The 72,089-nt window shown below is 39.2% G+C and overlaps 1 protein-coding gene and 1 long non-coding RNA gene across 10 annotated transcripts; one reads left to right on the top strand and one right to left on the bottom strand.

The window, feature by feature from the left end:
• Positions 1–1,521: 1,521 nt before the first annotated feature.
• On the bottom strand, positions 1,522–9,540 carry PDP1 (pyruvate dehydrogenase phosphatase catalytic subunit 1). 4 transcript variants are annotated; one of them, XM_081070069.1, is made up of 3 exons: positions 9,260–9,390; positions 8,607–8,641; positions 1,522–4,942 (listed from the first exon to the last, which is right to left on the bottom strand). In XM_081070069.1, exons 2-3 carry the CDS (start codon positions 8,635–8,637, stop codon positions 3,285–3,287), a joined length of 1,689 nt encoding a protein of 562 aa, XP_080926195.1. In that variant the 5' UTR covers positions 8,638–8,641; positions 9,260–9,390; the 3' UTR covers positions 1,522–3,284. The 4 variants fall into 4 exon arrangements, with proteins under 4 accessions (XP_080926195.1, XP_080926196.1, XP_080926197.1 ...); XM_081070070.1 differs by lacking the exon at positions 9,260–9,390 and adding an exon at positions 9,126–9,214; XM_081070071.1 differs by lacking the exon at positions 8,607–8,641 and having other exon boundaries at positions 9,260–9,540.
• On the top strand, positions 8,851–15,545 carry LOC308506480. 6 transcript variants are annotated; one of them, XR_013994722.1, is made up of 3 exons: positions 8,851–9,109; positions 10,189–10,446; positions 14,591–15,545. It is a non-coding gene; the product is annotated as an uncharacterized lncRNA (long non-coding RNA). The 6 variants fall into 6 exon arrangements; XR_013994723.1 differs by having other exon boundaries at positions 8,894–9,109; positions 14,851–15,545; XR_013994724.1 differs by having other exon boundaries at positions 8,894–9,109; positions 14,588–15,544.
• The last annotated feature ends 56,544 nt before the right edge of the window (positions 15,546–72,089 follow it).

The following is a 72,089-nucleotide window of genomic DNA, read 5'->3' on the forward strand; positions in this document are numbered from 1 at the left end:
TCACCTGTAACTGTATTTGCAAAGTTAAAGCTAAAGCTACACTTCAACCAAATAGTATTCCTGAGACTTGCTAATCTAAAAGTTAGCTTTAAAAGGGATTGGTAGGGGCGGGGATTAACGATGCCTATCAACAACAGATAAATTGTGATATATTCTTACTATGAAATGTGACTTGGTAATCAGAGACTATGAAATCACTCAACATAAAGAATCTCAAAAAACTGAACAAGTCAGTCATAAAAGCATACATACGTATTATAATTTCTATGAATTTCATGAACAAGCAACACTAATAGTTATGTGGGGACAGATTTAACTAGAAAGGAGCATGAGAGAATTTTCTGGAATAATGGAAGTTTTACATGTTTATTGAGGTTGTGGTTACGAAATCTCAAATGACATTTTTAAAATCTGTGCATTTTATTAAATGAAAATAACCTTTTTTTTTTTTTTTTTAAAAAGCGCTATTTACCTACTGGATCCTCAAGTTAAGTATAAACTATCACCATAGAAAGAATCTAATGAATCTTACTATTATTAAAAATCAACACATACAAACAGAGTGGTGGTTACCAAAGGAGAATAGGAGTTTGGGGAGAGCGAAGTGGTTAAAGAGGATCAAATATATGATAAAGGAAGGAAATGTGACTTTGGGTAGTGAGCATGCAATAGAGTACACACACAGATGTCTAACTATAATCTTGTATACCTGTAAATTATATCATGTTGTTAACCAATGTTACCCCAATAAATTTAATTTTTTAAAAAAATCAACAGAGGCCATTCAGAAAGCAGGTATAAGCTTTAATTCACTGTGGGCATTTCTCTGACCATTCTCTATGTTATATGTAAACTTTTCTTATGTCTTCAAACAGATACATCTTTTATAAAACACAGTTTTCCTACCAAGTACTGTTAACCATACCACCATTCCATTTAACTAGTTAATAGAGTATTATAAATATCATGAGCCATTGATTAAATATAAATATGGGTTAACACATATTAGAAAGTTTAATAAAAAAGTTTCAGAAAGGCTAAATACAACGAAAGTTTACATGTATTCTTTACTCTAATTCTAGATATAACATCAGTGACAACCAATCAATGAAATCACAACTGCTTTCAGATGATTTGTACATTCAGATTTTTTTTTTTTTACATTCAGATTTCTAATACCCAATTATTTTCATTTCAACAATGTGAAATCCACACTGCATTTTCATTCTAGAGAGTACGCCGGCTTTCACACTGCAGGCCAAGTTAATAATAATAAGGTCTATTGTAAAAATTAGGTTTACTGTTGATCGTGACCACAGGAAACTATAAATTTATATAGACTGTACTATATAGAAATGAGACTTTATTTTATATATGTGATGTATATATATATATATATATATATATATATATATATATATCACTCACACACACACACACACACACATATATATATATATCATAGAACTCTTCAGTGGTGGTGTTCAAAATAAATTCATATAGTAGTCTGAAAATGGGTATTAATTGCTACTACAGTCTACGTGTATTTCATTAAAAGAAGTCTCTGCCAAAACATTTAGAAATCAATATATAGTACAGCCTTTTTCCCCTCCAAAATGCTGCCTGGAAGAAAAGTTCCAAGCTGACAAAAAAAAAAAAAAAAAAGGTAGTGGGGAAGACCTCAGAAAACAAACATTATCTGATGTTCTGAGCTACAATCTTCGTGAGCCTATTTTTCAACCGGAACAAGTTTTGCAGTCAGTTCTACATTGCTGTAGTGTCCACAGTCCAGAGGGAGTCCTTGAACATCTAGTTCACATGCTACAGAAACAACCCTCAACTAATTACACAAACAGAAGCTGATCATGTTTTACATTACAATTTATATGAATATCAAACATAGTCATAGCCTTTCTTTTAACAGTGACGCTAGAATAGTGATGAAAATATATGCACAGCTGTACACAGAGCACCATTTAACACAGGAACAAAATGCCATTTGATGCATATCAAATAGGCTCCCAAAAAGCCAATTTGAATATTTTCATTTACTTTGATACAACAGCATTAGAAGGGACTGCATATAATTATAGAGACTGCTGCAAATAACACTTGATACTACTAAGTGTTCTATTAAGTAGCAGGCATGCAAAATAGTTACCTTTTAAAATTTCTCATGTATATATCTTAGCATTTCTATTTATAAGCTACAATATGTTTAAAGCATTTAGTAATTTTAAAACCAAATATTTTAATTGACCTGTCCACTTGGGGAAAAAACAAAAACTTCCTTCCCCGTCTCAACAGATGGTAAACCTTATTCCCCAAACTGATATATAAATTTATTTTATATATGTCGTCCTTAAAATGCCAAATGATGAAATTATCACTAAAAAATTAGAAATGATTTCCCAGCAGCAGTCTACCCCACACACTTACAGCACGCCAAGCTTTTGGGAATTACACGATAAGAGTGACGTGCTGGTGGCTATCAATGATAATAGTTGAACACATTTCTTTTTTCAAATTTAAAGCTTTTCATTAATACAAACTAAAAAACTTATTTTTTTCTTTATTTAACATCAATGTAAGAGTAATTAAAACTAAAAACCTTTATTGTGTTCAAGTGTGTGGCAAAATAGAAAACATTTCAATGACATTAGGTAATCGGGTAGGGAAAGTAGTAGTTTTTGTTTCCATTTCAAAAGCATTCCAAATAATCATGAACACGAATGCGGATTGCTTGGTTCTCGGTCATTTATGGCTTAAACTACAGGATCTGGAAACCACTTCAGGTTAAAATAAATTTATATAAACAATGCATATATTGTGTATCTAGGAAATCATGCAATAAATAAATGTTCTCATGTACATTGAAATCTTAGTGACGAAAGGGGCCTGCAGGTATGAACAGTAATGTTTCTTCCATTTTACCAAGAGAATATGCCCAGCAAGGTCCTTGCTTTTGGCCTATTTAAGATCCTACTTGCCAGGTCATCCTGATTTTCTCAGACTGATACAAGAAGCCAATGTCACAAGACATCTGCAATAAGGAACTGACTTGCCTCAAGTGCAGGTGCTGTGAGATCCAAGCCAGACAGAACAAGACTCTTGATCCCACCACCCCGCTGCCAAGTCAGTTGGAGTTCTTGACTAGCTAGAAGATCAAATGGGTAAATGCTTAGAATAACCCACTGGAAATGTTTAGATTTTAGTGTCTTTTAAAAATCTATCTGCCCTTTAATCCTATTTCATTTGAGAACTGCCAGGATAAAATGCACTCATTATTCCTGGTTTTGATATGCCCCTACAACATGAGAATTGAACTGAACTACAATGATTGTAATGTCATCTCTGTACATCCGAGCAAGCTCTTCAGGAAGACTCAGCATTTTGGAGAGACGCTCGTGATCAACAGTCCCAAACTCGTTGTTGCCCACAGCATGGCGAATAAGATGGGTTGCTGCATTCTGATCCTCGAATACCGAGGACATTTTGGCTCTCCTTTCTGTTAAAAGGCCATGCATCTGTCCCAGAGTCACCTTGTAGCCACCAACAGCTATTGGCTGTTGGCGGTGCATGCCTGTGAGGTACTCACCCACAATCCTAACCACATCCTGTCTGTGCATTGTCTCCCACAACCCATCAGTAGCCAACACCAGAAACTTATCTTGTGGCCTTAATCGGTGGTAAATTACCTCTGGCTCAGCAGTGAGATAAGGAGGTGTGTAATAATTAGGAGGGATAAACTTGGTATATTCATTATCATTCAACTGGTCGGGGCCAGATTCTATCACTCTCTTTTGAAGGTCAATGCTCCATTTGAACTTTACATCTCCAAAAGCCCTAAAAGGCATCAGCAAGCCAAGCAGTCGATCCTGTTTCACCACACTCTTGGCCTCATTTTTTGGGTGTTCCAATTTCAGTCGTTCCAGTTCTCTTTCATTTTGAGCATTGTGATCATTAGAGAGAGTGACTGCTGACCAAGAGCCGTCCTCTTCCTGCACACCCAGCATGGCTCTGCTATCACCAGTATTGGCCACATGAAGGTCAACACCATCCACATGGGCCACACAAGCAGTGGCCCCAGAAAATGCCACACGAAGCACCAGGTAGTTGAGGAAAGAATTTGGATCACCAACTTGAGCCTCCAAGGAGATGTCATTATCAAGCCTCTTGAAAGCATTAATTAGAGCCTCCTTAACATCAATATCAGCTGACTCCCCAGTGTTAAGGTCTATAAGCTCTTGCCAATAAGTCCTCAAACTGTTGAAGTACAATTTGGATGCCTCCTTACTGAAATAATCATTGGGGTGCTTGTGCCATTGGAGTATGGGTAGCAATGCCCGACCACTCTCCACTGCATTTTCAATCTCTAGCAAAGTCTCATGGGGTAACAAAGAGACAGCAATATAATAAAAGAGTCGTTCACTGACTGCTTGGGAGCAAGCACAGCCTGCATGGCCATCGAAAACCCCTAAAAGCATCCCTCTTGTCTGCAAGCAGGTTGCTGCACTTCTCCTGTCCTCAATGGGTGCATTTGCAGGTAGTTGATTGCTGTCAAATCCAAGGACAGAACTGACATTTTTGCCATCAAATTCTGGCACTTTGAAACTGTATTCATTGGCTTTTAGGATACTGTTGACTTGTGGAGGTGTGAGATAAAATTTCTGTGGTGTGGAGGCATATCTCCTTCCCTGGGTGTATTGCCACCAGTTCTCCTTCGGCCTGCAAAAGGTAGCATACGCCGGATGCGGTGTATATCTCAAGCGACTCTGAGGAACGTAAGGAGATGAACAGCAGAGATGTTTGTGGTGGCAGTAACATGCAGTGCCATAGATTCTGCTCAGTTCACAGTTACGGATCAGAGGAAAAAACAGCTGAGTTGGTGCTGGCATGGCATCAGAAAACAGAGGCAGGCTGGAACTTCTGACTGGGATCCCTAGACCGCAAATTACACAGGTACACACAAAGAAAAGTTTTATTTCAGATTACCTTATCTTTGCTTTTTATAGCAAATATTTAGCAGGTGAAACTACATGCTAAGCCCTGTGCTAGGAGGCACTATATGTTATACCCATATCATGCACTATTTCTACAGGGAATATTCTGCTCAGGACAGTTCCCAATCATTTATGGAGACAGGACTGAATTTTAGTCCAGCTTTATTTTTCTCTTTTCTTCATATTTCTTTGTGTAGCACAAACTGTAAAGAATGTGTAGTAGCTTTCTGGGGAAAGCTGAGAACACGAATGTTATATAACATCATGCAATGGCAGTCTACCTGCCCAATCACCCTTCTCCCTCTCTATTTTTCCCTCTCTATTTTTAAAAAAGGCCCTCGATGTCCCATGTTGCTCAGGAATTTCTCCCATTTGTGAAGATCCTATTTCTATGTCTGTGATCCATTGTTAGCATTTAATTACACATGGCTATCACCAAAAAAGTATTAGGATGCATCTCCAATATAAGTATATGTAAGTTATACTTTTTGTACAACTATTTGTAAGTTATACACACATACTACTGTATTAACATAATGTTCATTATACACAAAAAAATTTACACAATGAGTGAAGAGAAATTCCAATATCCCCTTCCTACACCTCAGTGAATGGTCTTGCAAACAATGCTTTCAAGACCACTGTACCAATTTGGAGAACTTAGGAGGATATAGGTCTGCCACCAACTTGCCAAATTAATCCTGAATAAGTTGGCTCACCTCTTAGGGCCTCACTTTCCTTAACTGAAAGTAAACACATCAGGACAGATGCTATCTAAGCCCTCTACTGGGATTCTGTGCTTTTATAAGTGTTTGTTGAAGTGAGGCTTTGAAATATAATTCAGGTTTCATTTACTCATTGTTTAATTTTACTGTGTCCTTCATGATAAAAAAGTTTAAGCATTCTAGCAACTCCAAAACTTTGTTAGTAAGATAAAAGAGTCTCAGTTCTGGAATTTAATTTACTTGCTAGTATTTTCTTCTGCTTATCAGCCATAAAGGAAAGCTATAGAAATATTATCATCTACTATGGATCCCAAGTAGAATTCACTACTAGATAAAATATTTTCTCTTACAATAGAAAAAAACTATCTATTTGCCCTTGGGAAGCAATAAAGAATAACAAAATATCAGTCTGATAGTGTAAGGTCTGGATACGGTACACAATTATAATCATGAATATAACTGAATCATATCACTCAGTATATGACACTGAAAAGATTTTGCTGGGCATTTATCTAGAAAATTTAATGAATGTTTACCATTAACCCAGATATTTTATGCAAGAAAAAAATCTTCCTTCTTCCTCAATAATATTTCCCCTGAATTCTTGAGATATTGCCTCAAACTGTTCATCTGGCCAATAAAGAAACAGGCTTTCCAAACATTTTAAATAAGGAAATAAATGCAGTAAACAAAAAATAAATAAGGAAAATAAAACCAACTGAATCTTATATCAGCTATTCCTTTCTAATGATGGAACTATTAAGGAACATAACATTTACAAATATCATAAAGTGTTAGCTATATATTACATTATTTTTGTGTACCCTCTTTTGAAGAGTAATTGGAGAAAAAGTGATAAGCGGGATGTGGGGGAGCAGAGAAAACCAAACTGAAAAATAACTGACCTCTGTTTGCTTCTGAAATAAGCACTACATAAGCCAGTTATACAGAACCCCTTTTGCAAGTAATAAAAAGTACCATTATTTTAACTGCATTACTTAAGAAGGAATTTGTCTACAAAATTGAAGGCAAGATTAAGTAATAAAAGGTAATGATTAGAATTTTGGAAATAAGATCAATAACTAAATAAGCATTCTGAAATGCAGCAATGAAAAATAGAAATTCCAGAACAGGAATCTACCAAGACTAACTACTTAAATAACAGTACTTCAAATTGAATACCTGAAAGTCATCCAAGGTTAAATATATATTACTGAGCCAGGAGATGTACTCAAATGTTGAGCCACATGACACTGGTTTCCAGACATAAACCATATATCTTGTTAGGTATGCATGCAGACCTAACTCATTTCATGTTCTTGTATAAAAATTTTCTATTATTAAAAATGTAAACAGATGCCAATCCTAATGAAATGACATTTTCTCCATAACTTTATATGTTTATAGTTGTGCTTACTTTAAAATTTAAGAATCCTACAGGGAAAAAAGTGCGTTTCTGATGGAATGTAGATTTGAATCAAAGTACTACGTGTGTATCTGGAAGAAGGGGTTTGATAGATGTATAACATAACAAGGTTTCCTTGTAAGATGTCTGATCAAGGAATAACAGGCCCAGGAAACCTGCAGCATTTTCTTTAAATGCCTTTGTTTTGAATTTTTTTCTGCTTTTGTAGTTAATTGAAAAATGAATGAAATATTGTGACAAAAGAACTAATGATTCATGCAGCAAATGCTTTGAATAATACATACATTCAAACAGCAAGCACTCAAACAATATACTACCTTTTCCTTCAAAGCAAAAGTTCTAGAGATTGAAAACAAAAAAGCAGAGAGTGAATTTTATCAACTGTATCTCTCAGTTATTCAGTTTAGCTTATGGACTGAGACTGTAATCCCAATTCCCCAATTCCCAACATGCCTTCAAAAGACATTCTTAGGAAAGATGAAATTCATGAAAACCCTGCTCTGTAAGTAATGAGCATTCTACCTTCATCAGTACAACTGATATATTCTCTCCATCAGACCATATGCCCTTAGAAGTAAAAGTACTTTCAAATGTTTTCAGAAACCATAAGTGAGCAAACACTGAGTATCTTTCTGAATATTCTGTGATTCAACAACAACAAAAACCCCAAACAAAAACTTTTGTTGACCAGCTTGCCTAATGAATGAAGTAGAAAGCTCTTGATTAGGCAAAGAACTGCAAAATAGTACAGTTGTTGGTAAACTGGAGCAGTGTCAAATTTTCAAGTCATTTTTTACCACGTTTTCACTGAAAAGTTCCTATCCCATGCTCCAGACTGAGCCATGTTACATGCCGCATCTGCATCCTATCAGGATCTGGCCGATTTTGCCAATGACTAATAAGAAAAGATGCGCTGCAACCCAAAACAGGAAAGAGACCCATACTTACTGACGTGCTCAGCAGAGCCCGTGCCAAGAAATAATTCCACTTCATCAATAAACCCGTGGAACAAATTAATTAGAAAATGCTGTAACTGCACTGACTCTTGTAGCTCTTTAGATCTGCAAAGCTTTGGGTGTAAATTTTTTAAAATGCTATACTAGTCATTAAATGTGTCAGAACCTCAGTTTATATAATCCGATTGCATTAAACACCCTGCATAAAGACATTGCGACTTTTTCAGCATTTTCTGGAAATACCTAGCCTCACAGCTCCTGTTATCTCTACATAAGTGAAGAAACCTGTTTCCCTCAGAAGACACGAAGCCCCAAGCCAGCACCTGGTTCATTAGTTTCCTTTGTCCCCACCAGAAAATTGCACTCACCAAGGCATCAAAGCTATCACAGTTCAGAAAGCCTTAGTTCCAAGCCAAGCTACCCAAAACCATCCACACAAAGAATCAGTCACCATCCTTCCTGAATACCCAACGCAGGTCTTTAAGTGAATACCTACCAATTCGTCTGGGCCCGGGACACACACACATTCTCCTGTCATCACAATACGGAGCCGACAACATCCACAACCCGCGCGGGCAGCAGCAGCGACAGCAGCACCGGCCCATTGAAAGCAAGGCAGATGCTCATTAGAGGAGGCGGCAGCGGGGGAGGCGGGAGCGGAGGAGGGGCAAGGTCTCGCTCCAGTCCGGTGACTGGGGCTGGGCTGGGAGGGGGGAACAGGACGGAGAGAGAAAGGGGTGGGGAGAAAAAGGAAACCAAACCAACCAACCAACCCACCCCTCCGGAGAAGCAGGGCACAGCCCGAGGCGGCGGGGGCCCAGAAACGAACAGAAGCGCGCCCCAAGACCACCCCCTCCATCCAGCCCGAGCGCCGAGCCCACGGGCGCGCTGCATCCAACGTCCGCTGCCCGCCCCGCCCGGCCCCACGCGGCGACGGCTTCGGTCCAGACTAGGGGAGGCCCGCGTCGGGCTGCCCGTGGGGTCACCCCAGACAGCTGGGTGTGTAAGCAGGTACCCCGAGCAGAGACGGCGGGGAGCTCTCCCTCCCGCGGACCCCTACCACGCGCTCAGCGCTGACAGGGACACGGGGACGTCCCCACCGCGAGCCCGCGGCGTCCCCCAGAACTGCCACTCCGGGCCCACACGCACCTGGCGCTCCGAGGCTCGTCCCTCCCCCGCCCTGGCCGCCGCTCGCCCTCCGCACGTCGGCGGCTGCCTCTCCCACGCGCCAGCACCCCCTCACAAGGGTGGAGGAGGATTCAGACAGGGCGGTTCGGGGCCGGGAACAGAGTACGATCCCGGCGATTCTTCCCGCTGTGGAGGCAGCCGCGGTGGCAACCCTCCCACACAGCCGGGTGCAATTCCCCGGAGCGCAGCCCTCAGCCCCCGGCAGGCCCACTCCGCGTCCCCGCCTAGGTTGGCCACCACCCTGCCCCGCCCGCGCGTTCGGGCCTGGGGCTTCGCGCCTCCCGATTGGCTGCACATCGGCGAGGGGGCGGGGAGGAAGAGAGCGGGCGGTGGCCGGTGTGCAGGGGCGGAAGAGCGGGGCGCGCCCCGCCAGCTTTGTGACGTCATGAGGGTCAGACAATCCCTTCCATTCCGCGCGCGCAGCCTATTGGTTCCCCTGGCCCGCTTCACGTGACAGCGTCCAGAGGCGCGGTGTAAGGTGGGGCTGTTCTGTACTGGATGTCCGCGACCTGCCTGGCCGTTTGGGGTGTCAGGGCTGGCGGGGAAGGGAGGAAGCACCTGGGCTGGCCTCGGCATTCCCACGCTCGTGGGGTCCCGGGAACCCGCTGCTCCCCGCTAGGCGGGCTTCAGCGAATCCCTGGCACCTCAGCGGGGGACCGGCCGTGGCAGGCCTGGCAGCCGACCCTTCCCCGCGCCTCGCTGGTGGGCTCAAGCTTGGTGGAATAGGCTGCTGGGGCAGCACCCTGCCCAATGGGAAAGTAAATTCCCTGCCGCCCAACCCGGGAATATAAGACACGACATCCCGAGAGTATCCGTTGTCTCTTTCTTTTTGATATTTTGCAGATTTTAGGAGCATTAACCCGAATGATTTCTGTCATTTTTCCGGACAGGGAGAGGAAGCTGCTCTAAACTGCAGCCAGAGGAAATTGTAATGAAGGAATTCTTAACCCTGTTGAGTAGGTGTGTACTCACGTTCTCGTTCTCTGAAGGACTTTGAAATAAGTATTGTGTGGTTTGCCCTGAATGGTTACAAGTAAGAGGGTAGAATCAGCTTGCAGAAGTAAGAAGAGCACTGGACTTGGAGTCAGAGGATGGAATGCAAGTCGTTTCCGCTTTATGAGACTCAGCTTATACTTCTGTAAGATGAGGTAAGGTTTGGGGAGGCACTGGAATTCTGTAGTTAAAGGGAAGACATCTTAAGGGCTTCTTCACTTGCCTTCTTCCACACATAGGCCCTCTTTAAAGGAACTGAGTCGTTGTTAAGGAATTCTAGAAGCTTCAGTGAGTTTACTTGGATTTATTAAGCATATCTGCTTACTAATCAATAAAGTTCACAAAGTGATGTGGGCTGGGTATAAAAACTGTCATGTTAATAGTATTGTGGAGGTTTTGTTTATCTTGCATTACCTGATTTTTATGTATTAAAGGAAGAACTTTATATAGAAAACAGTGCCAGAAACCGGCTCTTTATAACCTCCAGATCTTTCTAGCTGCCTCTTGTCTCTAAGTAAATTGGAGAGCCTTTTTGTCCATCCTCAGGTTGTCCATTGAACTCTTCTGGTCACCCTATGTGACCAGTTTACAGGTCCCTTCATCCCAGTTTACACAGGTCTCTCTGCCTCATTTTACCCCCTCCTTCCTACTTCTCAAATGATTTTTCCATAAATTTGTAAGTATTCTTAATTGTTCTTTTTTCTCTTGATTTATGTATCTGGTTGGTTTTCTTTTGTCTCAGTATTGAGGCAGTATATGATGGTATACCATACTGGTAGAGCATAGCTGGAGTCAGATTCCCAGGATTCCAATCCTAGCTCTGCAGTTTACTGTTGTCTCATATGGAAGAAAGGAATAAAAATAGTAATAAAAGGGTTTCATTAAGTGAATTTATATAAATATATATCATGCTAAGCAAGTACAAAGCAGGTAGTAATAAGGGCTATATAAGTATTAACTATTATTAATATTATAAATGTGTGTCCAGATCAGTGTGCCTGTTTAGATTAAGGACTTCTAGAGAGTAGGAGACCCAGATCCCCAAGTGCAATCTGTTCTACAGTTAGACACGAATGCATTATTAGTAGACGTAAGAGTCTTAGAACCTTACAGTATCAGTTTATTTTATGTATCAGTTTATTTTACATAAGGACTGTCACTACCTCATAGCCCCTACTCTGCAGACATGTTAACTAAAGCTAAGAATGCGATTTCTACTTTAAAGAGTTTATGCTTGTAGACTCAAAAATGAGATTCATACTAGACTTGTCTGTTGTCTATAAACTTTTGCGTAATGGTCATGCAAATAGATTAATGAGACTCCAGAATGTATAGAGTCATCCCTCGGTGTCCTTGGGGAATTGGTTCTAGCTTGCCCAGATACTAAAATCCAAGGATTCTCAAATCCCTTATGTAAAATGGCATAGAACAATGCATACAGTTGGTCCTCTGCATCTGCAGATTCCCAACTGCATATCGAAAATACTGTTTCAATCCACGGTAGGTTGAATCCATGAATGTGAAACTGGTGGTTACGGAGGGCCAACTGGGCATCCACATCAATGACCTCTTCAAAGTTGTCACCTTGGTAGCATATACCTTATTCCACACCAATAATTGCCATTATGCAGATCACTTTTTAAATTATCTTTTCAAATTGTTTTTGGATCTGCACAGGAAACTCCAACTTGTTTTACTATAACTAACACCTTGGTTTTTATACCAAAATAGGATTGATTCCTCTACCTTGTGATTCTTAGTTCTGAATGACCTGGCTGTTTCTGAAAATAACACTCACCTCAAATAACTGGTATTTGTCACCACTAAATATAGTCAAAAGAATTTGTCATTAGTGTTGAAGGCATTGCCAAGGTATTTCTGGAATCAGAGTAAAGACTCCTCAAAGTAATAGCCTTGAAACACTCATTTAGAGGTGTAAGTTTTGTTCTTTAGCTGCAAAGTTGTATGATTCCGTAACATATAAACGTCCCAGTCCTTCTGCAGAGGAAAAGGAACTGCTAATACCACTAGGGGGTGGGGCAGGATGTGATTCTTTAACATCTTAACCTCGTCTCCCCTCTTGTCTGGCTTGCTTTCTATCTCTAGATGGAGCTCTGTTTTGCTACCCTGTAGGCTTGGTTCAAAAGTGCTGTTTGTCATCACATGGCCATCTGGCTAGGGCTGGGGCAAATTCTTGAGTTTGCTGCTCTGACCCCACAGACTGTTTTAGCCACCAGAACACCTGTTAACACTTCAACATTGGAAGGTGCAGAAAAGCACTGAAACAACCCAGGATTGTTATAGAGAAAGGCATTCAAGGAGAGAGGAAGGAGCTTCAAAAATAGTAAGATACAAAGGAAGCATTGTGCAAAATACCTATTTTGTCTACACACATGCTTTCTGTGATAACAAAAATGCAAAGACAGTTCCTGAATGAGACCCTTAACACTTAGTCATTTTGTTGCCCTAGAATAAACCTGGAAATGAGCAAGTGCTTAACCAGTTTGGCCTGGTGGTCTTGTAAGTGGGTGATAAACCCTTGGGGGTATTGGAGGTTAGTTGTGACAACATGGAGATGGTCCAGCAGAGATTCAGTGGTGACAGCCAGAAAGCTTAAAATAGACCTGCATATGGGTTTGAGATGCTTTTGACCTGATGGTTAGTGACTTATTGTGGCCTTTGCCAAAATTAGCAATTAGAGGGAAGAGAGGCTGGCCTACCGCAGCCTCTTTAGCTCCTAGTGCCTTACAGGTCTTGAATAGGAAATCAGCAAGTAATTATGAAGTACCTAAGTGATAGGTACCTGTTTTATTACCATCCCAGTGTTGAGAGTTGCTTCTTTGAAACTAACATATTTGCACCTCTGCACTGAAAATGGCAAATCATCTATAAGAAAGAAACAACAGGTATTCTGACTCATCTCTTGTGAAGAATCAGAGGCTCTTATAAGTGCTTTTACATTTGTCTCATTTAATATTTTAAAATAATCTGTTATCATCAGAGTTCATAAGATAACAGTATGTTCAAGAGGGAAAAAATTAAGCTTTGTTCTCTTGCAACATTAGGGACAAGTCTCTTGGCTAGTAGGCAGGAAGTTTTTGTGCACTAATTTGACATGACAAAGAAAATGAAAAGCAGGTACCTGAAGTAGCTTAACTAGAGGTTCAGGTGCTTTCAGTAAGGACTGCAGGTCTGTTGACCTGAGAAAGGCACATATTTCAAAAATCCCTGAGAGTGGGGGTATCTCCAAACGCTAAGGATGACATGCATGGGTTAGGGAGTATTGCAAGGTTGGCAAGGTTAGTTTTTTTTTTTCAGTGTAATTCTGTAGATAGATCCCCCAGAATGCAGAGGATAAAAGGTGGAAGGCCTTCAGGGGAACCGAGTCATTGGGATGGGATTAGAGCACTTTTTACAATAAGTGCCAGGTCATGGGCACCTCTGAAGCAAGTCATGCCAAACTGGAGATTTCAGCAGAACCTCCCCCCCCCACACACACACACACCATGAACTTAAAAATAATAGCTGCTGATTTGAGCACTTCTTAAAAACTAAAATTCTTTGCTTACCCTTACATTTTAACTACTAGTATATAGGCTTGTCAAGGGCAGAGACCATGTCTCTTTTATGCACTAATATAAACCTATGGCCTGGCATATAGTGAGAACTAACAGGTGGTGATTGCTTACTTTATATATCACCCCTGACCTAAGTGCATTGCCTTAGAATATCCTCATAATACTCATGAGGTAGGTGTTATCCTTATATCCATTTCACAGGCGAGGAAATAGTCTCAATGAGGCAATTTGCCCAGGGTTACATAAGTAGGAAGTAGAAGAACCATTTATCCCTGCACTCTGAGGCATTAGGTTATAATGACCACTATGCAAAATAGGTGCTCAATAAGGAATGAACGAACTTATTTCAAATGAAAAAGGGCTTGTTGCAACAGGTGAATGCTTTCTGATAAAGAACTAAAGAAAGAAGTAAAGAAAATTTCACCTTTTCATTATGGATTTAAGGGAAAACTATATCCTTATAATTGTAGAATTTCCACCCATGCTTATTGTGTTTGACCAGCAGTAAATTTTGCACAGCTCAGAATATCACCACTGAATGACCACTCTTGTCAGAACGCTGCAGGGCTTGGTTATGTTTTTTCTGGAAAACCAGTTGATGCTGTAAAAGTTTGTTATAAATATTAATATTATAAATATATTTATAGTTATTATGTGATACAAAACAATATGTTTAGAGCTAAGAGTTATGTTTAGATTAAAATGTTTTATTTTTAAGCAGTTATCAATGGGAGAGATAAACGTTCAAAGAGAGAAAGAAGACAGAAATTAAAGAGGAATGTTGTGGAGAAAAGGGAACGCTAGTGCACTGTTGGTGGGACTGCAGATTAGTGCAGCCACTATGGAAAACAGTATGGAGGTATCTCAGGAATCTGAAAATGGAACTACCCTATGATCCAGTAATTCCACTCCTAGGCATCTACCCGGAGAAATCCAAAACTCCAATTCAAAAATCTGTATGCACTCCTATGTTTATTGCAGCACTTTACACAATAGCCAAGATATGGAAACAACCGAAATGCCCATCGGTAGATGACTGGATTAAGAAGCTGTGGTACATTTATACAATGGAGTATTACGCAGCCATAAAGAAGAAAGAAATCTTATCATTTGCAGCAACATGGATGGATCTAGAGAACATTATGTTAAGTGAAATAAGTCAGAAAGAGAAAGACAAGTACCATATGATCTCACTTATATATGGAATCTAAAGAAAAGACTATGTGAATGAACTAATCAGAGACAGTTTTGGGGACGCAGAGAAAAAACTGAGAGTGGTTAGATGGGTGTGTGGGAGGGGGTTGGGGATAAGGGGAAAGGTGAAGGGATTTGGAAGCAGCTGGTAACCACAAGATGGCCTCAGGGTTTTTTTGAAAATTAATTTGGGGAAGGTATTCTATAATGTTGTAAAGATTTTGTTGGGTATCCGATGGACATGCGTCCTATTTGGGAGACCACCTCAGGGATACTGTGGATACCTGATCATGGCATTGTACACCAGAAGCTAAACATTAATGAATGCCAACTATAATTTTATATATATAATGTGATGTTTCAGTGTGAGGTCGGAGGGATAGTGGATGGGGGGAAGGGGGTTCACAGTATGAGGGATATAAATGATGAACGTCTAAGTATTACCTTGTTTTGTACACCTGAAACTAATAAATTAATTAATTAAAAAAAAATCTGTATGCACTCATGTTTATTGCAGCACTTTACACAATAGCCAAGATATGGAAACAACCGAAATGCCCATCGGTAGATGACTGGATTAAGAAGCTGTGGTACATTTATACAATGGAGTATTACGCAGCCATAAAGAAGAAATCTTATCATTTGCAACAACATGGATGGATCTAGAGAACATTATGTTACGTGAAATAAGTCAGAAAGAGAAAGACAAGTACCATATGATCTCACTTATATGCGGAATCTAAAGAAAAGAATATGTGAACGAACTAATCAGAAACAGTTTTGGGGACACAAGGAAAAAACCGAGAGTTGTTAGATGGGCGGAGGGGGGGGAATAAGGGGAAAGGTGAAGGGATTAGGAAGCAGCTGGGAACCACAAGATGGCCTCAGGGTTTTTTGAAAATTAATTTGGGGAACGTATTCAATAATGTAAAGATTTTGTTGGGTATCCGATGGGCATGCGTCCTGTTTGGGAGACCACCTCAGGGATACTGTGGATGCCTGATCATGGCATTGTACACCAGAAGCTAAACATTAATGAATGCTAACTATAATTTTATATATATAATGTGATGGTTCAGTGTGAGGTCAGAGGGATAGTGGATGGGGGGAGGGAGGTTCACAGTGTGAGGGATATAAATGATGAACAAAACAAAACAAAACAAAAAGCACTAATTACCATAGCACTATGACAAATAAAGGCTGTATGTTATTTGTGAAAAAAAAAAGAGGAATGTTAATAGCTATTGAATTATGTATCCAGTTTCTGCTAGGAACAATGGGCGCTGGTAAGTCTAATCAGAATATTTAGAGTATTACTCAGGTACAATATCTGGGTTGTGAATTTATCCCTTCTTAAGGGATCATGGCTTTGTGAAATGAGTATAAGTTGGAAACAAAGAGACCTGAGTTAGAAGCCTAGCTCTGCTTCTTTCTAGCTGGGTAATCTTTCCAGATTTACCCAATAGCTTCAGCTTTTTTAAAATCAAAGGTGTGTTGTTAGGATTAATGATAATTAAATGAAAATGACATATGATGGCTGGCAAATAACACCAAGTGGTAGCACTTCAATGAGTCTCCTATGGCTACCGTAGTACCACAAATTTAGTGGCTTTATAAGCAGCACACATATTTTACAGTTCTGGAGGTCAGCAGGGGAGAATCAGTTTTCTTGCCTTATCCAGCCCAGCATAAGAAACTACCCTCATTCCTTCCTTCTGGCTCCTTTCTCCATTTTCAAACCTAGCAGTTCACTCTTTGACACTTATCTCTTCTGCCTTCCTTTCTATAGGACCCTTGTGATTACATTGGACTCATTACGGTAATCCAGGCTAATCTCTTTATTTTGAAGGCAGCTGATAAGCAACCCTAATTCCACCTATAACATAGCAAATTCATAAATTCTGGAGATTATGTCACAGGATGTGGACATCTTTTAGGGAGGGGCATTATTCTGCATACCACAGTGCTTTTTCTCCCTTAACACTTGTTTACTCATTCATATACTTATTAAAGGAAAATATGAATAGTAAAAGTATCTTTACCCCCAAGGAAACTTCTGTTTAGGCAGAGAGCTTAGATATAAAAAAATTTTTTAAATTAATGGACAATGCAGGACAGTATGCAATAAGCCCCAGTATGAGCCATCAAGTTTGTGCTATAGGCTTTTGAAGGACGTATTATTAATGTGTGTGAGAGAGAAGAAAAAGGATTACTGGAAATTATGATCGTCTATAAGAAGTAATGTAATAAGTTCTTTCTGTAAAAGGAAAATGTGATCTTATGTTGCAAAAGGAGGTGATAGCTTCGCTCCATTCTGCCTCGGTGAATCCCCACAAAACTTTCAGTGGAGCCAGAGGAAGGCAGGGTGAAGAGCCTAGAATCAGAACATATAAAAAGGTTGGGGATATTCATGGTGTGGTCTTCAGATAATTAAATGGCAATCATGTGAAAAGAAAGCTAGATTTATCTTTGAAAACTAGAATTTGAAAATGCTAGAATAAATGTGTAGAAGTAAATTTAAACTCAATATGATAACTTTCAGTGGTTATAGATTTCTGAAAATGGAATGAGCTCCCCTTTAGGTTATGAGTTTCCTTTTACTGGAGGTATTTAAATAGAATGTAGACAAGTTTCAAAAAAAAAGTGCTCCCAAAGCCCTTTGTTCATGTCTTTAACATTGTACCTAAAATGTAATCATTTGCATTCCAGTCTCCCTATATAAATCATGACCTCTTTCTGGCCTGAACCTATCCTATTCATTTTACTTGGCTTAAGAGGTACCCAATAAGTGTTGTATGGATGAATGAATGATGCTTGGGTGAGGCTGAGGATTGAACAGAGACATTTAAAGTCCCTACAACACTGATACTCTCAATTCTCTGAGCTAGGGATTAAACTAGGTTTAAAGTATGGAATTGGAATCCAGAAAGGCAGAGGTGGTGGTGGTGCATTCTAGGTTTCACAGTATAGAAAGGCCCAGAGAGGACAGGGAGCAAACCTGAATTAAGGAGCTATGTTGGGTAAAGAACAGGAGTTAGAGGTGAGGCAAAAGGCTGAATTTTGATGTGCTGCAGTCTGGACTCAGGTTGACACTTAACTAAATCGTTATGAAAGAAGAGAAAAAGTGTTCTGACAATCATATACATCAAGCTAGATTGGGAATGACTAGGAGCTTGCTATGGACTGAATTGTGTCTCCCCACATTCATATGTTGAACTCCTAACCCCCAACCTGATGGTATTAGGAAGTGGGATCTTTGGAAGGTGATTAGGTTTAGATAAGGTCTTGAGGAGAGGGATTACTGCTGTTATAAGAAGAGACACAGGAAACTTGCTCCCCCTTTTCACCCCATGTGAGGACACTTAAGAGAAGGGGGCCATCTGCAAACCAGGAAAGAGCGCCCTCACCAGGGAAGAGAAGTAGCTAGCACCTTGCTCTTGGAGTTCTCAGCCTCTAAAACTGAGAAATAAATGTTGGTAGTTTGTTTACGCCGCCCAATCTATGGTATTTTGTTAAGGCAGTCTGAGCTGGCTAAGACAAGGCTGTCACCTAAATCTGTGAGTAAAGAGTTAAAACTCAGAGCTAGACAATGGCAGCAAGAATATAAAGGAGGGAACAGAGGAAAGAGACATTACTAAAGACATCAGGACTGGGTGGCTAGGCCATAAGCTTTGTGCATGGGTGACCATGAGGATGGACATGTACGTCCACTGAGGTTTTTTCTTATTGTGATGGAAGGAATATGGGAAAATATTTGGAATGCCCAGGACTTTCCAAAACTGATTCTATTAAGTTTCTGGCTGAAAATTGGTTGTTTTTAATATTTATGAGGATGAAAAGTCAAGAGTAAGAGTAAGTCAAGAGTATTAGCCTGTGAAGGGCAAATATGGTTTAGAGGTTAGCTGTATTACTGGTAAAACTTTGCCCCAAATGGTGGTAGTAATAGCAGGTACTGTTGTGTGAGAGTCCATTACAGGCCTGCACAATATGAGACACTGTGTGTATCTGTGCAGAGTGCAGCTGTACCGCACTCTGTGTCTGCTTTAGGGAAGCGCCCAAAGAAATTCTCATCCATGTTAGTACTAAGGATACTAACATAATTGGATTTTCTCTTTTACGTTTTTGGACTCTGGAATGAATAAATACCTGTGTCTGTGTGTATGGGTGGGGGGAGGTTGGAGTCATTACCAAAAGTTTCAGAGCCAGAAATGTGGCCCAGTTATAGGATTGTGTGATACATTAGTTTTTAACCTCTGTCCCATTTCTTTTTTATATCCCCACTCTTGTGTTTTTGTTCTCTCTCCTCTTTTAATACATGATCTGTATATTATGCATTTCTAACAGTAGTCATAAATTCTGGAACAAAGGAGAACAAGTATAGTATGTATTTCTATTTACATTAGTCCCCACTTTATAGATGAGGAAGCAGAGGCTCAATTAATTTCTCTAACTTAGCCAAGTTCACAGTAGGTGTATTAGTTGTCTATTGCTGGGTAACAAATCACCCCCAAAATTAGCATCTTAAAACTATAAATATTTATTTTCTCACTCAGTTTCTGAGAGTCAGGAATCTGGGAGCAGTATAGCTGACTGGTTCTGGCTCAGATCAGATGAGGTTGTAGCCAAGCTGGCATCTGAGGCTACAGTCATCTGAAGGATTGCCTGGGGCTGCAGAACCTGTTTCCAGCACATTCCCATAGCTGTTGGCAGAACATTTCAGTTCCTTGCCTCGTGGGCCTCCCTGTAGCACTTCTCATGACACAGGAGCTGATTTTCCTCAAAGCAAGTGATCTGAGCAACAAAGAGACACTAAAATGGAAGCTGCAATGTCTTTTGTACCTTATTCTCAGAAATGACATACAATCACTTCTGTATTATCCTATTGGTCATGCAAACCAACCCTGGCGAAATCTGGGAGGAACTCCACCAAGGTATGAATTCTAGTAATGGGGATTGCTGGGGTCCATCTTGGAGGCTGCCAACCACGATGAGTAAATAATATAGATGAGCCTACATGATGATGCTTTTACAAAGGCATTGAATTCAGACATGCTCAAGTTCTGCCCCTAGATCTGTTTCTATTCCTTTCATCTTGAAGACTAGGTGAATAAGCACCAGCAAACAGTGTTGTTCTGGGTTTCCAGTTTCTTCCTCTGATTATGCTTATAATTGCCAGTCATGCCTCAGTTTCATTTATAAAGCTTTGTGTAGCCTCATAACTATTTAAGCACTACTATAGGTAAATACAAATTTGATCTTTAAGACAACACTAACTTTTGGATAATTTAATAAATTTAACTTTTGGATACCACTAAGGAGTTAAAATAATAGTTAACGTAACACTATATATGCTTACATTCTCTGAATTTGGTAGTGAAGAAACGATTATAATTTTCATTCCATTCACTTTTTATGTTCTTTGCTTCAAGGGAGATATATGAATATAAAGGATAAAAGTTTTTGGTGATTCCATTCCTTATAAGATGATTTCATCCTTCATTTGTCAATGAGAAAATCCATGAAGATATTTTTATGGAATATATTTTTACTGCATAAATGAAGTGTAGCCAAATTTTGTCAGGGAAACAAATTAGGACATGTTGTTTTCCTAGATTCAGAGAACTGCTGGTTCAGTGTTCAGTCTTCAGGTCACAGATTAATGACTGATCAATAAACCACGTGCATAAATGAACACAGAGGATCTCATTTGCTGCTAGCTATTATCCTACCTTCTGATGATTCTCAGTCTATTCTGCATCTGGAAATTCCATATTCTTTTTTTCTAATTTAACAGGGAATTTATTTCCTTTTATATAAAAAAACATCACACATCTATGATCACCTCACATATGGAAAAAATGTATTTTGATCCCTACCTCACACCATGCTAAAAATCATTTCCAGAAGGACTGATCCATTTTCCTTTGAAGTACATATAAATCAGTGTCACTATCAATGTTTAAACACAACTTGGCTAAAAAACAATTTCTTAGCTGAGGATTGTTAGAACAGTAGTGTTCACTCATTATTTCAATTTAGGCGTAAAAATTTGCAAGTCATTGCTGTGTGCCAGTGGTATTAGAATGTTCTTATAAATTTCTTTACATCTCTGGGACCTCCCTTCAGGGTCTAATGTGGTATGACAGTTTGCAAATAAGATTATCAGTTTCATCTAGGGAGAGAACTTTCTCTTTACATTTGACTTACTTATGTACAGATTAATTTGATAAATACTCTGAGAACACTTACTGTGTTCTAGGCTTTGTACTGTGTTGTAGGCTTTGTGCTATGTTTTGTCAATGGATACAAGGGTAAGACACAATCTTTGTGCCTTTAAGAACTTGTGGCCTAGCTGCTAGATAAACACTAACAGGAATAATTATGAAACTGTGTTGTAAAACATACGTAGTCACAAAATAAGGAGAAAAGAGAAGGGAATTAATTTTGCCTGATGGTGGATGGACAAGATATGGAGATTTTAGGAAAGACTTCTCTTAGATCAGGGGTACCCAAATGTTGGTCCCAGGACCAGTGCTAGTCTCTAATAGAATTTTCACTGACCTGTGGCAGAGTGAGAAAAACAAAAAAGGCAGTGATTTTTTTTTTCTGTGAATAAACTGAATCCTATAAGCTTACCTTTATGGTTTAAAAATTCTTTTGTTGTTTTTGGTTTATATACAACACATATCAGTGAAAATATAGGGTTCTCTGCTTTTTCCGTCTGACTTACTTCGCTTAGCATTATATTCTCAAGATCCATCCATGTTGTCACAAATGGTCCTATTTCGTCTTTTCTTACCATCGAATAGCATTCCATTGTGTATATATATACCACAATTTCTTTATCCATTCAAACCCATAGACACAGACAATAGTTTAGTGGTTACCAGAGGGTAAGGGGGGGAGGCAGGGAGGAGGCAAGAGGGTAAAGGGGATCAAATATATGGTGATGGAAGGAGAACTGACTCTGGGTGGTGAACACACAATGGGATTTACAGATGATGTAATACAGAATTGTACACCTGAAATCTATGTAACTTTACTAACAATTGTCACCCCAATAAACTTTAATTAAAAAAATTCTTTAGACTGAAATTATGTACTTACATGTTTTTCTGTTACATTGTCACTTTTTGAAGTCATAATGATAATATGTATCAAATGATAATTTGCTTTCTTTAATTGCAAAATAAACTTGTCAACCTCACATCAATCTGCATTTTCATGCATTCATTCATGGGTCCTTGAACTACAAAAGGTTAGGAGCCATTTGAGATGGGATGGGAAGAGAGATAGATGTTCCTGTATAAAGAAGTTCCTGCTATTTGCCTGTCAGCAGTTTAACCCCAGCTATATTAAGGGGAAATTAATTTCTGAGAAAGAAAAAATATGTGTTTGCTTTTTAAAACTGGTTTTGAATATTTTTCTTGTATGTGTCTGGAGGAGAGAGGGGCAGGGGTAAGGTGGGCCTAAGAGAGAAACTTGTGCCCACAGTGGTACAGAATTTGAACTGCAGCTTTGGAATGCTGCTGCTGCCAACATGAATACTGGTTTTAGAAGGGTTTTTGCCCCATAAAATCTTATGAGGTTTAGATAAACTTAAGCTTGATAAATGTAAACCTTCTACTTTTTTCTAAGTGTTAGTTTTAAAAATAAGAACCTTTAAAGAAGTTCAGACTTTTTATATACAGGCGTTTTCCCCCCCTAGTTTTTCTCAAGGTGATGAAAGAAACATTGAGCTATCGGATCTGTGAGTCTAAGCAGGTCAGCGGTAATAGAATCTTTAATGTGGCCATGCTCAAGGCTGGCTGTGCCCAGTGTCCCTTGTTCATCTCATCTACAGTAACAAAGCTTTTCATCTATTTGCAAATGAATGCCTCTCAGGAGTTGAGCTATATCCATAAATTTAAGGATATTTCACTTTGAAGAGGGATTCAAGGAGAATGACTGAGATGATAAAAGAATTGAATAATATCAAAAGATGTTTAACAAGAGTATATGAAGTCCCCTATCTGAACTCTGGGACAGAGATCTCACAGTTTATCTGCTCGGAGTTCCTCTCAGCATAAGTACTTTAAGAAATGATCAAAGATTTCTTTGAAAACTTGCCAGACACTCATAAATACAGGCTCTCAGCCTACTGTGTACTTGGAAGCTATCCCTCTTTATGGTAAAGTAAGGGCTCTGAGGTCAGATATGCTCTGTTTAAATCCTTGTTTGACATCTTACTACTGTCAAGTCACTACCTTGCTAAGCCTCAGTTTCCTCCTCTCTACAATGGGACTAACAGTGCTTATTCCATAGGACTATTGTAAACAAATAAGCATGCAATAACACAAACTACTATTCTTATATTTTAATTTTTATTATTGCTATTTCCTTTTGGGAGGAGAGCCTCTCTCCTGCCCCCTCTGCCCTTTCTTACTATGCACTGTCTACCATCTTTGACTCTGCGGGGTCTTGATTGAAGAGAACATTTGTGCAAATTGATTCTTTTAGCTTCCTTGAAACTAAAGCATTTACACACATGAACAACAACAAAAAGTAATGTTGATAGGGCAGATGGATCATTTATTTTAATTAACTGTCATATATTTAAGCAAATTAACCAAAATTTTATATCAAAATATTTCTATACAAAATCATGTATAGAAAAACATGTTAAGTAAGCAAATTATGTATTCTATTAGCAATGTACACACTTTCTTCTCCCCATGACCTTTAGCAACTCAATTCAAATATTGGAATGAGATAAGACACTAGTGATGATGGGATAGTGGAATATTACAAAGCCTTCCTGGTTCCTGCTTAGCAAAAAAAAGAAATAGATATTTGGCCTTGAGGGGTAAACTCATGACCTGATCTGGTACACAGAGGTGTGCCTTGAAGTCTATCTGTCCTGAAAAGACTAGCTAAGCTGTTGGAGGTTGAGATAGAGACACTAAGAAAGCCCCCTTCACTCACTTCCCAGCAACAAATTTTGTAATTAAAAGGGGGTAGAGGGGCTATGAGGTTATACCACTTGCTTGGAAATGTTGAATTGACCTAACCTTGAAGAACACTATTTTGAGTCATTAATTCATTCAATCAATAATTATCAGACACCTACTGTGTGCCAGACATTGTTCTGGACTCGAGATCAAACAGGACCAAATTCCTTGTTTTCATGGAACTTACAATCTAGTGGGGAAAACAATACAGAAAACACCCCACAGGAATTCACAGCTGAGCCACTCCTCTCATGGCATAGGAACACCCCGAAGGTGGGCTTGGTGGCTTATGCAACCATAATCACCATGCTCATTATTCACTCAGAGACTTAGGGATATGTTTTCACGTTATACTAATTAAAAGTAGTAACTTCCAATTAAAACTGCGGGTATTTTTGACCTCTCAAAAATGATTGATATGACTTTGAAGATCTATTTTTGTCTTGCTTTCTCAAGTTATGTCCTTCATGGTAGCCAAGAAGGAAAATAATACCCTCACACAATATAACAGTACAAGCTATAAGTTATCCATGATGTTTGAGCTATGGACATCCCGAGAAGCAAACCTTTGATTTGTCTAATGTTATTTTGTGCTTTAAGATCAGGGTTACCTACCTAGGGTTTTACTCTTTGGTATGTTTAACTTTTTTTGGTATGCCTTCTTCAGTTTCAATGTAAATTTTCATGAGTCAGAAAATCTTGGCTGAGCAAAACCTGGATAAACCTGGATAGTATTATATGTGCTGGTAAAGCCATGAGAATGACCTTCAGATTTCTGTAGGCTGGTGGTTTGTAAAAGGAGGAGGGTTAGTTTTAACCTTAACACCCCTCTCCATGCCCCCCACCACAACCCTTGTAAAAAACATGTGGTAAGTTAAGTACATTAGGTGTTGTGTTTCAGGTATGGAGTGATATCTAATACCTAGTCAACATTTGTTTTTAACTCTGGATGCACTGTATTAAGCAGTTAAGTACAAGTCTACTCTCAAATATCCCATGCAGATTATTCATTAATTACAACAGGAAAAATTGTACCTTCACAATGGAAATATCTGGTAGATACCACCATCACTAATGAATCAAATATTATCAATGATGGTGATTATTGACCGACACTGTTCTCCCTGATGTGATACAATGGGAATCACACAGAATCACCTTGGTAATATTCTTACTAAAGAATGTTTAACCAGTCCACTTTTTTTCTCAAAACAGGCAAATCCAGATTGTGGGACATTCTGTTAGGCAGGCAGTTGGCTTGGACTCTTCAAAAATATTAATGCTGTGAAAGACAAAAACAAAAAAAAAGTGTGTGAATGCTCCAAATTAAAAGAGACTAAGGAGACATGGCAGCTGAGTGATGGGGTGCTAAGTCCAAAAATGAAGGAAAGGACAGCAGAGGGAAAGGGAGAGGAGGAAGGAAGAAAATATCAAAAGGATATTTGGGGGGAAACTCGTGAAATTTAAATATAGTCTTTTTATTAGATAATCCTTTTGTATTGGTATTAAGATCCTTGATTGTTATGAAGGAGAATGTCTTTGTTCTTAGGAGATACATGCTGATGTTTTTGGGTGTGAAATGTTATAATGTCTGCAACTTTCAAATGGTTTCAAGCAAAAGTAAACATATGGAGAAAGAAACAAACATGGCAAAATGTTAATTGCTGAATCTAGGTGAAGGGAATATGTGTGTTCATTATATTATTCTTTCAACGTACCTGTAGGTTTCAAATTTAGTGGGGAGACAAGGAAAGTCTGTGAGGGAAATTATTATAGAAATCTGGAATGAAAATGTTAACCTAAAAGTAAAAGGCCTTTCAAAGTGAGAGGCAATATGCATTTGAGATCAAAAATAGTTATTCCAGAAGCAATGATTGAGACAGGAGCCAAAATAATATTCTGATTAGGAGACAAAGGCAATATGTATTTATGAGAAAGGAAAGGGGGACAATTACATCAATAGAAAGAAGGCATTTCTATTGGTACAAATAATATAATACAGTGATGTTTATTCTAAAAAATGTTCTTAATTTTCAGCCTGGTAGACATCAGCATGGTAGTCATAATAACTGCTTTCTTTTTATCCTTGTAAACAGATCTTTGGGAGACAAGTTTGCTTAGGCCCAGTCCAAAGGTCATTTTGCTCTGTTTTAAGATTCCAAAGGTTTGAGGCATAAGACATGAAAGGCAGTTCCTCTGGCATGGCCGCTTCAGCTCCATTTTGAAGTAGCTTCATTTATTTTCACAAAGACAAAGATGTAAGAAAAAACACATGCACACAACTGAGTTGTGACACTTCAGAGGAATAAACTCAGGACAATGGACAGTGGGACTCATAAGGGTTATGTTTTGGTGGTTCCTCTGCCATCAACAGCTGTGTTATCGTGGGCAATCTGCCGAAACTCTCTGTATTCATTTCCTAGGGCTGCTGTAACAAACTATGTGGCTTAAAACAACAGACATGTACTATCTCAAAGGTCTGGAGGCCAGAAGTTGAAATCAAAGTGTCAGCTTGGCCATGCTCCCTCTGAAACCTGTAGGAGAGAATCCTTCCTTGCCTCTTCCTTGCTTCTGGTGGTAGCTAGCAATCCTTGGAGATCCCTGGCTTGCAGCTGCAGAAGTTAAATCTCTTCCTCTGTCATTACATAGTGTTGTCCCCTCCTGTGTCTGTCCTAGTATCTCTTCTCCTCAAGTGAGGACACCAGATATATCGGATTAGGGCCCACCTTAACAACCTCATTTTAAGCTTAATTGCATGTGCAAAAGACCCTATTTTTAAATAAGGTTGCGTTCACAGGTACTAGGGGTTAGGGCTTTGACATCTCTTTTGGGGGGACATAATTGTGTCCATAACACTCTCCATCCTTGTTTCTCCAACTCCCAAAAAACTATGGGGGATGCCGTGGAACTAGTGAACCAAAATGAAGTGAGAGGTCCCTTGTGTCTGAGAGTCTAAGACTCTGTGTGTCCACCTTTCTCAGTTGAGACATTAGTCATCCTTGGGCAACTAAGGAGCCAAAGAGAGACTTGGCGAGGAGAAAGTTTCAGGTCATTACAAAACAGAGAAGAAATGCATGCAGCCTTTGGAAAACACGATTCATGTACATTCTTGTCATAGCAGGCTGTTTTATTTTGCTTATCACAGTTTTTTTCTTTGTTCTCATTTTTATTTATCTGAATGATGGTTCAGTTTTTATCTGAATGATGGTTCAGTTTTTATTTATCTGAATGATGGTTCAGTTTTCTAAACTGAAAACTTTTTGCAACTGAATTTCAATCCCGTTACTCATAAAATTATATAAAATGAGATGGTTGCATTAAAAAAGAAAAGTCACATCAAAAGTGATTTTCAGAAGTTGGATAGGCCACCAGCTGGAGCAGATTAATAAGAAAAATGAAGTCTACTTTCTCTGTCTTTGTCCTTCAGGCAAACAACAACAAAAAAAAGGCAAGATAAGAAAGAGGACATTGTGGTTCTGCAATGAATAAGGGCAGCTGCACCTTCAAACCAGCCGATCCCTCCTGCTGGTTCAGTTCTGTGTAGCTGGAGGAGGAGGTCCTTTGAGGCCATTCAGGATTGCAAGCAGAGGAGACAGGGAGCAGCATAAATGGAAATGAGAACTATCCATATTCTTTCCTGATGTTCCTGTTCTTCAAAGAAAAAACTGTGTCAAAGCTGGGGAAGGGAAAAGGACCGAACAGTGAGTTGAAAGGCCCACCGTCCTCAGTGCAATATGAGTATGCTGTATATAAAGATGCATCTGCCTCTCTGCTGCATCTCTCTCTTTGTGACCTAAGATGGATGCCCGTCTGTAAACCGGGACAGGGTGGTGTTCCATTTTGGGAATCTCTGACTTGTGGGCAAAAAGCAAAAACCTCAGTGAAATGGAATCTTCTCCAAAATTAAATAGTGCTATTTTTTTCCTGACTTTCAGAAATTATTTAGTTGGCAATTTAATTATAATGTTGTCATTGTGAAAGCCTGCTCTGTGACTTGCTGCCAACAATGGGTAAAACCACTGGGAATTAACACTATTATTATTCTAGTCTTTCTCTGCCATTCATTTAGCGGTGGGCTTGTCATCATTTCTATCATTACCTCTTATTTTCAAAGCCTCTCGCTTAGTTGTTGAAAATTGCATTGTACTAGATAGAAGCCTAGAAGTAATCTCCTTTAGTGTTATAGTGGCTGCATTCTTTTGTGGCCATATGTGACTTTACAAGTATTTTCAATATCTTTTGATTTAAAAAAATTAATGCAGGGAGAATTTGAGATCTTGCTTCCTTGTAATTATCATCAGTTTTGGCTCAAATAAGCTCTTATACAAATTTTAAAAAATTAATTCATAAGTCTCAACTCTTTTTTATCATTATAACTCTTATCCAAGATTGGGATGTGAATCATGTGAAGTAAATATTTATGAACAGTACACAATACAAGAAAGTACTGCCTTGATAGCAACAGAACAACGTATGGCCAGGAAGTAATGAGATTGGTGTGGTGATAGTTGTATTTCTTTATGGTTACTATCTGGAAGATGTTGAAGAAAATTTGCCTTCATTGGAGCTTTTGTCTATTAGCTTTTATCTGTTCCTGTATGTGAGGTGATTTCTGTGCTGTGATCAGGGGTTGAGTAAATTCCACCTTTGGTCTCATTCTCCCGAGCAGGGGAGATATGAAATGATGTTTGCTGTTCTGTCTGTGCTGTGAGGTGATGGTTAGCTTAGGGTTAAAGAAATTCTTGATCAGGGGTTGAGAGAATTCCCTCTTTGCTCTGTCTGTTTCGCCCACATCAGCAGATAAAGTGAAGAAGTAGCTAAGTTATATCAGGACAACATGACAGGCACGTTGCCAAGCTTTGGAAGAACTTGGGCTGATTATCCCAAGAAAGAACAGTAGATATTGCTTGTCTGGATGAACTAGCCCTTCAGCCAGAAAAGTAATATATTTTCTTTTTTTGTCATTGACTGCTAGACCCTCCTGGAACTGGCTATTCCCAGAGGGGGAGGCAGGAACAAAGAGCCTGGCTCTAAGGTATATTTTTGGGAAAGATATATATAAGACCGACCTCAGTTGACTGAGAGGAGATTTTGAAATAGGGAAGAAAGATTCTTTGGGGTTTCATCATCATTCTGGCATTCTTGGGCACTTGAAAACGGCATTGGAGGATGCTCCAGTTTCCAACTGCAGACCTGGTGAGTTCCCTGCCGAGGCTTCCAACGCTGGAGGCCGGAAGTCCTGTAAGGTTGGCTGGTTCCTAACCTTTCCAGAGTTATTTTCCCACAGTTTGTTGAGCTTCTTTGGCATAACATTGTTATTAATGTGTGTGTAGTTTAATCTTAATTGAATTTTTCTTTTTGTTATTGAACATTCTTGTGATTGTATTCTTTGATTGCCTCAATTGCCTTTGACTTTTACTATTGTATACTGCTAACTGGATTGAATGAAGATTGCTAAATAAATTGATTTAGATATTTCTAAATAAATAATCAATTAGCTCCTCTCTACTGTGCTCCTCCTTCTTTTCCCCCACTCATCTTTAGATACATGTTGTGTATTTCTGAGATTTACAACATAAAACAGAGGAGAAGAGAGATATGGTCTTAAATTAGAAATTTATATGTATTGCACTTGTTATAGACATTGGGATTTTTCTCATCAAATCATAGAATTTCAGTATTTGAAGACACTGGATCTCATCTTATCCTTCAGTTATGGATACTCATTCCATCAATTCCATATTCCCTCTTCCACCCTTCTAATAATGTATCAGTTATTTTTTGCTGTGTAACAAACAATGCCAAAGCTTAATTACTTAAAAAAATAATCACTGAGTAGTTCACAATTCTAGGTATTGACAATTTGAACTAAGCTCAGCTAGGTGGTTCTTTTGCTGGTCCTGCTTGGGCTCACTCATGGGCTACAGTCAGCTGGTAGTTCAGCCAGAAGCTGATGGAATATAGATGGCCTCACTCATGGGTCTGGTGGTTGGCTATGGTGCAGAGGTAACTACACCATGTGTCTGCAGTATCTAGCAGGCTATACTCCTGGCTTTTCACTGGCCACTGGGTTCCAAATACAGCAAACGAGAGCAGACCCTAATGCACAAACTCTTTTCAAGCCTCTGTTTGTGTCACATTTGCTAATGTGTCATTGGCCAAAGCAAACCGCATGGCCAATGTCACGTGCAAGGAGGTGAAGTGATAAAACTCCATCTCTCGATAGAAAGAACAGCAACATAAATGGAAGTACAGGTAGCCCCCGTATAACACGGCTGTTAGGTTCCTAAAAAAAAAATGCTGTTATGCGAATCTGTGTTACACGAAACAAAACTAGTACAAAAAAGGGGGTCAGGTTCAAAAATTAAAAAAAAAAACACATATCATTATATTTTTGTAATTAAGAGAAATATCTTTATTAAAGCTTTTTTTCATCAAAAGTATAACATATTAATATGTATTAAATAATGTTTTCTTCATCATCACTCTTATTACATTCCGTGTTGTTCGGGGATTTCCCTAATTTCGAATGAGATATCTTTTGCTCTTAAAAGCTCTTATTACATTCCATGTTGTTTGGGGATTTCTCTAATTCTCAAACCTTGTTAAAGTGAAACCTTGTTCTAGGATGCCGTGTTGCACGAGGGTTTTTCCCAATTCTCTAACCGTGTTAGAGCGAAACCGTGTTATAGAAGTGCCGTGTTATACAGGGGTTAACTGTATGTATCCATTTGTTATTTGGAAACTAGGATCCCATCCTGATAGCTTCAGCTGGTATCTCCCTAGTATTCAGTCTTTTCTGAAAAGAAATTGAAAGAGAGATAGTTACAAGCCTCTGTGCATGGAAGGACCAAAAAAACACCTAAGGGAAGTGGTAATTCATCCTAAGGAAAAACAGAGAAAGTTACAAGATTGTCCAAGGACAATGAGTTAGTAATAGGGATGGGTACACCCCAGTAGAGCTCTTGTCTATCCCTCAGCTGGCCCCAACCCTGCCCCCATGATCTGTATCGAAGACTTAAGGAGAAGAGGTTGCAGTAAAAAGAACACAATAGGGTTTCAGTGAAGTTTCTAGGGGAAACATGGGGATTTAGAGGGTGGTAGGAATATTTCTCATTTGGATTTCCTCCGCTGGAGAAGGGAGTGGATGGGACTAGAGTTGATGTGGGAATGGAAATCAGCCTGGGGCAGGCATCCAGGTCTTTGACCCCTGCTTTGGTGGAATATCCATGAGGAACTTGCAGCCTCAACAGGTCATGGCGGGACAGAGGATTTATTCCCAAGCACATATAAAACATTCTCTCAGGCCTCCCAGATGAACTGTAGGATATGAGGGAAGGGATATTCCCATACAGCAAACAGGCTGGAGCCAGAGAAACATTTGGGTGACCGTTACCTTGATACTATTTCTTGCTTCTGGCTGTTGTGACCTGAGGAACAGGGATTAGAGCTGTGCCCTACTAACAAGCCCTGCTTTTTAAACTTGGCCCAAGCAAAACTTTACATTGTAGTTTGTTTTTGACATGTCTGAATTTCCCACATAGATTCAATTAAATGGTACTTATATCCTTTGACCTACATAAAAGAAGCAGTTGTCTGACTGTTTTGGAAGTTGGGTCTCTTCTGGGTCATCACTGTTGTGCATCAGTTTTGGAATGGATTCTACAACTTTACTCACTTTGGATTAAGGGGAAGCCTTTACTGGAGAAGGGAAAAACCTATAAGGCAGATCACACAGAAAAAGAAGATATGCGTTCCCTGCCTCCCAAAGTCCCATGGAGAAGAAGATGAGGGTGCTCTGCAAGAATATAGTATGGGTTTATATTACAATAGAAGAACAATATCTCCCCCACCCCCTTACTCTGTCCTTTTATCTATAAAGCAAGTATAAGAAACCTACCTTGTCACTGGAGGAATACTCATGCTGCTTCATTCAGGAAGTCTGGATTTGGGGCCCAGCTGTTTATAGGAATTGCTGGGAAAGCCAACTGCTTAGCACCTGGGAACCTTAAGGTTCAGAGGGTGCAACCATCCTCCTGTAGGACACTGCCAATCCCATGAAAAGCTGAGCTTAGGTGCAGCTCTTCTGCTGGGTGGAGGTATCTGGTCCATGCTAGCTACCTGTCCAGGCAATCAGAGTGAGCTGCCAGGGTCATTTTCAGGCTGTTTCCCTCAGCATACTGTACTTAGTGACAAGTCTGCAGCCAGGTAGCCTAAAACTTGCTATGGTGGCCTTACAAGAGTCCCTTCACCTCTCTGACCCTAATTAGAGATTCTAGTATTTACTCTACTCTATGTTGTTAGGGAATTAAATGAGAGTGACCAGTAGCCAAACAACTGAAATAGGAGCTGGCAATATAGCCAGCAATATTTTTCAACACTCTTTTTTTAAAATTAAAAGGTAAGTCATAACCAAACAAGTGAATGTTTGTAATTTGTCCAAAATGTACCTTCCAAAATACCTCCCAGTAGCCAATGTAAATTCAGTCCATTCTTCTCTCCCATGCCAACAGAAAACACAGCAGCCAGCTTATGGTCAGCTGAGTGTATTGTAGCCTAAAATTACTGAGTGGAAGTCCAAAGTGAAGACCATCCATGAATAAGACCATCCAAAAACCAGTATAATGAAAGATTGGTTCTCTGAATAGTAAGCCGGGACATTTCAATACCCCCAATCATAAAAAAGGAGGAATGTGGACAAACACACATCAGAGAAAGATCAGCAAAACATTTAAAACAACAAACAAAAAATAAAGGATGGCTGTGGCAGATATTGGTGGTTGATCACCCATCAGACAACCCCTTTCTCCTTGCTAGTAGAACTCTAATTCTGTTTAGCCTTCATAGGCTTAGGACAGGCTTAGGGCACCTCAACGGCCCAAGGAGGAGATTTTTTTTATTCTTAGTCAATAATGGTGATTTCATAGTCTTGTGATGTGACTTTGGCCTAAGAGACATAAGAAAAAGTCTGGGGATCCTAGGAAAGGGTCTCCTTGTTCTTGAAAAAGGATGACGGCTGAGTGGTATACTGCCTTTAGACTTGCTGTGTGAAGAGAGGATGTCTGGACTTGTGGCACCTTCTTGCAACCCCATGAAGCTGCTGACAATGAAGTCAACCTTCCGAGGATGTCACAGTAGAAAGATGTAAACAACTTGGATCCTTAGTAATATCACTAAACTGCTAAAACCCTGAAACTGCCCAACTCTGGGCTCACTGTTTTGTGAAACTTCCTCATTTTTTAAGTCAAGTGGGTCAGGGTTTCTCTTATTTGCAGCAAAATACATCCTTAAGTGATGTACTGGTTAAGATTTATTAGTTGAATTTTTAACTGGAAAATGTGAATTAAATCACTTCATTCTAGTAAATAAAGGATTTATTGTAATGGATATGCAAGAATCTTTTTAAAAGTTAAAAAAGTACTCTAAGATATAAATTACTATGATTGTCTTTCTAAAAATCTGGTTCTTGATATATTACCATTCTTTTCTAAATTATTTTTAAGCACTTATTTTTGCAATCTGTTGCCAAATTAATTCAGTATGGTGAGCAACAGAAAAATATCAAACCCAGATTACCTCGGAGCATTTTGCTAAAACCCAAGTAGTTTATGTTACAGTAGAATTATGTTCAACTAGGCATGTTTGGAATTTTCTGAGGTATCCCACATGCCAGAAGAAAACACAGCAACCAACTCATGGCCAGGTGAATGTATCGTAGCCTAAACTCACTGAAAGGAACTCCAAAGTGAAAACCATCCTCATTGGATTCCATGTATTTGTTCTAGTTTAGAAGTGGCCTCAAGAGCACAGATCAGAGATCTATAGAGAAAACACAGAACATGGCATCAGAGTTGGAGTTCTTTTTCAACTAGGAAACTACATAAAAGCATGAGCAGCACTGAGAGGTGAGAGATTTCTAACAGGTGTGACTACAGTTGAGCAGTTGAGCCACTGCTTGAATTTTTTGGAAGAGGAAAAACAATAGAGGTCCCAGTGAGAGTAAAGGAAAAGCCAAAGGCGGAAGGAGTTTGTGCTTCATTTCCAGCTTAGAGCCCTGACAGGAGCCTGCCTCACCAAGGGAAGCTGCAGAAGAGCAGAATGGTGATGTGTCATGGTCAGGCAGTGAGAGGGCCTGCCTACACAGGACATGGAGGTGATCCAGAGTCCCACATGTTCCACGGGGGGAACAGAGAAGTCTGAGTGGGTAAGAAGGGACCTGGGTTTGGAATGAGGGGGTGCGACACATAGGCAGATAATGGTGGTGCACACTCCAAGGCTGAAGGGGACCAGTGCATCACTGTTGGAGGACAGGTAGGATGCTATTGTAAATGGGATTGTTTTCCTAATTTCCTTTGCAGATAGTTTATTACTAGTGTGTAGAAACACGACTGATTTTTGTATGTTGATTTTGTGTTCTCTGTTTTTTCTTTTGTTGCTTGTGCTTTTCACCAAATCACAATACATCTTTTCAGCAATATACATATATGTAAGAAAACATTACCTAACACAAGGTCATGAAAATGTACTCCCATTTTTCCTCTTAAATATTTTGTAGTTGTAGCTCCTACATTTACGTTTGTTTTATTTTGAGTTAATTTTTGTATATGGTGTAAGATAAGAGTCCAATATAAAAGATATTCTCATAATTAATTTCACCTAACTTTTTAGTTTTTTAAATGTGGCAACTAGAAAATTTTAAATCATGCATGTGACTCACATCATTTTTCTATTGGACAACACTAAAATAGATCAGTGGCAACATTGAAATCGTAACTATAAATTCTATAAAAATGTATTGAGCACATACAATGTGCCAGGTGCCATTATAGGCATGAGGAATATTGGAACAATGAGACACACACTCTCCTTTCAAGGAGTTTCAAATATTTTGTGAGAAACAAGCAAGCAACCAAATTCACAATAGCAGAGGATCTGGTTCTCAGCTTTATATGTCCAAAAACTTAATCTTATTAGTTCCAAAGGAAATAGCATCCTAAAAACTCACACTTACCATCCTTATGAGAGACTGGTATATAACCATTGTGCCACTGTTTTCAGTGAGATCTGTAGTAATAACAGCTACGATTTATTGAGCACCGATATTTGGGGGCATTATGTCATTTAGTCTTTGCAATGACCCTTTGAGATGTAGTACTATTATCATTCTCATTTTATAGATAAGGAAATTGAGTTGCAGAGCTTTGAAATAATTTGCCCAAGGTCACACGGCTGGAAAGTTTCAAACTCAGTAACCATGTTCTTAACCACTACACTCAATATATTGCCCCTTGCCAAATGTATTGGGTGCTCATGTTGGCAGTCAGTGATTTCTGTTCTTTTGTAGAAGGATCTACATGCAAAGCAGAATTATAATCAGGAGATAGCTGAGTATCCAGTCAGAGCAAAGAGAGTCGATGACATAAGTTGAAAGGCTTATGGCATCAAGACACACAGTACTGTGAAAATACACCCACACAATGATATAAGGCAACTGAATTTGGGGAGTCATAGAACCCTGTCTCCTAGATATTGCCAACTTCTGCCTCTCTGTGCTTGTGTTTATTTTCTTTTATAATTGTTTCTGGAATGGCAGTTCTACTTTCATGGATATAGTCCTTATTTTGACAGAGTAATACCTACAATCATGTTCTTGCTCTTCCTGTTTTGAGTCTAGAAATATTTTGTGTTTAAGTTGATTGATTTACTGCACCCCTCCATTGGGGGTTTGCTTGATTAATCAAAGCAGCAGAGCTCTGATCGACCACACTCTCATCTTTGCTTCCCTTCTCATGTCTTATCTAAGTCCTGAGATGTTTTCTGCCACAACCATCTTTCATAGTAATAGAAACTAACCTGGGTTAAAATGATAGACATTCTTGATCTTCCTGCCGATGATAACTTCCCTTTCTCCTGTTCAGCCTCCACACGCATGCTGCCACCCCAAATAGCTCCTGCTTTGACCTACCCCTTCAATGGCTTACTTTTGATTCCACAATAAGCTCCTCAGCCGGACACTGTAGGTTGCTCATGATCTGGCCCCACACTTATTATCAGTGTTCCTCCCCTACCCACAAAGGCTGTCCTTCAGCTTCTGCTTTTGTTCATGTTTATCCTACCACATTTCCTCCCATCTCTACCTATGTCCCTTCTTCTGAAACCTGTCCCTAATAAGACTAGCTACTGGTCTCCTTGACTGTCCCCTCTCTCCACTGTCAGAATTACTCTTTCTCTCCTCCAATGTGTCCCGTAGTGCTGGACTGCAGGACACAGTTTATCTCACATTATGTTTAGCTCTGTGGGAATGGAGTCACCAATCAGAAACACAGGTCTGGAGTCCTGCCACATGGATGCCTATTTGAATCCATTTATCCCACTATTCTGTAATTATCCATTTATCTGCCTCTTTCCCCATTTAACGGTGTGCCCCCACCCCATGTCTGATCACCATGGTCTCCTCAGCCCTTAGCCAAGTTCATGGCATCAGAACCATCCAGAAAATGTCTCCTGAACGAGTCAAAGATGGAACTAATTAATCCCAGTGCTTTTCTTCCAAATCGTGTGAATTTGGGTAAGTTATATAACCTGTCTATAACTTTGTTTACTGACTTATAAATTGGGGTAATAACACCTGTTTGTAAAGGTTATTGAGATAATGTGTGTGTGTTTTAAAAACTAGAAATGCTGGGGAGGTGAAGTGAATATGTCACATGAGTGGTGAAGAACAAGTCATATAATAATGTTAATATTTAATAATAGCTTGAACTTTTTCAATAGCTGTCACATACTAAGTACTTTATTACCTCATTGACCACTCCCAACTCTCTGAGGAAGGGATTATTGTAACCATCATACACATAACAAAACTGAGTCCCAAGAAGTGAAGCATTAGCAAAATGAAAAAGCTGGGATTCAGAGCACACCTTAGAGGCTAAGCACTGCCATTTCAGGACCCATCTCAGGGGCCAGCTGGTAGCTGACTCCAGGAAGGCATAAAGCAGAAGACCTGGTCTAGGCTGTCCACATATAACACCTACTCTGGATAACTTGGGAGAGAGCAGGCACAGCAGGTACTACAAAGATCAGAGGAGGAAATCAAAGCAGCTGTACAAAGGAGCTGGTGCAGAGCAGGAGAGAGGAACTGGGATTCAGTTTGGGGAAGTACAAACAAAATCAGCCACAGGGAGCTAATGCACAGTGAGGAAAGAGAAGAGAGATGAGAAGCAGCAAAGCAGCTAAACAGGCTGCTAAACAGTAGAGAGATGCTGCTGAACAGTAACAGAGATGCTGCTGTGTAATGATGAGGTACAGCAAGGCTATCCTGGGCAACACTCAATGGAGTTGTTGAAGTACACAGAGGTCCTGCTCTCTTCTTCATGTTCACAGAGGTGGATCCATAGCACAGGCTTCATGTGTGTGTGTGTGTGTGTGTGCACATGGACACACACATCACACCCATGAATCATTTTAACTTTCTTCCTTTCCAAGTTTTGCCTCTATATTTCCCAATGTCTCAAAGAGAAGCTGTAGTGCCTATTGCATTTCTAGTCTGTGGGGGTATATGTCAGAGTTGATGGGAAGGCAGCTAGTAAGGAACTCAATAAAATAACCCTCAGCCACACTGATGAGCTAGTTCCAAGTTCTAGATCTTTCTTTAGTCAGAAGCTCTGGTCCTTCTAGTCCATCCAGAGAAAATGTTACTTAGTGGTTAAAGGTAGGAGTCTGGGTATACATATGTCTCTACCTTTTGTTACCTATGTAAACTTAATTATTCTACAGTGTCTATTTCCTCAACTGTGAAGTGGGAATAGTAATAGCACCTACCTCACAGGGCTGAGGAGGTTAAATGGAAAAGGGCTGTTTCTGTATAGAGTCAGTCCTTGGTAAGTGGACAACATTATTCTCTTTAAATCTGCCCAGGGGTTAATAGTGGTACATTCACAATTTGTCTGTAATGTTCTTATTCACATGCCTTTGAATTTTGTAATTCAGGCTTTCCAATGATTGACAGATTGTAACCCATATTTTAAAAAAGCCAGTGTGAGGGCTTTCTTTTTGGGCTTTAATAAAGTGATCCTAACCTTTGGGAAGCTGGTTAACTGGGTTGAGGGATATACAAGCTATAGAGCTATATCTCTGTGTACTTTTGAGGCACTTCTGCACCTGGCCCCATCAGAGGGTCCTCACACATGAACACCTTGGCAGGTTCAGCTGGGCAGTGATTCTGCCATTCCCAAACCTCGCTGCCTGCCATGCCTCCTAAGACTCAGGAACACTATTAAACTGACGTAGCTCTCTCTCCCAGCAGACATATCAAGGCTGTGGGCCCGCTCATGACAAAGTAAAGAGGAAATAGGATGAGGTTCTCTGAGGGTTTCATCTTTCTTCCCCTTTATCTAGGGGACTTACACAGTGAAAAGGGTGATACTGGGCACTCTTGGCTGGCTAATTTCCAGGATAAAGAAAGGGATATCTCTGGCCTTCCAGCTGGAAGGGCCCTCTAGGAGCCCTCTAGTCCAGCCTCTCAAAGGCTCAACAGCCAGCTTTGCACGTCTGCAGTCCCTTGTGTGTGATAAGCAAGCCCACCCAACATCTCCAAGACATTTTATCCTGTGCTCTCCACCACAGAGTCCTGGATGAACAGGGTAGATGCAGGAATATGAGACTGAGAAGCCACAAACAAAGCAAGGAAAATCAGAGAGAGGCAAGTCACATGCCATTATCTTCTACCCACAGAACTGACTAAGCAAAATTATGAACAGACCAAGATTGATCTTTCTCCTGATTCATGAACCTGAATTTATTTTTGTTGTATTTGATTTATTCAATTAATAAAAGCTCTGTTTTTCCTTTATAATAAGCAGAGAAATTTATCCATAAATTGTTCTAAATGCTTCTGAACTGAATATAACTCTTATGGGTGATTTTTTGTGCATATTGGAATGTATATAGTGTGCCAGCCCTTTTAAAAGTGTTTATTGATAAGGATTATCAGTAAATGAGATCTCTCTATAGAGAATGAGGGTAGAGCCTCCCCTCCCCTTAACCCTTACATTTATCCAGCAGGCCTGCTTGAGAAGCTAACCTGATAGATCCTTCTATGAAGACTTTTCTTTGCTTAATTTTATCTGATGGAGATGCTGAAATATTTTGCTGGTTTCCAAAGAAAGCAGTGCAGAAGACAGAATTGCTGCTTTTCAGGTGTAAGGAGGTACCATGTTTCCCCGAAAATAAGACCTAGCTGGACTATCAGCACTAATGCGTCTTTTAGAGTAATAATTAATATAAGACCGTGTCTTATATTATATTATGTTAGATAAGACCCTGTCTTATAGTAAAATAAGGCCAGGTCTTACATTAATTATTGCTCCAAAAGATGCATTAGAGCTGATAGTCCCACTAGGTCTTATTTTCGGGGAAACACAGTCTCTAGGTGCCTACATAATCAGCCACAGCTCTTGCTGGCATAACACATGCCCTTATAAGCTGTGTAATCTCAGGCAAGTCACACCACCTGTCTGGATATCAGCTTCCTTATTTCAGCAGTGGGAATGCACACAACTGCCCTTCCTGCCTTATTGTTGTAGAGGTGAAATGGCATAATATATAGCAAAGGGCTTTGTGAAGGCAACAAGCCATACACATACAAGGGATAGTTTTTGTGCTATTATGGCAACCTACCAATAACTGGACTTAGTCTGGAGAATTTTATTTACCTGGGTAAAAACTTCTTTGTTTCCAAGTTAAAATGGCAAAATTATCTCAAGGACTATGAAACCAGGCATCATCTTCCACTCTCACTGACAATGGAACAGTATCTCTTAGAGACATACTATCTAAATGTTATCTGTGTACCCACTAGGACTGAAAAATGTTTCTAAACCATATGTCCTTAGATTTGGAAATCATTACCTACAAAAGCCTTTTCTTGTGCAGTTCTGCAGAGCTCTTCTGCACACAGACCTGTCCAGCTCAGAAAGACTTGCTTGTGGTTAAAGGATATTTCAGGAAACATGCAGGCACATCAGAGGATGGAGCTGAGAAAACTTCACTATCCTAACCAGTTTATTCATAGTCATAAATACTAAAGTTGGAACGTTATCTGGACCAAACACCTCATTCAAAATGAGAAAATTACGGCTCAAAATAGGTTAAAGAAGAAAAACAGGATAAGTACTGTAGCTATTTTTGAAAAACTTAGTTTTTCTGATTTCCAGGCCAATGCTCTTCCCATTGCATCATTAGTAATATGATCAACATCCAGGTACAAGACAAAGAGGCCCACTCTCACCACTGTTTTCAACATAGTACTGAAAGTCCTTGCCAGAGCAATAAGCAAGAAAAAGAAATAAAAAGCATCTAAATTCAGAATGAAGAAGTCAAATTGTCACTTTTTGTAGACAATGTGATTCTTTATATAGAAAACTCTAAAGATACCATTACTTGCAAAAAGAAAAAAAAGTGTTAATATCCCTGAATTGTTGAAAGCTCTAATAATAGCTGCCAGGAATACTGTTAAGTTCTGGGCTATAAAAATGAATAAGATATAGCTCCTAGCTTTGAGAAGCTCACAGGTTTATTTATTTTTCTGCAGTTGTTCAAGATATCAATGAAAAACATATCATAAAGTGTTGAAAAAAAACTATCTAAAGACTGCAACAACAACAACAACAAAAAACCTATTAGAAACAATAAACAAATGCAGTAAAATTGTAGGGTACAAAATCAATATACAAAATTCCATTGCATTCTTATATACTAACAATGAAATTTCAGGAAAAGAAATGAAAAGAAAGAAAAACACACAATTATTTTTGCGATTACAACAAAAGGAATAAAATACCTAGGAATAAACTTAGTAAGGGAGGTGAAGAACCTATATATTGAAAAACTACAAGAAATTATTAAAAGAAATTGAAGAAAAATTTAAAAATGAAAGATATTTCATGTTCATGGATTGGAAGAATCAACATAACTAAAATGGCCATATCACCCAAAGCAATACACAGATTTAATGCAATCCCCATCAAAAGCCCAATGGCATTTTTTAAAGGAAGAAAACAAACAAACAAAAAATCAGATTTGTATGGAACCACAAAAGACCCTAAATAGCCAAAGCAATTTTGAGACAAAAGCACAAGGCCAGAGGTTTCACACTCCCTGACATTAAATTATACTACAAAGTGATGATAATCATAACAGATACTATTGGCACAAAAACAAACACACAGAACAATGGAACAGAATTGAGAACACAGAAATAACCCCACATATATATGGACAAATAATTTTCCACAAAGGAGCCAAAAACATACAATGGAGAAAAGAAAGCCTCTTCAACAAACGGTGCTGGGAAAATTAAAAAGCCACATGCAAAATAATGAAACTAGACTACTATCTGTCACCATACACAAAAATTAACAAATGAATCAAAGACTTAAATATAAGACCTGAAACAATAAAATGCATAGAAGAAAGCATAGGTATTAAACTTCTGGATCTTGCGTTCAAAGAGAATTTTATGAATTTGACCCCAAAGGCAAAGGAATAAATTAATGGGACTTGGATTCCGGATCAAAATGGCGGCGTGAGGTGAGCCTCTGTAAAGCTCTCCTGGAATTTACAACTAATCGGACAACAATAACTCCACAAAGGACTCCCTGCACAGCAGACAGGCAAGACAAAGAGGTCCACTACTGAATTCACCTCCAGGTGGGCGAATCGCGCCAGCGGGGGGAGGAGGGAAAGGAGAAGTGCGGGGACCGAGCCGCGGGCGCAGGACGCAGACCTAGCTCAGTGCTCCGAGCTCGCTGCATCCCGGAACTACCGCAGCTGCGGGAGAGGGAAGGATTCGGACTGCTAGGACTCCGCTTACGGCCCACAGGGCTGAGGGGGCAGCATATAACACGGCTGAACCCAACGCTCCCGGCAGACACCTCGGAGCAAAGACTGAGGGAAGAAGGCTGAAAACTGTGGTTTAAGCCCTCACTGTCGAGCGGAGAATGGAAGCCTTAGGCACTGAGACTAACCGCCCCTCCCTACCCTCCCAGAGCTCGCCCCACCCCCACCTGCCCGGTGCTAGAAGCAATAAAGTAGCAGTCAGATAAAAAGTACAGGATTTTTGCTGTTCTGGGAACTGTGGACCGCAGAAACAGATTCGCAGCCCAACTAGTTCTGGCAAAGGGGAGGGAGCTGTGGAAGCAGGACCGGCTGTGGTGGTGGTCGCTGCCATTGCTCTGGGCCACCTCTCACAACGCACCCCGCCCCTGGACCCACCTATTTGGGCGGATCCCTGCAGGAGTAAACAGAACTGCTGAAACATACGGGCTCTGAATCGGGTGCAGAAAGAGCTTCGGAACTTCAAAAGCTCTCCTCACCCCTACAGGGACGTGGTGCCCTAAGACCCAGGTGAACTGTTCACAGAGGAGAGATCCGTCTCCCAGGGAATCCCCCCATTGTGTGAGAAGCTGGAAAAGTGCAGAGAAAATATAGCACTACTGTGTCAGAGAGAAACAAAAGGCTACAGTCAGAGAGAAAATAAAACATGCTTCCAACAAGTATTGGAAAACAAAAGAAAGACCTCTTCCTATCAACCTGTTGCAGAAGCCACAACTGTAGATGTCTAGGAAGAGAAATAATAAATCAGTAATTGCCATGAATAACCAAGGCAACAAGACAACTCAGAGAGAAAGTGAAAAGTCTCCAGAAAAGGAACTTAAAGATATGGAAACATGTGACTTAAATGATAGAGAATTCAAGATTGCAGTTCTGAAAAACCTCAAAGAGATGCAAGAAAACACAGAAAGGCAATTTAATGAACTCAGAAATGCAATCAAAGAACAACATGAGCATTTTACAAAAGAGATTGAAATTTTAAAAAAGAACCAAATGGTATTTCTGGAGATTAAGAACTCAATAGAAGAAATTAAGAATGAAATAACCAGCTTAGGTAGTAGAGTTGACCAGATGGAGGAAAGAATCAGTGACATCGAAGATAGAAACCTGGAAATTACACAGAAGGAAGAAGAAAGAGACTCGAGACTTAAAAGAAATAAAAGAACTCTACAAAAACTTTCTGACTCCATCAGAAAGAGCAATATAAGAATAATGGGCATACCAGAAGGAGAAGAAAGAGAGAAGGGAACAGAGAATATAGTCAAAGAAATTGTTAATGAGAACTTCCCAAATTTGTGGACAGAACTGGATCCTCAAATCCAAGAAGCAAATAGTACACCTAATTACCTCAATCCCAACAGGCCTTCTCCAAGGCACATTGTATTGAAGCTGTCTAAAATTAATACCAAAGAAAGAATCCTCAAGTCAGCCAGGGAAAAGAAGACGGTAACCTACAAAGGAAAGCCCATTAGATTATCATCAGATTTTTCAGCAGAAACTCTACAAGACAGGAGGGAGTGGAACCAAATATTCAGACTATTGAAAGACAGAAATCATGAGCAAAGAATAATATATCCAGCAAAGATCTCCTTTAGATATGAAGGAGGAATAAAGACCTTTCCAGACATACAGAAGCTGAGGGAATTTTCTAATACACGACCTGCACTACAAGAAATACTAAAGGAGGTTATTTGACCACCATCAACAGGGACAATTTATGGCAACTGAAACATAAAAAGGGGGAGTGTAAAGGCCTGAACCGGAATATGGGAATGGAGAAAGTAAGCGTGCTGAAGAAAATGGAATACTCTAAATATCAAACTTTATTTTACATAATCTTAAGGGTAACCACTCAAAAAAAATCCAGAACTGAAATATATACTGTAATAAAAGAAGAAACAGAGGGAAACATCATAGAATACCACTACACAGAAATAATAGACAACAACAAAAAGACAAAGAAACAATGGAGTCACAGCCTTACCAGAAAACTAAAGATAGAATGACAGGAAATCCTTATGTATCAATAATCACCCTAAATGTAAATGGACTGAACTCACCAATAAAAAGGCACAGAGTAGCAGATTGGATCAAAAAACTAAATCGAACCATATACTGTCTCCAAGAGACACATCTCAGCTACAAGGACAAGCATAGTCTCAAAGTGAAAGAGTGGAAATTGACACTCCAAGCAAATGGTACTCAGAGAAATTCAGATGTAGCCATAATGATATCAGATGAAACAGACTTCAGGGTAAAAAAGATAACAAGAGACAAAGGTGGACATTTCATAATGGTAAAGGGGATTATACAACAAGAAGACATAACAGTCATCAATATTTATGCCCCCAATCAGGGAGCACAGAAATATACCAAGCAACTACTAACAGAACTAAAGGGAGAAATTGACCAAAACACAATCATACTAGGGGACTTAAATACATCATTGACAGCTATGGATAGATCATCCAAACAGAAAATAAATAACGAAATTGCAGCCCTAAATGACACATTAGATGAAATGGACATCATTGACATATATAGAGCACTTCATCCTAAAACATGAGACTATACATTCTTTTCGAATGGACACGGAACATTCTCAAAGATAGACCATATATTGGGGCATAAAAGCAGCCTCAGCAAATTTAAGAAGATTGAAATCATACCAAGCATATTCTCTGATCACAAGGCTTTGAAATTGGATATCAACTGCGAAAAGAAAGCAGGAAAAAACACAAATACATGGAAATTAAACCACATACTTTTAAAGAACGACTGGGTCAAAGAAGAAATTAGAGGAGAGATCAAAAGATACATAGAAACAAATGACAATGAAAATACATCCCAGCAAAATTTTTGGGATGCGGTAAAAGCAGTTTTAAGAGGGAAATTTACATCATTACAGGCCTATCTCAATTAACAAGAAAAATCCCAAATAAATAACCTCATGTTACACCTCAAAGAACTAGAAAAAGAAGAACAAGTGAAACCCAAGGTCAGCAGAAGAAAGGAAATAACAAAAATCAGAGCAGAGCTTAATGAAATAGAGAAAAAAAGACAATAGAAAAAATTAATGTGACAAAAAGCTGGTTCTTTGAAAAGATTAACAAAATTGACAAACCCTTGGCTAGACTAACTAAGATAAAAAGAGAGAAGACACTAATTAACAAAATCAGAAATGAAAAAGGGGAAGTAATGACGGACACCACAGAAATACAAAAGATCATTCAAGAATACTATGAAGGATTATAGGCCACCAAATTCAATAACCTAGAAGAAATGGATAAGTTCTTAGAAACATATAGTCTTCCAATGCTGAGCCATGAAGAACTGGAAAATCTAAACAGACCAATCACCAGTAAAGAAATTGAATCAGGCATCCAAAACCTTCCCAAAAGCAAAAGTCCGGGACCAGATGGCTTCACTAGTGAATTCTACCAAACCTTCAAACAGGATCTAATACCAATCCTGCTCAAACTCTTCCAAAAAATTGAAGAAGAGTCAGTACTCCCTAACTCATTTTATGAGGCCAACATTACCCTGATACCAAAACCTGGTAAGGACAACACAAAAAAAGAAAACTACAGACCTATATCTCTGATGAATACCGATGCAAAAATCCTAAACAAAATTTTAGCAAATCGAATACAACAATGCATTAAAAAGATTATTCATCACGACCAAGTGGGGTTCATACCCGGGGCTCAAGGATGGTTTAACATCTGCAAATCCATCAATGTGATACAGCACATAAACAAAATAAAGGACAAAAATCATATGATTCTATCAATTGATGAAGAAAAAGCATTTGATAAGATACAACATTCATTTATAATTGAAACACTCAATAAAATAGGTATAAAAGGAAAATACCTTAACATAATAAAGGCCATCTATGACAAGCCCTCAGCTAATCTCATAATTAATGGTGAAAAACTAAAGCCCTTTGCTCTACGTTCAGGAACACAACAGGGCTGTCCCCTATGACCTCTGCTTTTCAACATAGTGTTGGAAGTCCTTGTCAGAGCCATCAGGCAAGAGAAAGAAATAAAAGGCATCCAAATTGGGAATGAAGAAGTTAAATTGTCACTCTTTGCAGATGACATGATGCTATATATTGAAAACCCTAAAGACTCCACCAAAAAACTATTAGAAACAATCAATGAATATAGTAAAGTTGCTGGCTACAAAATCAACATACAAAAGTCCATTGCATTTTTATATACTAACAATGAAATCTCAGAAAAAGAAATACAAAAAAGAATTCCCTTTGCAATTGCAGTAAAAAGAATAAAATACCTAGGAATAAACTTAACCAAGGATGTGAAGTATTTATATGCTGAAAACTATAAGACATTTTTGAAAGAAATTGAAGAAGACACAAAGAAATGGAAAGACATTCCGTGCTCATGGATTGGAAGAATCAACATAGTTAAAATGGCCATATTACCCAAAGCAATATACAGATTTGATGCAATCCCCATCAAAATCCCAATGGCATTTTTTAAAGAAATAGAACAAAAAGTCATCAGAGTTGTTTGGAACCACAAAAGACCCCGAATAGCCAAAGCAATCTTAAGAAAAAAGAACAATGCTGGAGGTATCACCCTGCCTGACTTTAGCTTGTACTACAGGGCTACAATAATAATAAAACAGCATGGTATTGGCAGAAAAACAGACACATATACCAATGGAATAGAATTGAGAACCCAGAAATAAAACCACATAAATATGGACAGATAATTTTTGACAAAGATGCAAAAAACATACAATGGAGGAAAGACAGCCTCTTCAATAAATGGTGCTGGGAGAATTGGATAGTCATGTGCAAAAGAATGAAACTGGTCTGTTATCTGTCACCATGTACCAAAATTAATTCAAAATGGATCAAAGATTTAAGCATAAGACCTGATACAATAAACTGCATAGAAGAAAACATAGGTACTAAACTTATGGACCTTGGGTTCAAAGAGCATTTTATGAATTTGACTCCAAAGGCAATGGAAGTAAAAGCTAAAATAAACAAATGGGACTATATGAAACTTAAAAGTTTCTGCACAGCAAAAGAAACCATCGACAAAATGAAGAGGCAACCGACTGAATGGGAGAAGATTTTTTCAAACAGTTCCTCCGATAAGGGTCTAATATCTAAAATATACAAGGAACTCATGAAACTCAACAACAAAAAAACAAACAACCCAATTGAAAAATGGGCAGAGGACCTGAGGAGACATTTCTCCAAAGAGGACTTACAAATGGCAAATAGACATATGAAAAAATGCTCAACATCGCTAATCATCAGAGAAATGCAAATAAAAACCACAATGAGATATCACCTCACCCCAGTCAGAATGGCTATCATCAACAAGACAAATAGCAACAAGTGTTGGATAGGCTGTGGAGAAAAAGGAACCCTCATACACTGTTGGTGGGAATGCAGACTGGTGCAGCCGCTATGGAAGGCAGTGTGGAGGTTCCTGAAAAAAATTATGAATAGAATTACCATATAACCCAGCAATCGCTCTCCTGGGTATCTACCCAAAGAATTTGAAATCATTTATACATAAAGACATGTGTGCTCCAATGTTCATTGCAGCTTTGTTTACGGTGGCCAAGACATGGAAACAACCAAAATGTCCTTTGATAGATGAATGGATAAAGAAGTTGTGATATATATACACAATGGTATACTATTCGGCGTTAAGGAAAGATGATATAGGAACATTTGTGACAACATGGATGGATCTTGAGAGTATAATGCTAAGCGAAATAAGTCAGACAGAAAAAGCAGAGAACCCTATGATTTCACTGATAGGTGGTATATAAACCAAAAACAAGACAAACAAATGAGAAACAAAAACTCATAGACACAGACAATAGTTTAGTGGTTACCAGAGGGCAAGGGCGGTGGGGGGAGGGAGATGAGGGTAACGGGGATCAAATATATGGTGATGGAAGGAGAACTGACTCTGGGTGGTGAACACACAATGGGATTTATAGTTGATGTAATACAGAATTGTACACATGAAATTATGTAATTTCATTAACAATTGTCACCCCAATAAATAAATTAAAAAAAAATTAATGGGACTTTATCAAACTAAAAAGCTTCTGCACAGCAAAAGAAACCATCAACAAAAGAGGCAACCAACCAAATGCGAGAAGATATTTTCAAATAGCACCTTTGATAAGGGGCTTATATCCAAACTATATAAAGAACTCATACACCTCAAAAACATAAAAAAACAAACAACCCAATTAGAAAATGGCCAGAGGACCTGAACAGACACTTCTCCCAAGAAGACATACTGATGGCCAACAGATATATTAAAAAATACTCAACTTCACTAGCTACTAGGGAAATACAAATCAAAACCACAATGAAATACCAGCCCGCACTTGTTAGAATGCATATTATCAACAAGACAAGTAATAATAACAATGTTGGAGAGGTTGTGGGGAATAAGGAACCCTCATATGCTGCTGGTGGGAATGAAAATTGGTAAAGCTGCTATGGAAAACAGTATGGAGTTTCCTCAAAAAATTAAAAATAAAATTACCTTATGACCCAGCCAATCCCTCTTCTGTTATCTACCTAAAAAAATTGAAAACATTTGTTCATAAAGCTATATATATATACATGTATATATGTATATATATATATATATATATATATGTATATGTATATACATATACATATATATATATATATATATATATATATATATATATATATATGTTCATTGTAGCACAATTCATAGTGGTCAAGGCATGAAACAACCAAAGTACCCTTCAACAGATGATTGGATGGAGAAGATGTGGTACATATATACCATGGAATACTACTCAGCCATAAGAAAAGATGAAACACTGCCATTTGGGACAACATGGATGGATCTTGAGAATATCATGCTAAACGAAATAGGTCAAATGGAATAAGTCAAGAACCATATGATTTCACTCATATGTGGGATATAAAACTGAAAGCAACAAACAAACAAGACAAACCACCAAAACCTCATAGACACAAACAACAGTGTAGCGCTTACCAGAGGCAAAGAGAGGTGTGTGGAGAGGGAAGAAAAGGGTAAAGAGGGTCAAATACTTGGTGACGGAAGGAGATTTGGCTTTGGGTGATGAACACAAAATGCAATATACAGATGATGTATTATTATAGAATTGTACACTTGAAACCTACGTAATTTTACTAACCATTGTCACCCCAATAAAATTTAATTTAAAAAAATATAATACTCAATATATACCAATAACAAAAGATAAATAAAATTCATGTGTGTACAGTTTTGGGCACCCTGGTAGTCATGGGGATGTAAAGTATAGCATAAGAAATATGCTATTGTAATAACTAGTAATAAGGAATATGCTATAGCATAAGGAATATGCTATTGTAATAACTAGTAATAACTAGTATTATTGTAATAAATATGTATGGTGTCGGATGGGTACTAGATTTACTGGGTGATCACCTCGTAAGTTATATAAATATCTAATCACTATGTTATACACCTGAAACTATAAAATATTGTATATTATTTAAAAAGTAACCTAAAAAAGTTAGAGATGAAAAACAACTTTTTACTTCAAATATCAAGGGCCCTAGAAAATACACTGTGAATTGAACTGTCACACAAAACTCACTCTGAAGTGCAGCTGAACTTCATATTGACAGGGATTAACTAGAAATGAGAATGTGGAGCTTCCACATTCTTTCGCATGCCAAACTTCTATAATTCAGATACAAGATGAGTCAGAAGAGAGATGGCAGACTTTTGGCCACAGTGAAAATAGTCATTTCCCCAATTGCTCAGCAGCAAAACAGAGGACAACAATTTTTATGTTAAAAGTTATTTTAAAGTCTTAATGTTGCTTTTAAGATAATTAAAGCAAACTAAACTGTCCCTGCTATGGTTTTGTTTTAAAAAATCCTACACTTGGCCTTTTTCTGCTCTTGCTTTATGTGAGTTATGATGAGAAACTCACCAGGCCTACAATTGTGAGTTGCCACAATAAATTTGCCTACTCCTTAAATTGAACATTGTATTTTTCCAACTTTTGTTAAAAAGTGTAATTCCTCTATAAAGTCTTTCCACATTCTGGCACAAATTAGAGATCTTGAATTTTAAAACACTGAAATGTATTTAATTATAACTCAAAAGATTAGAGAACATTTTCCAGAAATTCTTCCCTCCCTAAAATGTTAACATTACATTAAACAGTGCTATGAATGAAGGTCCTAAAAGTCCCAGAATAAGTTCCTGAAATTTCTCCAGTACAAAATAAAAGCATAATAAGGGAGAGAGAACAGCAGTCGCTGAAATTAGCCCAGGTTCTTTAAGCCCAAATAGAAATTGGGTGAAATTTGACAAAACTTAAAAAAAAAAAAAACTTATGAATATAATCCCGTAGTTGATAATTAGCTGTTTTTGGAATGCAGTTTATACCGTTTATGGGAAAGAGAGCCATGATGTTCATTTAACAGGACATTTAAAGAGCAGAATGAGCTGTGATAAGTGGGGTCTACACTGTCACTCCTGCTTTCTCTGTCTCTTCCATCCATTTATCATGTGTTCATATATCTGTCCGTACCCAGCATTTCAGCACTTAGGGATTTGAGTCTTTACTACATGCTAGGCTCCTGGGATCCAAATTGAAATTGTCATGGTCTATACCCTTGAAAAGTCCTCTATCAATAGGTGGAAATAGACACTACATGAATCTCTATGATAAGTTGTAACACTTGCCAAAATGGACACAGGTACAAAATGGAATGGAGCTCAGGTTTCATACCTTTGGGGATTCAGAGATGGATTTGCCAAGGAGGTGACACTTGAGCTGGAACTTAAGTGCTAACTAGCAGTTAACCAGCCAGGGAGAGAAAGAGAAAAGGGTACTCCAGATGATGGGAACAGTGGGTATAAGTGCCACAAATGCATGAAAGACCATGATGAGCTTAGGTTAGTGATACTGGTACTGGGGAAACAGAGGGAGAAAGGCTAAACCAGCAGGCTGGGGACAGATTTTGAAGAACCTTTTGCTCCAGGCTTGGAATTAGGAATTATAGATAACCAGGATCTAGACAAGAATATCAAGGGGAGGACCTGGCATACTAGATATACATTAGAAAGAAAACTGACAAGTTGGCTGGAAATACCAAGAGTAAATAGAAAGTAGGGAAGCTTGGAATCAGAGACCAATGAAGATTATAGGGTTATAGACCTACCTCAGTATATTAGGGTTCTCCAGAGAAACAAAACTAAGTGTGTGTGTGTGTGTGTGTGTGTGTGTGTGTGTGTCTGTGTGTGTGCATGGGTGTGTTTGAAAAGATTTATTACAAGGAATTGGCTCATGTGATTATGGAGACTGAGATGGCCAGACCCAGGAGACTTGATGATACAGTTCCAGTCTGAGTCCAAAGGTGTAAGAACCAGGAGAGCCAATTACCTAAGTTTTTGTCCAAGTCCTAGTCCAAAGACAGAAAAAGATACCTGGCTCAGCTCAAAGGCAGTCAGGCAGACAGAACTCTTTCTTACTCAGCTTGTTATTCTAGCCAGGCCCACCACATTGGGGAAGGCAATCTCCTTAACTCAGTCTATCAATTTTAATGCTAATCTCATCCAGAAACATCCTCATAGACATACCTAGAACATTGTTTAACCAAACATTTGGGCAGACAAGTTGACTCATTAAATTAACCATCACACCCAGCCACCAACACCCCCAGTCACTGGTTTCCTGGCCTCTCCATAATCTTGCCCCTTGTCAGTTTCCAAAGTGATCTTTCCCTGAAGCCAATCGGGGTTTGTAACTGGCCTGCCTGAAGTCCCCACGGCTGCCTTTGGGTATAAGGTAAGCTTTCTAGCAGGGGGCAGACCCTTGCTGGTGAGAGTCCTCTTCTCCAATCTCCACACGTCCATTTCCCCCTCATTCTACATTCTAACCACACTACCCACGTGAGCGCCCATCTCCTTTCCACTGGCAGTGCCCTCTACCTGAATATCTTTAGCCTTGTCCTCCTCTCCCGTCCCCCCTTTAATTAGGCTAAATCCTAATTAATCTTCAAGACTCATTTTAGGCCATTCTTCCATTCCAGAAAATCTTCCCTGACTTCACCTCCTTCCCGGTCTAAGTTAAGGGCACCCGTATGTTCCAAAGCAACCTTTTCATGCCCCTGTTTGGCTTTTGTCCCACAGCAATAATGTGATAGAAACAAAAACCGCTCACCATTATTGAATATTCACCATCTGCCAGGCCTTTTGTGATCCTTGCAACTTTTGTGGTAGGTACTATTCTGATGAGAAAACTGAAGCTCAGGAAGGTAAAATAACTTGCAAAAACTGCAACTAGTAAGTAGGACAGACAGAATTCAAAACCAAGTAGTTGGATTCCTAAGCCTGTGCTCTTAACTACTACTCTATACAACTTGAGTTTCTTTTGCCTAGACCATGTGAGTTTTAAGGACAGCCATGCTCCTTATCTTTATATCCATAGCACCTATCACAATGCGTGGTATATAGAAAAAAAAAGTTTGTTAAATGAGTGCAAATGGATGAGTGAATGCATGGTAGAAACAAGAAGTGAAAGGGAGGTGAGAAATTGGGCAGAGTGATAGCAGAGTACTCCTTCATGAATTTTAGCTAAGTAGCAAGAAAGAGAGAAAAAGAACCAATAGGTGTGTGTTTTGATGGAAGTGACTTAATCACACTTCTAGGCTGAACAAAAGGAGCCAGAGAAATGGAAAGACTGATGACATAGAAGAGAAAGGGATCTGGTGATAGAGCAGGATCACAGAGCTTGTGCCAGAAGATGGGATCAAGCTAGAAGCTTGGATAATGTGAGTCAGTGCTTGAGGATCATCTGCACATTCTAAGTTCAAATTTTTACCTTATAATATTTCTCAAAGGATGTATTTCCTTGAGCCTTCCATTTAGAAAGTGTTTTAAAAATATTTACTGATGATTAGAAAAATAAATTAAATTAAAGCATATTAATCTAACATGTTTCATTCACATTTATAGCTGCTCTAAAGATCAAATCTGAGACATGCTAAATGTAGGTAAGGCAGAGAACATGAGAAAATCAATGAACCCTAGAGAACAGATAGTGCAAAGCAAAATAATTTGTGCAAAAGAGGAAACTGAAGCCCAGAGACAATAGGCAAGTGACCCGGACAACAGTTTCTGAGTGGCAGCAGAGGTGACCAGGGCCCTGAATTTTGACTCTCAGGCTGGGGTTCATGAACCTCACCTTTTGTTGTTTGGCATGAGCGGCACACCAACATGGAGTCAGGTAGCACCAAAGGCCACCCGTAGCTGTGCTAATTACCTTAAAAGGCTACTGTGATGATTAAAAGATAGTGTGTATCAAGCATCTCACACATTATCTGGCCCATAATAAATGCTCAAAAGGTGGCTGTCAACTGCGTGACACCACATTGGATCATCCCAATAAAGATACGTGTGTGTTCACCTGCATCAAGCCAACAACCACACAGGCTAGTTCTATCTCATTCCATTCAGAAATCTAAGAAAGGATCTTTGATTACTTTGAAAATAAGTTTAGCAGTCACAGATTTAATGAGTGCAACCTGAAATAGGAAAGTCAATGCTCCTTCTGAGAGAAGCTATATGTATGAGTTTGGTGGCAAAATCCATTACGTCCATCTGTAAGATGGGGGCTCATATTTTGGATGAGCCTCACCAAGTATAGACCCACTGAGACACATTGCCCTGAATCTGGCAAATTCACCAGAGTCAAAAATACTTCTCTGCTGTGCGCTGCCCTCCCTGCCCTTATTTACCCCAACCTGTAGAAGGCCTTAGAGAGGTCTGCGGGCTGTCTCTGCACTATTATCCTTCAGGTTCTCCTTGACAGGCTTTCTGCAATCTCCCTAGTGGAGAGAGGAGAGAAAGACCTGAAGAAGGCTATAAGAAGGGCATGGTGAGCTGGCTCCAGCTTCGCTAACTAAAGAGGTGTAGGCATAAATTTGCTCATACCCTTTGGGTCCTAACGTTGTGTGGTCTAAGGACTCCCTGTGTTTCCTTCTGCCCACATAGCCACTCATTTGTTCGTTGTCTTCACTACACTCCCTCCCCACCCATGTCTGGGCTAGAACCTCATACAAGCCACTGCGGCTGGACATTCGCTTTCTGGGAACCAGACTTGCTCCAAGTTTCTCCTCCAATCTTCTGCTTTCTTTTTTATTTTATTTTTTTGGCTTAAGTCCTAATGTTTATTGAGCACTTACATACATCATATCAAAACAACCCCAGATGATGAACTATAGCACAGAGAGGTTAAATTCCTTACCCAAAGGTACACATCTAGTAAATGGGAGGGCCTGAGTCTGAACCCAGGCAGTTTGGCTCCAGGCCCCAAACTTTTGGCTTTGAATAGACAAAAAAATGAACTAAGGAAAAAGATTAACTGGCTTGGAATAACGGGCGGAGAAAAAAAAAAGAAAGACCCCAAAACCTCGAATCTTTGCAAGAGGAACAGTTAAGGATTGTCCTTTGTTGTCCCCAGGTGTTCTCTGATCCTGAAAGTGTGTTCCACCATAAGAAACTCGTCCAAATGGAGATTCAGCTGTTTTTTGCTGGCAGGAAGACCTCCAGCCCCACTCTGCATTATGGGTTTCTTCTGCTTAAGAACCCTGATCTCTTAGGTAAACTGGGCGTCTGGTGTGTGGGGGCAGAGAAGGACCAGGTTCTCTGAGGCCATGATGAAAGGTGGTTGGGTGATGGGTGGAAAACAAAAAACCTCTGTCCTGATCAGTCTGAAAAATATAAAAATCCACCCCTGTAGAGATTTGTAACTTATAATTAAGCTTTGTCACTGACAGAGCTCTTTGAAGTTGACCAGGTACTTTACAATTCACAAAATACTTTTTCATTCAATGAACCATTCTGTGGTTTAGCATGTATTTTATTTTTTTATATCAATTGATGCAGCAAAAGCGTTGACAAGATACAAGATCCATCCATGATTAAAACACTTAATAAAATATGTATAAAAGGAAAATACCTCAACATAATAAAGGCCACACATAAAAAACCTTCAGCCAATATCATAATCAACAGAGAAAAACCGAAGAACTTTGCTCTACGTTCAGGAACACGACAGGAATGTCCCTTATAACCTCTGCCTTCCAACACAGTGTTGGAAGTCCCCACCAGAGCATCAAGGAAAGACAAAGAAACAAAAGGCATCCAAATTGGGAATGAAGAAGTTAAATTGTCACCCCCTGCAGACGACACGATGCTATACACAGAAAACCCCAAAGACTCCACCAAAAAGCCAACAGAAAAATTAACGAATAGTGTAAAGTTGGCCACAAAATCAACGTATGAAAATCCATTTCATTCCTACATACTAACAATGAAATCTCAGAAAAAGAAATTAAGAAACAATTCCTTTTGCAGTTGCAACAAAAAGAATAAAATACCTAGGAATAAACTTAACCAAGGATGCAAAAGACCTATATGCTGAAAACTATAAGACATTTTGAAAGGAAATTGAAGAAGACACAAAGAAATGGAAGACATTCTGTGCCCATAGATTGGAAGAGTCAACATAGTTAAAATGGCCGTATTACCCAAAACAATATACAGATTTGATGCAATCCCCATCAAAATCCCAATGGCATTTTGTTAAAGAAATAGAACAAAAACTCATCAGATTTGTATGGAACCACAAAAGACTCCAAATAGCCAAAGCAATCCTAAGAAAAAAAAAAAAAACAATACTGGAGGTATCACACTCCCTAACTTTAGCTTGTACCACAGGGCAACAAGAATCAAAACAGCATGGTATTGGCAGAAAAACAGACACACAGACCAATAGAATAGAATTGAGAACCTATAAACACACATAAATATGAACAGATAATTTTTGACAAAGAAGCAAAAAACGTACAATGGAGAAGACAGCCTCTTCAATAAATGGTGCTGGCAGAATTGGAAAGCCACGTGCAAAAGAATGAAACTGGACTGCTATCTGTCACCATGTACCAAAATTAATTCAAAATGAATCAAAGACCTAAGCATAAGACATGAAAGAATGTACTTCATAGAAGAAAACATAGGTACTAAACTTATGGACCTTGGGTTCAAAGAGCATTTTATGAATTTGACTCCAAAGGCAATGGAAGTAAAAGCGAAAATAAATGAATGGGACTATATGAAACTTAAAAGCTTCTGCACAGCAAAAGAAACCATAGACAAAATAAAGAGGCGACCAACTGAATGGGAGAAGATTTTTGCAAACAGTGCCTCCGATAAGGGGCTAATATCCAAAATATACAAGGAACTCATGAAACTCAACAACAAAAAAACAAACAACCCAATCGAAAAATGGGCAGAGGACCTGAAGAGACATTTCTCCAAAGAGGACATACAAATGGCAAATAGACATATGAAAACGTGCTCAACATCACTAATCATCAGAGAAATGCAAATAAAAACCACAATGGGATATCACCTCACCCCAGTCAGAATGGCTATCATCAACAAGACAAAGAGTAACAAATGTTGGAGAGGCTGTGGAAAAAAAGGAACCTTTATACACTGTTGGTGGGAATGCAGACTGGTGCAGACGTTATGGAAGGCAGTGTGGAGGTTTCTCAAAAATTACAAATAGAATTACCATATGACCCAGCAATTCCACTCCTGGGTGTCTACCCAAAGAATTTGAAATCATTTATACATAAAGACATGTGTGCTCCAATGTTCATTGCAGCTTTGTTTACGGCGGCCAAGACAAGGAAACAACCAAAATGTCCTTCCATAGATGAATAGATAAAGAAGTTGTGGTATATATACACAATGGAATGCTATTCTGTGGTAAGAAAAGATGATATAGGAACATGTGTGACAACATGAATGGATCTTACACTTGATCTTAGCCAAAAGGCCGAGAAGCGATCACATGGATGGATCTTGACAGTATAATGCTAAGCGAAATAAATCAGACAGAAAAAGCACAGAACCCTATGATTTCACTGATATGTGGTATATAAACCAAAAACAACAAAAGAACAAGACAAACAAATGAGAAACAAAAACTCATAGACACAGACAATAGTTTAGTGGTTACCAGCGGGTAAGGGGGATGGGGGGTGAGAGATGAGGATAAAGGGGGATCAAATATATGGTGATGGAAGGAGAACTGACTCTGGATGGTGAACACACAATGGGATTTATAGATGATGTAATACAGAATTGTACACCTGAAATCTATGTAATTTTACTAACAATTGTCATCTCAATAAATTTAAATTAATTAATTAATTAATTAATTAAAAAAAGAAAAATAAGAAATCATTTGATCATATCAGTAGATGCAGAGAAAGCATTTGGCGAGATCCAGCAGCCATTTGTGATAAAACTCGTAAGAATGTGCAAATGGAGGGACCATATCTCGGCGTGGTAGGGGCCATGTGTGATAGGCCCACAGCTGACATCATGTTCAATGGGGAAAAGCTGAAACCATTCCCCTTAAGATCAGGGGCGAGGCAGGGTTGCCCACTTTCTCCACTTTTGTTCAACATGGTTCTGGAGGTTCTAGCCACAGTGGTCGTACGGGAGAAGGAGGTGAAAGGCATCCAAATTTTTAAGGAGGAGGTGGGGTTGTCATTGTGTGCGGATGGCACGATGCTATACGTAGTGAACCCCAGGCACTGCACCAAAAGGCTATTGGAACTGATGAATGAATTTAGTGACGTGGCAGGATACAGAATTAATATTCAATCTTCTGCTTTCTTTAACCTTTCTCTTATCTAGGATTTCCCAGCTTCAGCTCTGTTGACATTGCTTCCAGATTCCTTCTTTCTGGTTTTTATTTAGCTTCTCCTCAATGCAGTATCTTTGGATAAACCTCCTCAGCCCCATGCTGGCAGTCTAAGGGTAATGGAAGTTCTGCTCCATTGGCCAGACCTGGGAGCTAACCGAATGGCCAGACCTCAGTCAGACTGAGAGCCCAGGCTTCAGAGTAGGTGGAGAGGCTTCTGATAATGTCTAAGTTTTTTTCCTGCAGCAGACACTATTACTGCCCTCACTTTTTGGAAGTTGCACACAACACTTCTATTTGTATTTCATTGGCCAGAAATTAATCACACATCCACACCTAGCTGCAAGTGCAGACAGAAAATGTAGTCTTTATTTTGGGATGGCCAAAACATGAAGAATATTAAGTGCCAGAAGAGTAAGCGTTCCATTACTAAGAAATTACTAGAAATGGACTTGAAGCAGATCATTAGTAATCTCTGATGTGCTCAACTTACAAATTGCCTGGACCCTATTTATTTAGGCAGATATAAGCTAATGTAGAATATAATATACCCAGTATCATTTTGCAGCTAGTTCACCAAAACAATTCATTTCATATGAGAAAATGTGCTCTATATTTGGTCCTCTAGAATGAACATGGCACTTAATAAATGATAATAATTAAGAAGGACCATCTGAAGCATGTGGTGGTGAGCAAAATGGATGAAGGGTATCAAAAGGTACAAATTTCTAGTTATATAATCAATGTCATGGGGATGTAATGTGTGTCATGGTGACTAGAGTTAATAATTCTGTATTGTATGTTTGAAGTAACTAGGGGAGTGGCTCTTGAAAGTTGTCATCATGAAAAAAAAGTATTAACTCTTATGGTGATGATGTTCACTGGATTTATCGTGGTGATCATTTTGCAATATGTACAAATATCAAATCATTGTGTGATACACCTAAAATTAATATAATGCTATGTCAATTATACCTTAATAATAAAAAATGTATTTTAAAAGACCACCTGAAACTGCGTTGGACATTGCACCTTCCTAATTAACCTGAAACATGAGGCCGACAATCAAGTTCATGAACTTGTTGCAATGATGTTGCTAATCTTTTTTTATCTCAGAGGGATTATTCATTATGAATTTGTACCAACTGGACAAACAGTTAACCAAATTTACTATTTGGAAGTGCTGGAAAAGCTGTGTGAAAAAGTTAGACCACCTGAACTTTTTGCAAACAATTCATGGCTCTTGCATCATGACAATACACCACCTCACACAGCACTGTCTGTGAGGGAGTTTTTAGCCAGTAAACAAATAACTGTATTGGTATACCCTCTCTACTCACCTGATCTGGCCCCCAGTGACTTCTTTCTTTACCCAAACATAAAGAAAATACTGAAAGGAAGACATTTTGATGACATTCAGGATATCAAGTGTAATACAACAACAGCTCTAACGATCATTCCAGGAAAAGAGTTCCTGGAATGAGTTCTTTGAAGAGTGAACTAGGTACTGGCATCGGTGCCTAGCTTCCCAAAGGGAGTACTTCGAAGGTGACTATAGTGATATTCAGCAATGAGGTATGTACCACTTTTTCTAGGGTGAGTTCCCGAGCTTAATTGTCAAACTTTCTATGTCTTCCATAAAGATCAGTTTTGTTATTCAGAAGATAAAACTTGATACACACCTGTCATGAATATTAAATGCTTGGAGCTATGTTATCAGTGATTTTGTTGTTGTTGTTAGCGGCATTAGACTAGTTTTAAAATTCAAAGCAGTGAGGCAGCATAAAATTGATTGAATAAGCCAGCGACCTCAGGTTGGGTGGGAGTTATAAATCCCCTTCCCCAGAATGTTTCTCTCCCATAAATTAGGAAGAATAATACCTTCCTCCCAAAGATTGTATGAGGATTTAAAAAGTACGTATGTGAAAGGGCTTTCAATTTTCAAAATGCATCATTGTTATAAGACTTTTAAGCACTGAGCAAATAGCAAACCATTTGATGTAAAAGATAAAGTAAAACACAGTAGCAGTTGTGCTAGAGCTAACAGAGGGAGCTTTAAAAACAGAAGGGCTTCTCACCTATTGTTTGACTGTCAGGGTTGGGCAACCTTCACAGCACAGGCACAGTTTCAGTATGCCAGGCCATGAGGCAGAGTTTCTAGGAGTTCTACACCACTTTTGCTCTTCTCAGAGATGATCTGCATCAGTCTCCCATCCTGAAGAGAAAAGAAGGGAAAACCAGCAGGGGCTGGGTGGCTGATCTCTGGCTGATTGACCAGGGAGCTGGATTGTGAATGCTGAGGATCGCCTGGAAACTTCCTGCACTGATACAGACTTGCTAACCTAAAAATAAAAGGCCTTTTACAGTGAGAGGCAACAAATGCTTATTTGAGACCAATAAGAATAACTATTTGGGAATCATTAGTTCAGGCAGAAGCCCAAGTCATATTCCAATTTGGATACAAAGGCAATGTGTATTTATGAGAAAGGAAAGGGGAGCAATTACATCAATAGAAGGGAAGCATTTCTATTGGTGCAGGTAACATAACATAGTGATGCTAATTCTTAAGAATGTTTTTTAATTTTCAGTCTGGTAGCTATCAGTCCAATAGTCATAATGACTACTTTCTTGTTATCCTTGCAAACAGTTCTTTGGGACACAAGGTTGCTTAGGCCCAATCCAAAGGTTATTTCATCCTGTTTTAACATTCAAAGGTCTGAGACATAACATGAAAGGCAGTTCCTCTGGCATGGCAGCTTTGGCTCCATTTTAAAGTGGTTCCATTCACTCTCTGTTTCTCTACCATTGTGGTGTGTGTGGTTGACTCTTCCTCACCATATCTTCTCATAAGACTATCAGGATCAAGTGGTTCCTGGCCAAAAAATAAAAACAGAATTGGCCCATACCCCAGTGGATTAGGAGGAAAATTGAATAAAATCATGTACATTTCCAAGAGAAAACATTGGAGAAAAGCAAAACTGGGTCTATGAAGAATCACACAGGAGATGGCACACATGTTTGTGCTGTATCCAGGTTGCTTGCATCTTAACTATATCGCTGAAGAGACCATTACTATCTGAACAGCCGGGCATGTTTTATTAGTAAATTATTGGAAAAATGATTTTTCTCTGTTATGTTTCTGCACTGGTAGGATGGTTCAGTAATAAATATGTGAGACCTTTAAAATAAATTAAAATAAAGTGGTTCCATTTATATTGTTGTTTACAGATTGAATTGTGTCCCCCAAATTCATATGTTGAAGTCCTACCCCCTCAATGTGATGGCATGTGGAGATGAGGTCTTTGGGAGGTGATTGGGTTTAGATGAGGCCATAAGGTGGAACCATCATGATGGGATTAGTGCCCTTATAAGATGAGACACCAAATAATTTGCTTCCTCTCTCTGTCACCTATACTCTTCAAAGAAAGGCTGTGTGAGATCACAGTGAGAAGGCAGCTGTCTATAGCTGAATGAGAGAAACCAATCCTACTGTACCCTGACCTCAGACTTTTAGCTTCCAGAACTGTGAAAAAGTTTGTTCAAGCCACCCTGTCTATGGTATTTTGTTATGGGAGCTGAGTAGACTAATACTAGAGCCTGTAGGGCTGCTTCCATCAAAAGCCACAGTATGGGATGATGGGAGACCTGGCCCACCTTTGCACGCTGCACAGTTCAAAAAACTATGACCCAATTTATTCAATAAAACATTTAAACTAATTTTTTGGTATATTTCGAACAAATTATTAGACTTTAGATGTTCTCTGAAAGAATACCTTCATCTAGTAATAAGTGTTACAATGAGAAGTAAAATCCATTTAAACTAAATTTAAAAGTATATTCCCCAAGAGTGACATCATAGGAATGGCGGCAGCGGGGCACACTTTTTGAGTTCTCCTCCAGATCTTATCACAAACGGGACATATCATCCATCAAAGAACTCTTTGCTCATCACACAGAACAGCTAAGAGAATCGTGGAAGGATTACTTGAAGGTGCGCAAATTGGACGAGCAGGGGAAGAGGGAAGGGAGCGGAGTGGAGATGCGGCCCATATCTGCGGCCGTGGAAACATGCTCCGCACCTGCGGCAGTGGAAACGCGGCCAGCACAGATGGCAGCTGCAGAGATGCAGGGTATCCCAGGATAGAACAGAGAACACAAAAGCCAGGAGGTGGGCTCTATCCCTGCGTCCCATAGCTGATCTCTCCCACGGGTGGGGGCAGGGGGCAACTAGGTGGGCCCTAGGGTGGACAAAGAACACAAACTCCATACCTAGGCCCCTCCTCTCTGCTCTTCCAATCCTACCTCAGCCCTTCCAGAGACTTAAACTGGCCCCTGAACTGAGGAGAAGTGTCAGATTACAGAGGAGCCATAGTGCTCAGGCTCTAGGAAGACTGGCAGGCAGCTCTGACCCAGGAAAGAGGCTGGGAAGAGTGTGATTTTGGCTGGGCTAGGAGAGAAGAGACTCCTCCAACCCAGCCACCACCTTTTTTGGCCTGCAGGAAAAGTGTGACACAGCTGGGCTGGGAGAGAGAAGACCCCTCCATCCCCAGCACCCATCATTTCTGGCCTGCCTAGGGCAGGGCAAGTGCAACTGCGGAGGCACTCCCAGAGATCTGCAGTAGTGGCAGACGCAGCTCCTGGCTTTCAGCAGCTCAGAAATCTCCCCCCCCCCCGCCACGCGCACACACACACACACACACACACACACACACACACACATGGAAGAAGTGCCCTAAGACTCAGGAGTACTGGACACAGGGCTGGTGGTGCTACTCTCAGTGTGTATATGTTCAGGCACGGGCAGAACTGCACTGACTTTGCAAAAACTACCATCAAGCCCCCTCAGCCCCATGCATCTAAATCGACAGTCCCAAAGTCCTACTGGGCACCAGGTGACTGGCTCTGCCTGCACAGATGGCAGGGGACTCTTTGGTACAGCAGAGGACAACCTGGAAATTACTTGGTGGGCTTAAGCCAAGACTGGCACTGCTTTTTGTTTTGCTTTGTTTTGTTTTGTCTTTATATCTTTGATATCTTTGCCTTTGTTGAGTGGGGGTTGTCGGTTGTTTTTACATGTGAAAGTATTTGATTTTTCTTCGTTGTTGTTGTTGTGCATGGTGATTTGCTTTGTTCTGAAATTGCCCTACCAGGGCCCAGCTTAAGAGGCACAAGATTCAACATATCCAGAGGCCAACTTCAGACCAAACCAGAGTACTACTGGGTTTGACCTATAAGTCACACACCCAGAGGGAATTCTCTACAGGCACATATAGGCCACACCACACTTAAGTGTTCTAACCCTTACACAGCAGAACACCCTGTGGTGGGCAGAGCCAAGTCTCACAACCAGTCAGCCTAGGAGTTAAACCCACCTACTCACAAATGAAAACCAATTCAAGATCGTCTTTAACAGGACAATATACACAACACAAGAGTCACATATGGAGCACACGCAGAGGAGAAGAACAAAGTATGTGCAAGTCAAATATAAAGGACACATACTACGTAAGATAACCCAGCAAGAACTAAGAACTCTAATACATCAAAGCAAACACAGAGAGTGAGCCAGAATGGGGAAACAAAGAAACATGTCCCAAATAAAAGAACAGAAGAAACCTCCAGAAGTGGAACCAAATGAAACAGAGGTAACCAATCTATCAGAGACAGAGTTCAGAACACTGGTGATAAGAATGTGTAAGGAATTAGGAAAAAAATGGCGGCGTGAGGTGAGCCTCTGTAACGCTCCCCTGGAATTTACAACGAATCGGACAACAATAACTCCACAAAGGACTCCTTGCACAGCAGACAGGCAAGACGAAAAGGCCCACTACTGAATTCACCTCCAGGTGGGTGAATCGCGCGAGCGGGGGAGGAGGGAGAGGAGAGGTGCGGAGAGGGAGCCGTGCGGGCGAAGGACTCAGACCTAGCTCAGTGCTCGGAGCCCGCGGCTCCCGGATCTTCCGCAGCTGCGGGAGAGGGAAGGACTTGGACTGCTAGGGCTCCGCATACGGCCCACAGGGCTGAGGAGGCAGCATATAGCACAGCTGAACCCAACGCTCCAAGCAGCAAAGACTGAGGGAAGAGGGCTGAAATCGGTGGTTTAAGCCCTCACTGCCGAGCGGAGAAAGGAAGCCCTAGGCACGGAGACTAGCCGCCCCCTCCCTACCCTCCCAGAGCTCGCCCCGCCCCCACCTGCCCGGTGCTAAAGCGATAAAGTAGCAGTGTCGGATCAAAGGACAGAATATTTGCTGCTCTGAGAACTGTGGACCGCAAACACAGATTCGCACCTCAACTAGTTCCGGCAAAGGGGAGGGAGCTGTGGAAGCAGGACTGGCTGTGGTGGTGGTCGCCGCCATTGCTCTGGGCCACCTCTCACAACTCACCCCGCCCCTGGCCTCACCTATCTGGGCGGATCCCTGCAGGAGTAAACAGAACTGCTGAAACATACGGGCTCTGAATCTGGTGCAGAAAAAGCTTTGGAACTTCAAAAGCTCTTCGCATACCTATGAACCTGTTGCAGAAGCCACTCCTGTAGATGTCTAGGAAGAGAAATAGTAAATCAGTGATTGCCATGAATAACCAAGGCAACAAGATAGCTCAAAGAGAAAGTGAAAAGTCTCCAGAAAAAGAACTTAGAGATATGGACATTTGTGATTTAAATGACAGAGAATTCAAGATCGCAATTCTGAAAAAACTGAACGAGATGCAAGAAAACACAGAAAGGCAGTTTAATGAACTCAGAAACACAATCAAAGAACACCATGAGCATTTTACAAAAGAGATTGAAATCTTGAAAAAGAACCAAATGGAATTTCTGGAGATTAAGAACTCAATAGAAGAAATTAACAATAAAATATCCAGCTTAGGTAGTAGAGTTGCCCAGATGGAGGAAAGAATCAGTGACATCGAAGATAGGAACCTGGAATTTACACAGATGGAAGAAGAAAGAGACTTGAGACTTAAAAGAAATGAAAGAACTCTACAAGAACTTTCTGACTCCATCAGAAAGAGCAATATAAGAATAATGGGCATACCAGAAGGAGAAGAAAGAGGAAAGGGAACAAAGAATATATTCAAACAAATCGTCGATGAGAACTTCCCAAACTTGTGGAAAGAACTGGATCCTCGAATCCAAGAAGCAAATAGAACACCTAATTACCTCAATCCCAACAGGCCTTCACCAAGGCACATTGTTTTGAAGCTGTCTAAAATCAATGACAAAGAAAGAATCCTCAAGGCAGCCAGGGAAAAGAAGATGGTAACTTACAAAGGAAAGCCCATTAGATTATCATCAGATTTTTCAGCAGAAACTCTACAAGCTAGGAGGGAATGGAACCAAATATTCAAACTATTGAAAGAGAGAAATCATGAGCCAAGAATAATATATCCAGCAAAGATCTCCTTTAGATATGAAGGAGGAATAAAGACCTTTCCAGACATCCAGAAGCTGAGGGAATTTTCTAATACACGACCTGCACCACAAGAAATACTAAAGCAGGCTATTAGACCACCATCAACAGGGACAACTTGTGGCAACCGAAACATAAAAAGGGGGAGCGTAAAGGCCTGAACTGGAATATGGGAATAGAGAAAGTAAGTGTGCTGAAGAAACTGGAATACTCAAAATATCAAACTTTCTTTTACATAAACTCAAGGGTAACCACTCAAAAAACATCCAGATCTGAAATATATACTGTAATAAAAGAAGAAACAGAGGGAAACATCATAGAATACCACCACACAGAAATAACAGACAACAACAAAAAGGCAAAGAAACAATGGAGACACAGCCTTACCAGAAAACTATAGACAGAATGACAGGAAATCCTCACATATCAATAATCACCCTAAATGTAAATGGACTGAACTCACCAAGAAAGAGACACAGAGTAGCAGATTGGATCAAAAAACTAAACCCAACCATATGCTGTCTCCAAGAGACACATCTCAGCTACAAGGACAAGCATAGACTCAAAGTGAAAGGGTGGAAATAGACACTCCAAGCAAATGGTACCCAGAGAAAATCAGGTGTAGCCATAATGATATCAGATGAAACAGACTTCAGGGTGAAAAAGATAACAAGAGAGAAAGATGGACATTTCATAATGGTAAAGGGGACTATACAACAAGAAGACATAACAGTCATCAATATTTATGCCCCCAATCAGGGAGCACCGAAATATACCAAGCAACTACTAACAGAACTAAAGGGAGAAATTGACCAAAACACAATTATACTAGGGGACTTAAATACATCATTGACAGCTATGGATAGATCATCCAAACAGAAGATAAATAACGAAATCGCAGCCCTAAATGACACATTAGATGAATTGGACATAATTGACATATATAGAGCACTTCATCCTAAAACATCAGACTATACATTCTTTTCTAGTGTACATGGAACATTCTCAAGGATAGACCATATATTGGGACACAAAATCAGCCTCAGCAAATTTAAGAAGATTGAAATCATACCAAGCATATTCTCTGATCACAAAGCTTTGAAATTGGATATCAACTGCAAAAAGAAAACAGGAAAAAACACAAATACATGGAGATTAAACAACATACTTTTAAAGAACGACTGGGTCAAAGAAAAAATTAAAGGAGAGCTCAAAAGATACATAGAAACAAATGACAACGAAAATACATCCTACCAAAATTTTTGGGATGCCGCGAAAGCAGTTTTAAGAGGGAAATTTATATCATCAGGCCTATCTCAAGAAACAAGAAAAATCCCAAATAAATAACCTCATGTTACACCTTAAAAAACTAGAAAAAGAAGAACAAGCGAAACCCCAGGTCAGCAGAAGAAAGGAAATAACAAAAATCAGAGCAGAACTAAGTGAAATAGAGAACAAAAAGACAATAAAAAAAATTAATGTGACAAAAAGCTGGTTCTCTGAAAAGATTCACAAAATCGACAAACCCTGGGCTAGACTCACTAAGATAAAAAGAGAGAAGACACTAATTAACAAAATCAGAAATGAAAAAGGGGAAGTTATCACAGACACCACAGAAATACAAAGGATTATCCAAGAATACTATGAAGGACTATATGCCACCAAATTTAATAACTTAGAAGAAATGGACAAGTTCTTAGAAACATATAGCCTTCCAAGGCTGAATTATGAAGAACTGGAAAATCTTAACAGGCCGATCACCAGTAACGAAATTGAATCAGTCATTAAAAACCTTCCCAAAATCAAAAGTCCTGGACCAGATAGGTTCACCAGTGAATTCTACCAAACCTTCAAAGAGGATCTAATACCAATCTTGCTCAAACTCTTCCAAAAAATTGAAGAAGAGACAGTACTGCCTAACTCATTTTATGAGGTCAACATCACCCTGATGCCAAAACCTGGTAAGGACAACACAAAAAAAGAAAACTAGAGACCAATATCTCTGATGAATACTGATGCAAAATCCTAAACTTAATTCTAGCAAATCGAATACAACAATGCATTAAAAAGACAATTTATCACGACCAAGTAGGTTCATTCCAAAAACACAAGGATGGGTCAACATCCACAAATCCATCAATGTGATACATCACATAAACAAAATAAAGGACAAAAATCATATGATTCTATCAATTGATGCAGAAAAAGCATTTGATAAGATACAACATCCATTTATGATTAAAACACTTACTAAAATTGGTATAGAAGGAAAATACCTCAACATAATAAAGGCCATATACGACAAGCCCTCAGCTAATCTCATAATTAATGGTGAAAAGCTGAAGCCCTTTGCTCTACGTTCAGGAACACGACAAGGTTGTCCCCTATCACCTCTGCTTTTCAACATAGTGTTGGAAGTCCTCGCCAGAGCTATCAGGCAAGAGAAAGAAATAAAAGGCATCCAAATTGGGAATGAAGAAGTTAAATTGTCACTCTTTGCAGATGACTTGATGCTATACATAGAAAACTCTAAAGACTCCACCAAAAAGCTATTAGAAACAATCAATGAATATAGTAAAGTTGCTGGCTACAAAATCAACGTACAAAAGTCCATTGCTTTCCTATATACCAACAATGAAATCTCAGAAAAAGAGATAGAAAAAACAATTCCTTTTGCAATTGCAGCAAAAAGAATAAAATACCTAGGAATAAACTTAACCAAGGATGTGAAGGATTTATATGCTGAAAACTATAAGACATTTTTGAAAGAAATTGAAGAAGACACAAAGAAATGGACAGACATTCCGTGCTCATGGATTGGAAGAATCAACATAGTTAAAATGGCCATATTACCCAAAGCCATATACAGATTTAATGCAATCCCCATTAAAATCCCAATGGCATTTTTTAAAGAAATAGAACAAAAAATCATCAGATTTGTTTGGAACCACAAAAGACCCCGAATAGCCAAAGCAATATTAAAAAAAAAGAACAATACTGGAGGTATCACACTCCCTGATTTTTCCTTGTACTACAGGGCTACAATAATCAAAACAGCTTGGTATTGGCGGAAAAACAGACACATAGACCAATGGAATAGAATTGAGAACCCAGAAATAAAACCACATAAATATGGACAGATAATTTTTGACAAAGAAGCTAAAAACATACAATGGACGAAAGACAGCCTCTTCAATAAATGGTGCTGGCAGAATTGGATAGCTACGTGCAAAAGAATGAAACTGGACTGCTATCTGTCACCATGTACCAAAATTAATTCAAAATGGATCAAAGACTTAAGCATAAGACCTGACACAATAAACTGCATTGAAGAAAACATAGGTACTAAACTTATGGACCTTGGGTTCAAAGAGCATTTTATGAATTTGACTCCAAAGGCAATGGAAGTAAAAACTAAAATAAACAAATGGGATTATATGAAACTGAAAAGCTTCTGCACAGCAAAAGAAACTATTGACAAAATAATGAGGCAACCAACTGAATGGGAGAAGATTTTCGCAAACAGTTCTTCTGATAAGGGGCTAATATCCAAAATATACAAGGAACTCATGAAACTCAACAACAAAAAAACAAACAACCCAATTGAAAAATGGACAGAGGACCTGAAGAGACATTTCTCCAAAGAGGATATACAAATGGCAAATAGACATATGAAAAAATGCTCAACATCGCTAATCATCAGAGAAATGCAAATGAAAACCACAATGAGATATCACCTCACCCCAGTCAGAATGGCTTTCATCAACAAAACAAATAGTAACAAGTGTTGGAGAGGCTGTGGAGAAAAAGGAACTCTCATACACTGTTGGTGGGAATGCAGACTGGTGCAGCCTCTATGGAAGGCAGTGTGGAGGTTCCTCAAGAAATTACGAATAGAATTACCATATGACCCAGCAATCGCTCTCCTGGGTATCTACCCCAAAAATATAAAAGCATTTCTCTATAGAGACACGTGTACGCCAATGTTCATTGCAGCTTTGTTTACGGTGGCTAAGACATGGAAACAACCAAAATGTCCTTCGATAGATGAATGGATAAAGAAGTTGTGGTACATATACACAATGGAATACTATTCGGCGTTAAGGAAAGATGATATAGGAACATTTGTGACAACATGGATGGATCTCGAGAGAATAATGCTAAGTGAAACAAGTCAGACAGAAAAAGCAGAGAACCCTATGATTTCACTGATATGTGGTATATAAACCAAAAAGAACAAGACAAACAAATGAGAAACAAAAACTCATAGACACAGACAATAATTTAGTGGTTACCAGAGGGTAAGGGGGTGGGGGGTGGGTGATGAGGGTAAAGGGGATCAAATATATGGTGATGGAAGGAGAACTGACTCTGGGTGGTGAACACACAATGGGATTTATAGACGATGTAATACAGAATTGTACACCTGAAATCTATGTAAATTTACTAACAATTGTCACCCCAATAAAATTAATTAAAAAAAATAAAAATAAAAAAAAAAGAAGTTAAATTGTCACTCTTTGCAAATGACATGATGCTATATATAGAAAACCCTAAAGACTCCACCAAAAAGCTATTAGAAACAATCAATGAATACAGTAAAGTTGCTGGCTACAAAATAAACGTACAAAAGTCCATTGCTTTCCTATATAACAACAATGAAATCTCAGAAAAAGAGATAGAAAAAACAATTCCTTTTGCAATTGCAGCAAAAAGAATAAAATACCTAGGAATAAACTTAACCAAGGATGTGAAGGATTTATATGCTGAAAACTATAAGACATTTTTGAAAGAAATTGTAGAAGACACAAAGAAATGGAAAGACATTCCGTGCTCATGGATTGGAAGAATCAACATAGTTAAAATGGCCATATTACCCAAAGCCATATACAGATTTAATGCAATCCCCATTAAAATCCCAATGGCATTTTTTAAAGAAATAGAACAAAAAACATCAGATTTGTTTGGAACCACAAAAGACCCCGAATAGCCAAAGCAATATTAAAAAAAAAGAACAATACTGGAGGTATCACACTCCCTGATTTTTGCTTGTACTACAGGGCTACAATAATCAAAACAGCTTGGTATTGGCGGAAAAACAGACACATAGACCAATGGAATAGAATTGAGAACCCAGAAATAAAACCACATAAATATGGACAGATAATTTTTGACAAAGAAGCTAAAAACATACAATGGACGAAAGACAGCCTCTTCAATAAATGGTGCTGACAGAATTGGACAGCTACGTGCAAAAGAATGAAACTGGACTGCTATCTGTCACCATGTACCAAAATTAATTCAAAATGGATCAAAGACTTAAGCATAAGACCTGACACAGTAAACTGCATTGAAGAAAACATAGGTACTAAACTTATGGACCTTGGGTTCAAAGAGCATTTTATGAATCTGACTCCAAAGGCAATGGAAGTAAAAACTAAAATAAACGAATGGGATTATATGAAACTGAAAAGCTTCTGCACAGCAAAAGAAACTATTGACAAAATAATGAGACAACCAACTGAATGGGACAAGATTTTCACAAACAGTTCCTCTGATGAGGGGCTAATATCCAAAATATACAAGGAACTCATGAAACTCAACAACAAAAAAACAAACAACCCAATTGAAAAATGGTCAGAGGACCTGAAGAGACATTTCTCCAAAGAGGATATACAAATGGCAAATAGACATATGAAAAATGCTCAACATCGCTAATCATCAGAGAAATGCAAATGAAAACCACAATGAGATATCACCTCACCCCAGTCAGAATGGCTTTCATCAACAAAACAAATAGTAACAAGTGTTGGAGAGGCTGTGGAGAAAAAGGAACTCTCATACACTGTTGGTGGGAATGCAGACTGATGCAGCCGCTATGGAAGGCAGTGTGGAGGTTCCTCAAGAAATTACGAATAGAATTACCATATGACCCAGCAATCGCTCTCCTGGGTATCTACCCCAAAAATATAAAAGCATTTCTCTATAGAGACACGTGTACGCCAATGTTCATTGCAGCTTTGTTTACGGTGGCCAAGACATGGAAACAACCAAAATGTCCTTCGATAGATGAATGGATAAAGAAGTTGTGGTACATATACACAATGGAATAGTATTCGGCCTTAAGGAAAGATGATATAGGAGCATTTGTGACAACATGGATGGATCTCGAGAGAATAATGCTAAGTGAAATAAGTCAGACAGAAAAAGCAGAGAACCCTATGATTTCACTCATATGTGGTATTTAAACCAAAAAGAACAAGACAAACAAATGAGAAACAAAAACTCATAGACACAGACAATAATTTAGTGGTTACCAGAGGGTAAGGGGGTGGGGGGTGGGTGATGAGGGTAAAGGGGATCAAATATATGGTGATGGAAGGAGAACTGACTCTGGGTGGTGAACACACAATGGGATTTATAGACGATGTAATACAGAATTGTACACCTGAAGTCTATGTAAATTTACTAACAATTATCACCCCAATAAAATTAATTAAAAAATAAATAAATAAATAAATAAATAAATAAACAGAAGTGGAGTTGCTGGGTCGTACTATTGTTCTATTTTTAATTTACTGTAGAATCTTCATACTGTTTTCCATGATAGCTGCACTAATTTACTATCCCACCAACAGTGCACACGGGTTTCCTTCTCTCCACATGCTTGCCAACACTTGCTTGTTAATTCATTGATGATAGCCATTCTGACAGGTGTGAGGTACTATCCCATTGTTGTTTTAACTTGCTGATGATTAGTGATGTTGAGCAACTTTTCATGTCTACTGGCCATCTATGTTCTCTTTGGAGAAATATCTATTCAGATCCTCTGCATATTTTTAATTGAATTTTTGATATTGAGTTATAGGAGTTCCTTATATATTTTGGATATGAATTCATTATCAGATATATCATTTGTGAATACTTT

This window comes from Rhinolophus hipposideros, assembly GCF_964194185.1.
Source record: "Rhinolophus hipposideros genome assembly, chromosome: 13".
NCBI lineage: Eukaryota > Metazoa > Chordata > Mammalia > Chiroptera > Rhinolophidae > Rhinolophus > Rhinolophus hipposideros.

What these genes read in the sequence shown, in the direction of transcription:
- PDP1 (XM_081070068.1), bottom strand. Translation starts at nt 8,715, where the DNA reads ATGGGCCGGTGCTGCTGTCGCTGCTGCTGCCCGCGCGGGTTGTGGATG. An exon ending in TCCCGGGCCCAGACGAATTG is followed by an intron (nt 4,943 to 8,606) that starts GTAGGTATTCAC and finishes TTTGCGGTCTAG; the next exon opens with GGATCCCAGTCAGAAGTTCC.